Source organism: Amblyomma mixtum, chromosome 5 (genome assembly GCF_055824585.1).
Source record: "Amblyomma mixtum isolate Tamu chromosome 5, ASM5582458v1, whole genome shotgun sequence".
NCBI lineage: Eukaryota > Metazoa > Arthropoda > Arachnida > Ixodida > Ixodidae > Amblyomma > Amblyomma mixtum.
The window spans coordinates 66,680,633-66,751,497 of NC_143016.1; the positions used below are offsets into that span (position 1 = coordinate 66,680,633).

Sequence of the window (70,865 nt, forward strand, 5' to 3'; positions counted from 1 at the left end):
GAGTAGTGAGCGCGTCTTAGTGTAAGGACCGCACAGTCCAGGGAGATGCTGCTAAGTTCCCAACAAACGCTAGATAAGCTAGTTTTGTGACTGGTAGCGTGAAAGAACATGACACCACCATGCGGTAGACTCCAGCGCTAAAGTTTGTCTTCTTTGTTGGTGTGCGTGTCCTCCGTCCTCTAGTGGTATGTCCTGTGAGGTTAGTATTTACCACGATTATCTTACATTCTAAATTAGTGATTTTTTTCAAGCACTCATGTGTCTGCTTTGGGAAGTGAGGCAGCTCTGAACACACTACAGTGAGTGGAATAGTTTGCTGTCGTGAGATTTTTTTTTTTTTTAATATAGGTTAGGAAAGTTGGGAATGTTAAACAGCCACTCGAGTGGTGCTTGACTGTTTATAAAAGCCGGAATATTTGCACGGCAGCTGAGCCCACAACTCAATTCTAGGCGCCCAAAGATATACACCGCATTTTTGGATTCAGGGTACGAATGAAATTGTGAATGGCTTTCAGTAAGGAGTTGTGATGCCAAAAAATCGAAACATTTCACCATGCTCTATACTGCGCAAGAAATGCAGTACGTTTCTGTGACCCAATTCAGATCGTGGAATTCTAAAGTTCTAAGCTCTCAGCTCAGAATGCAAAGTTCTCAGCTCAGAATGCAGAGTGGACAAGTGACGAAGGCAAGAATTGGTAATGATGATGATAATGGCCATCCTCAACGCCAAAGGTCTCAGACAGCAGGGCGTGGTGGGCAGTTTAGGCAAATAATACGCTCGCACCAACAGTTGCCCTAACCAGCTTCGCAGAGTGCGCACACGCTTGGCCGTGGTGAATCCCCGGTGAGCGAGGGCGAACACCAGCATCCAAACGACGGCCAACGAGGGAAATGTCTGGGCATGGATGTCTCTAAGGGAATGAAAGTCCTCCTCTACCCAATCGGTGTGGCGTCGCCTGCGGGCAAAGTATACAGTGACGTTTTTCGAGCTAAGCATTGAAAGCTGTTGGCCACTGTCACTCTATTTTCTCGTGTCTAAACTGTGGGCATGGTAAAATGTTTAGGGAAATCTCCCAAGGAGAACTTTGCAATAAGGCAGTAATGACTCACATGCATCCATCCAACCGCAGCCACACGGCTGCAAAGGAAAGCTATACAGCTTTCTCAGGAACTTCATAGTTAAAGTAAAATTCATCCCGGTCCGGAGTTCGAACCCAGGACCACCGCTTCACCGTAGCAGTCGCTCTACCAACAGAGCTAACTGGTACAGCAACCTTATGGTAGGGCGAAAACGAATTGATCAATAACTGGAAGTGGGAAAAAAGTTGGCGAAATGCTTAGGGGAATCTCTTAAGGCCGAGTAGATATTTAATAAGGGAGTAATTACTCATTAGCATCCGCCTACTTCCCACTTGAAGTATTGATCAATTCGTCTTCGCCCTAACATAAGCTTGCCGTCCCGGTTAGCTCTATTGGTAAAGCGACTGCTCCGGTGAACAGGTGGTCCTGACTTTGAACGCCGGACCATGACGTATTTTTCATTAACTACGAAGTTTCTGAGAGAGCTGTAAAACTTCTCTTTGTAGCCATACGGCTACGCTTGGGTGGATATAAATGAGTAATTACTCCATTATTACAAGCTGTACCTTCGCGCGGGTCACACCTAAGGGGCAGGACACGAGCCATAAGGGGCATAGTAACATAGCACTTTTGCGAGGCACCGTAACGAAAAAGGGAAACCCTAGATATGTAAGCGAGGATCAATTAGCGAGAAAAGTCTGCAGCCAACGCCGTGGTAGTTATTATTGCAGTTGTAGTACAGGTGCACCTATTTCAGAGTTGCAGGCAGTCATCTTCCAGAAATGCTACATCTGCGGCCTTTTATAAAGGGCAGGCATGTTCTTTCAGTACATTTAATTAATCCAGCTTCTTTGAAAATGCTGTTACTTTTTTGTAGCGATGCCGCCTTTTGACCCAATATTTAAACCCGAATTGTTTGCGCTGAGAATCGTCTTCCGTTCTTCCATCTCACCCATATTCATCATCATCATCGTCATCATAATTTATTTTACTTTTAAAGGCCCCTTGGGGGTATTACATAAGGGAGTGGGGGGAGTAGTACATTCAACATGACTCACATTGGTGGGGAGAAAAAAAAAGGAACAAAAAATATACACAGGCAACAAAAGCATAAATAGAAATAATATCACGAAAGGGAAATGAAACAATTTATACAGCAAGATAAGACATCAGACGTTTTTTAAACCTTACTGGATCGCATTCAATGACAACAGATTCTGGAAGCCGATTCCAGTCTTGGATAGCAGCTGGCAAAAAAGATTTGTTAAAGGCATTAGTTGATCCATGTAAACGTTGGATGATCATGGAGTTGAATAAACGGGATGTCGTGCGAACATGAGGGACTAGAAGGGACTCGCGTAGGTTAGAAAAGTTGATATAATTTGTGCAATAAACATAAGCGAAAAACTTTGCGTCTAAGGGCTAGTGGGCTGATAGCGATGGATGACTTGATTACATAACGGGGGAAAGTAGTACATTCAACATGACTCACATTAGTGGGGAGAAAAAAAAGGAATGAATAAAAAAAAACACAGACAACAAAAGCATAAATATAAATAACGTCACGAAAGGGAAATGAAACAATTTATACAGCAAGATAAGACATCAGACGTTTTTTAAACCTTACTGGATCGCATTCAATGACAACAGATTCTAGAAGCCGATTCCTGTCTTGAATAGCAGCTGGCAAAAAAGATTTGTTAAAGGCATTAGTTGATCCGTGTAAACGTTGGATGCTCCACGAGCCGAGCGCGAATGGTCCTACACAGCGATTCAGGAAGGACTTCCGGTATCCTCTTGTGTGTTTCTCAGCAATCAGCAACTGTAGGAAGCACTGCGTTGCTGATGAGAGAAGCTCGCTAAGCAGGCGAACGCACAAGTGCTGCTGGTAGGGCTGCAGGTAATTCTACACTCCGGGCATACGGGCGGCCATATCATGGCGATACACCTCAGGTGGCACCAGCGCGACAGACAAGCCCTCCCCACCCGCTGAGTCCACGGCCGGCATGCCCTGGCTAAGCGCCTGTCGCCGGAACGCCTCCATGAGCCGAGCGCGAATGGTCCGGCACAGCTACTGTGCAGATGGTCGATGCAAGCACAATGCTTCATTCCGCTGACCAGCTTCAATATGTACTGAATACTACTAATCCACCAGACTTAAATAGGCTCGGAGAATTTGTATGGTTTTCTGTGACCCAAGCAAAGCAGAAAAAGTATGCTCTTTGGTCGGTCTCATTCTCTAGCTATTTACTTTCCTTTGAGGCTTAACTATCTGATAGTACAAACATGCAGAGTTGAGCTCAACATCGCCGAGTACAAATGCGAATTAAGGGGGGGGGGGGGGGGGGGGTGACAGCCTCGAGCATTTTAGTAGTGGAGAAAAGCGATGCTTGTTGCTGAAAAAAGCAGAGTGCTTGCATGTACGTGAAAGACATGCCACTATAGCGGATGGGGTACCGTCTGCGCCATCGCCTGCTATGGTGCGCCGTTCACTTAAAAACTGTTCTTATGTAGCGCTGTACGGATGCTGGTCTGTACAGTGCAAAAGGGAATGCAGTAATGCTGTGTGAAGTAGGTTCTACTAAGCCTAAGAGGACACATTGCCGACACAAACTTCCCTTCGCTCAGAAAAATAATTGGCACAGACATCGATAGGACTGTTCACCTTTAATGTTTATTGATATCTACGCAACGAACCATTTCGGCAAGAAAACAGGCGGGTCAGCGAGCCAGTGACGAGCACGTGCCTTGGCACGTAGCAGTTGCGGTTGGGCGTGAGCACCACGCCGTGCGAGAAATCGTTCTAGGCAGCCTCCCTGACCGAACCGAGCAGGTAGAGTAGTTGGTCGGACACATGCACTAAGCCGCCCACCACGTGCACGATCGAGTACAAGCTCTTGGTGTAGCCGAGCCCTGCGAGAAGCCAGCGGTCACTAATGAGACGTGCATGGCATTTTTTGCTAGGCTGCTTGAGCACAAGCGACCGCCAAACCATGCAGAAGTGCCGCTTAGTATATATCAGTGCTTCAAGACAAAGCTCATCTACTTATATGTCCAGGAGCCTCTACAGATTCAGAGCACACTTCGACCTCCGACATTCTCGAGGATTAGAACAATCGTAGGCCTCAGAGCAAGCAGGGCTCTAATCTATACGGGGTCTAGGAGCTCTTAGCTGCCGCATACAGCAAGCAGCGTTTGAAAGAGCCTGAAATCTACTGCAACAGTTCAAACGCTGACAGTCTGGCCAACAAAAACACGGTGATGAGTATATCTTAGAATGCATAATTGGCACGAATCTGAAGGGTGCCGAAACAGGGTGGCAGTGAAATACCTCAAAAACCTGCAAATACAACTTCTTTTTAAAGGAAATTTCAAGTGCTGACATTTCATTCCAGCGTAATGATGCTTCCTAGAGCTGCATGCTTCCAAGGCCTTTCAGAATATGAGGAAAACAGTCTCCGCGATCACAGCTTTATGCACTGATCCCACTTCACGCACAGTGCACAGTGCTGGAAGATCATCGCAGGTCTTTAAAAGGTGCTGTGTCTTCCAAGCTTGCCTAACATTGCAGGAATTGTAAACGGTGTTTTTCTCATTTAGAATGGACGAGCGTCTTGTCTGCCCACAAAGCCTATATATGTAAGAAACTGGTAGAACCATATTCGATCCCAAAAAAAAAAAAGTCCAAACAAGACATCGCGTGGCTGACGAATATGTTAGTGCGAAAACGTATCACTTTTTCGTGAGTCCTCAGAGTTTCGCTTTTATCCTGGAACATCGTTTCATTTTCCTCATTAGAGATGGATTCTAAACAGTACTCCTGCTAGCCCAATATTTAGGGCTATCCTTCATGTAAAGCAGACTTGTAATAAGGGAGTACTTATTATTTTTGGCTCAGGTGGTTGAAAATGAGTAATTCCTCCCTCTTTAGAGCTACTCCTGTTTACCTGTTTTCGGCGAAGCTCAACCCTATTAAAGCCACATTCAAAGATGCGCTTTGGCAGTTGGCTGTTTAAAATAGCTACAGCTTCAGGATGAAAGATAGTGTGTTTGAGTGACCAAAGTGATTAATAGAAGGTGAGTGCCCTGACCAATGAAGAGCGGAACTGTGCTGAAGATGCCCCTGTTGCTGTCTCCGAAAAACTGAGCCAGGTTGGTCTCCAGGCGCATGACGGGGACCACCCGGACGCTCAGGAACGCAAAGTACACCAGCAGGAACGGCACTGCATCGGAAAAGAATCGCGCTAGCCACAACATCGTCCAAGACAGCAACCAACCCAAAAATTGTGTCTTACCGCGACATTGAGGACACCTCCGTACACAGCGAATTTGGATTGCTATTGAAGGTTCCCGAAATCTCCACAAACTCCACGGCTTCAAGATTTCCCCACCCTGCAAAGAAAATAACAGACTCCTAGACACCCGCCGAAGATGGGCGCGAGGGTAGGTGAGGTTAGGCTGCGTTCTTGACAGGAATTGGCGCTCTAGGTGAAGGCGCATTTTTAAGCGCCCGTCTAATCGCTGCGCGGTCGCGTAATCTGCGAGAAGAGTCATCAGTCATGCGCACTGAAGAAAGAAAACAAATTCGAAATTGTTCATGTTTTTAAATATCTCTCAAACAAATGGATAAGTGCCTAGCAGCGGCAAACCAAGTAGTGGCAACGCTTTCCGATTTCTCAAGGACCGCATCTGCGAGAAGATTCATCAGTCATGCGCACTGAAGAAAGAAAACAAATTCGAAATTGTTCATGTTTTTAAATATCTCTCAAACAAATGGATAAGTGCCTAGCAGCGGCAAACCAAGTAGTGGCAACGCTTTCCGATTTCTCAAGGACCGCATCTGCGAGCTTCACGTGACAGCCACACGCAAAGGGGCGTTAGCAGGCTAATTAGTTAGCTTCGCAGGCCCGCTGAACGATACGACGCCGCAGGCATGGGATGGAAAACACCGCGCACGCGGCGGCAGACTTCAACAGGCTAAGCCTCGAGGAGCGCCTGTGGCACCGAACTGATAGCGAGGGCATAGCCGTAAGCTTACCTCCTGCTCCCGTTCGCTGGACGACGTCACGGCGGTAAACGGTGTGTGCGGGCACGAGGCCGCTGCAGCGCGTCGTCGTGTCGAAGACGCTTGCGAAGAACGAAGATGTGCTCTAGCCACCGCGGTGAAGGGGAACAGATGGGCACAGGGGCGTCCGCTCTTCGAAACGGTCGTTCTTCTTCTGGCAGCACGCGGACGTCGGCACGCGCATGTAGGGGCGTGCGCTAGGTTTCTCCTTTTCCTTCGCTTGCCTTCGAAGCCGGTCGCTGCGGCTGTGCATTTCGATAGAGGCTAACCGCAGAAGGAACCCGTGTGCTGTGCGATGTCAGCGCACGTTAGAGACCCCGGTTGGCGAAAATTATTCCGGAGCCCTTCACTACGACACCTCTTTCTTTCACCACTACTTTCTCTACTTCTTTCTTTCTTTCTTTCCTTCTTTCCTTCTTTCCTTCTTTCTTTCCTTCTTTCCTTCTTTCTTTCTTTCTTTCTTTCTTTCTTCCTTCCTTTCTTTCTTTCTTTCTTTCCTTCTTTCTTTCTTCCTTTCTTTCTTTCTTTCTTTCTTCCTTTCTTTCCCTCTTTCTTCCTTTCTCTCTCTCTTTCTTTCTTTCTTTTCTTCTATCTTTCTTCATTTCTTCCTTGACGGAGCGGTTGTGGTGTCCATCGAGAAGTTACTGCGTCAATTCATTTCCTCAAAAACCACTAATTGCCTCCTGGAAAGAAGTGTGACCATGACTGAGCGGTGGATCGCCCGATCGTTTAATTGATGGATGCAATGACTGATCGATTTATTTATTTATTCATTAATTGGCTGATTGATCTATCGATAAATTGATTGGTTTGATGAATTGACTCAGTGGTTGAATCATCCATAGATCGGTTAGTTCATTGATTGTGTGATTTATTTATTTATTTATTTACTTATTTATTCTGGCAATAAAGAATTCACATGCAACATTTCATTTCCACTCTTCATCAAGAACTGGATAAAACGTGGCACAAGGATTCTGAATCGACTTCGCTGCTGGAGCCCATCTACACATTCGTTTTTTCTTTAATTTGTTACATTTTCCTTAGGACTTGCTGCGCACGCTTAGTTTATTAAAACTATGCGGGCTGAAAAGCGGCCCTAAAGCACTCAGACTGATGACATACGCCAATGAGCTGAACACGCAGCGGTTTTGCGCCTCCACATGCCTATGGATGCGTAGAGCCGAAACCATCCGCCATCCATGTGCATAAGACAGACACAATGCATTGGATTAGCATTAGGGTACAATAAAAATATCAAATAGAGCATAAAATAAGTATAACTCACCGTTGTATGAGCTTGGAAATCAGGCTTGGAGTATTGTCAAATAAAAATATTTAAGAAAAGTGTCATGCCGTTTTGTTTGTGTTAGTTTTCAACATTTTACTGCCCTTCTAAGGGATATAAATTCTTGAAACTGCGTGCAAGACACGGGTTCGAGCCTGGCTGCGACGGTTGCATTTCGATGGAACCGAAATGCTAGAGGCCTGTGTGCTGAGCAATGTCAGTGCACGTTAAAGAATCCCAGGTGGTCGAAATTTCCGGACCTCTTCACTACAGCGTGCCTCATAGCCTGGGTCGCTTTGGGACGTTAAAGCCCCATAAATAATAAACCAGGAACTGCATGCTCGGAAAGAGGGAGGGCAAGAAGAAAAAATAGAGAGGCAAGAGATAAAACAAGGCTGCGCACTCGCCACATTACCTCTCGCATCGTACGAAACATAACTGAACAGGAAGAAAGGCGGGATGTCCTACCAGCGAATCACGACAAGCATACAGAGAAATCGGTTCACTCAGGAAGAAAGGTGGAGAGGTCGGCCTGAACAGTAATTCTCTTGCCTGCTACCCTGCATACACGCGGCTCATGCAGACGGCCCCTGGGCGCCGCCTGCTAAACCGCTTACACATCCAACACGACTGCACTCCAAAGGAGGCGGAGCGTATCCCAGTACTGTGGCGCCATATGCTCTGGGTCTCCCCGCTCCCCCGTAACATGGACACCGACATGCACGAAAACAGGCGACAAGCGCGTGCTCGGGCTCTTGAGAGACAACACGGCTCCCGACCCGGTGTATATTATGTAGACGTAGCAGGGCCATCGCCCACGGGATTTTACACGGCCGCTGTCGTTCACCAGGAAATGCACGTTGATGGACTCTCTTTTCGAGCCCCGAATTCAATGCGAGCCGAGGAAGTAGCGGCAGCGCTTGCTGCTGCCCACGCCAATTCGAGAATCATCATTACGGACTCCCGAAAAGCATGTGATTATTACTTGGCAGGGGAGATCTCCCCCTTAGCTGCTTGTATTCTAAGACGGACTGCCACTGATCCAACACCCAAAAGAATCATTTGGGCTCCTGGCCACCAGGGCTTACGAGGTAATGAGGGCGCTGACGCGGCTGCCCGAGCGCTTATTCACCGGGCTCCTCATCCCAGCTCTTCTGGCTCGGAGACTAACCAGCCGCTGCTGCGATTCAGGCAAATTATAACGCATTATAGCGACATCCACCGTCTTTTCCCGGCCCCTGCAAAGGGGCTGAGTAAGACGGAGGAGCGAACTTTAAGGCGCCTGCCGACAGGTACTATACTCTGTCCTGCAATCTTAAAGCATTACGATCCAAACACGGATGGGCGATGCCCGCACTGTGGGGAGACCTCTGATATCTTTCACATGGTGTGGGCATGTACTCAAAATCCCCACCTCCCACCTCCCCCCTTCCCCTACCCCTTCCAGAGTGGCATGGGAGACTGCCCTCCTCAAATGCTCCTCGCTTGAGTCCCAGAGGGCTCTGGTGAAACGGGCGAGAGACGGGGCATTGTCATGCGGTGTCCCGGACTAGGGACGCCGACCATGTAGCGGGGCCACTCTGTGGCTCCAAAACTCTATATCAACAATTGAAAGTTTTCACCACCACCACCACCCTGCATTGGGGAATTGTATGACCGGTGACGAACACAGCCTATCACTATATAAAAGCGAAACAATAACCAAGGAAAAAAACAGCAGTATTGTCTACCACCTACATAGCGCCTCGATCGTAGCGCCAAGAACGCGACGGAACCCCGTCTCTCCCCCAGATCCGTTCCTGTCCCATGTCTCCGATTCACTAGCTCTGCGCCAGCGAACACGCGCTCTAATTCCTCCGTGTTCGCACCCTCTCCCCCGTAGTCTTACTCGGCAGGAGGAGGTATCAGTGCGCCGGATTCGGGCAGGGGCGGCCCTGACCCCATCTGTCCGTTATCGGTGGGGTGATAAATATCTGCCAGCAACTGACAGGTGCCCTCACTGCGGCGCTGCACCGGACATTTGTGATGTGCGGCACCTGTTGTGGACTTGCCCAGCGACGGCCCCTATTCGAAAACGGCTCCTCAGGGAGGTCGGCCTGTGGTGGAACCGCGACGGGGACTATGTGAAGTGGACTATGGACAATTGCTTCACAAGCAGCCTATGCGAGTACCTCGCCGAAACTGGTCTACACTCCTTCTTTTAACTTTCTGTAACCTACATTCCACTCCCCCTTTTCTCAACTTATGCCTCATGGCAGACTTCTCGAATAAAAAAAAAAAAAGAACCACCCACGCGCTTAATGAATGCCGCGCGAAAAGAAAAGGACAAACGAAGAAGTGGACAGGACTGGCGCTGCTAGGAGGTCACCCTCACTGAGCTCTCGAACACTGTATCCCGCCTTCCACCCGCGGCCCCTGGCCCTGATGGTGTGACTTCTTCTATGATTAAAATATTGTTCGAGGAATCTCCCACCGACTTACTGGCGCTTATAAATTACTCTCTTAAGGGGCCATGGATTCCAAATGAGTGGCGTTTAGCAAAGATTATCCCGTTGCTTAAAAAGCAGGGAGATGGTTATGTGTTAGACAATATAAGGCCAATTTCTTTAACTTCGAATCTCGTTAAGCTAATTGAGAGGGTGTTGCATGGTAGAATAATGTCTGTTATTTCAGAGGCTGGGTTGTTTAACCCTTGCCAGATTGGTTTCAGACCAGGATGCTCTATATGGTGTGCCCATACCGATCTGGAGAGCCGCATACAGTTAGCTCGGCGCCGAAATCAATACGCAGCGCTTGTTACTTTAGATGTATCTAAAGCCTATGACAGCGTTGAGCACAGGACGCTCTTGCAAAGACTGCAGGCAGTAGGACTTCCGAGATACTTTGTGGCTTGGGTTGCTGAATTCCTTGCTGACAGGGAATTTTACTGCTTTCAGAACGGTGTTTCTTCAAGCAAATTCCGACAATCGAGAGGAGTGCCCCAAGGGGCGGTCCTCTCCCCTGTACTTTTTAACATCTTACTCAGCAGTATTCCCTGCAGTCCTCAGGTGGCCACCTATGTGTATGCTGATGACATCGCCTTTTTTGCTTCAGAGAACGACATTTCCTCTTTGTACCAGTCCTTACAGTCCTACCTCAATGTCCTAGACCAATGGTTAGGAGACATTAATCTGTCCCTTAATGTCAATAAATGTGCTTTATTGGTTTTTCCGCTCTCTCGTCCAGTTAATATCTCTATTGTTTACCGGAACCATGTAATTCCTCAAGTGCAAAGTGTCAAATACCTTGGAGTAATTTATGATCCTTCTCTTTCCTGGGCGGCCCATGTCGAGCAGATCACTGTGAAAGGAGTCAGAGCAGTCGGTATGCTGCGCAGGCTGAGCAGTGTTCGTTCTGGCATGAGAAGGCACTCACTTCTTATGATTTATAGAATGTACGTCCGTCCAGTCTTAGAGTTCGGCTGTGTTTTATTCTCTGGTGCACCAGCGTATAAACTTCGCCCCTTGATTCTCTTGGAGCGGGAGGCGTTGCGCCTTTGTTTGGGCCTTCCAAAATTTGTGGCGAATTCCGTTTCGTACCTGGAAGCGCGTACTCCATCATTGACTTCTAGATTTAGGCTCTTAACGGTGAAAACGTTCATAAGAATGTGCGATTCTTCGCTCCATGCCTCCAATTTGATCTTCCTTCGTCAGCCTAGGCTATTTTTCAACGAAACCTGGTCTCGTTTCCGTACCCCTCAGATATGTTTGGTGCAATCCCTCCTGGACCCCTTAAACGTCCGCATTTCGGACATCCGTCCGGTATGCGCCAACTCATCTATTCAGATTTTCTTCGATGACATCTTTCCAAAACATGCAAAGTTAATGCCTTTTCATTTGCTCAGCGGTTTATTGCAGGATTACCTGCTGTGCTTTAAATCTCATGTGCTCATAGCGACAGACGCCTCACAGTGTGAAGAAAAGGCCGGAGTTGGCATTTTCTCCATCTCCCTTGACTGGTCATTCTCACTCCGCCTTCCCGATTACACACCTATTTATTTGGCCGAATTTCTAGCAGTAGTCTTAGCGTTGCGCAAATTAAACAGCTCCTTGTCTTCTGTCATAATTATGACAGATTCATTATCGTTGTGTTCCTCTCTCACCGCGCCTACAACATCTCAGGCACTTCGGTTATTCAAATGCTTGGTTCCACCCCACGTGTGTTCATTACGATTGGTCTGGGTGCCTGGGCACAGAGGAATCCATTTGAATGAGGTTGCTGATACCCTGGCGAAGGCATCTCTTCAAGGCCCAGTCGTATCTGTGCTTCCACCCAGCGCATATATTACCGCGGCCAGGTTTCGCAGGTATCTGCTCTTGAAAGAATTCGCAGCATCAGCTCTGACCTCCTCTCCCGAATTCCGGCATCTCCTTTACCCGTGGTGCAGTAAAGGATGGCGATCACGCAAGCTTGAGGTTTCCTTCACTCGTCTACGTTGTCGCGTGCCTCTTTTAAACTTCTACCTTTATAGATCTGGTCTGGCGGTCTCCCCATTGTGCCCGTTCTGCGGAGAACCCGAAACGATAGATCATTTCTTGTTGACCTGCCGCCGTTTCTCCTCTTTACGGAGCCGCCTGCTGGAGCTTCCGTTACGACAGCTTGGTCTAAGTCTGTCAGCTGGGGTTGCTCTGTCTCTTGGGGCTTCCTCCCTTGGGCACAGCAACTGGAATGTGCTCTCCGCCATGCAAAACTTCCTTACAGACACTAAACGGCTGCCGTCTTAAGCTCTGGTCTTTCTCATGATCAATATTTCTCTGGAATGAAAGCTTTCTGAAACGTGGAATATTTAGCCCCGTTCTCTATTTCAGTCACCGATCTCACAGCATTTGTTTAACCTATTTCAATTACACATTTGAGATCCTTTCATTTATTTCCTAATTGCTATTATTATCATGATTATTTTATTTTTCCCCACAATTATTTTCTTGTTTAACTTTTTGTACACCTATCAGTTGCCGCCTGTGTCTTGGCCAATCCCCCGCAGTGGGTATGCGCCATTTTCTAGAGGACAACAACAACAACAACAACCCGCGCCAGCTCACACCAGCTCACGCCAGCACGCGCACCTCGTGCCCAGCCCCGAAGAAGAAGCTGATCGCCGGCCAGGTTGGGTCGTTTCTGGCTCGCTCTCGAAACTCGCTCTTCCCCTCGCCATGGCCAACAAGGGCAGCGCACAAAAGGTGAGTGTTCAGTGTATAGCGTCCTTAAAGGGCTGTCGTCCTCTGGTTGGCCTTGCTCATCTTGTAGAAGCCGGACGGCGTGACGTATTTAAACGCACCGTAAGGAGCGCTGATCGAGGATGTGGGTTGGACCAATGCGGAGAGGGGGGCGCGTATGTCTTCCTCTTGCAGTCGTCGGCCACACCATCCACGACTACTCGCTGCCATTCGTCTTACCAAAGCCGTGGCCACAAGTTGGCCACCCTGTTCGTCATGACGGCCGGCAGCGCGAACGCGACCCAGTTTCCCATGATGTTCATAGCATACGGAGGAGGTGAGGAGGTTTTGATTAGCCATTCTTAGAGCCATTAGAGATTTATTTCGGCCGCCTTATGCTGCAGCTAACGGCGTTATCGCGTCTTTCGTTGCCCGCAATGAGCACCAGGCTTCGCGGAGAGCTATTCCTTGCATAAGCCCTAACCTCGCTTTCTTGGAGGGTGGTTACCGCAGTCTTATTAGCTCCCAGCGCTCGCGAAAAAAGAATAAATGCTTATCTTTCAAGTGGTGCAGAAGGTGCGAAAGTTATGGATACACGGTACTAGGCTTGTGGTTTGCTTTCAATGTGCAGATTACTGCTTCAGTTTCTGAGAGCAATATTTTTCGGTGCGTTGTTTTTAGGATATGCACTTAGGCAGTGCGTGAGAAGACAAAGATTACAAGGTGTTAACACAAGAAGTACAAACGAAGTGGGATATGACCCGTCTTTTAGTTTCAGACGCAGAGACAGAGAATCTGTCAGCACGGCTGTGTTGTAGCTTGATACTCGCGACGCTTCAGTATCTAAAGTTCCTGCAGACAGTTAGCCGACAATTAGCTGGCTAGCTGCACAATGAAGCACAAAAGAAATGGGCACCAAAAGAGAACATGGGGGCACTGCCATTGTGTCTTCACTTCTCGCGTCATGAGGCAATTGTAACTATGGTTTACATTAGGTTGCAGTGAAAACGCCCTTTTATAGGTTTCGTTTAGATTGAAAACCTCTACAAGAACGTGATGCGTACAGCTGATCCATCTGTTCGCGAACATTTCTGCGGATGTTTCGCTGGTGAGTGACGCGGACTTTGCGGCGAACATGTTTTTCTTTAAATCCAGCGCCGTTCCTGCTGGCTTACCTCGCGTTCCTGGGCGTCGTGACGTTCCCCATCTTGCGCCTGGAGAGCAACCTGGCTCAGTTTGCCGGAGACGGCAACAGGGGCATCTTCAGCACAGTTCCGCTATTCCTTGGTGAGCGAAGTTGTTCCTTTCAGGCTCCAGCGATTACCTACGGAACGAGTAGAACTCCCATTTGTACAGCCGCAGTGGCTTAAAAAAAAAAAAAAAAGACGCCTATTACCGTCACTTCGAGTGGCACCATCTTTTGGATAATACTTTTGCAATCTGTTTAGTAGGTGTTTGTAGCTTCTCATTTATGGTGTTCTACAGATATTCAACATCACCTCCCCAAGGAAATGACGAGTGGGCACGCATTAGTGCGTGCACTACCTAATATGAATGTGGGGGCCTTTCGAAGATGTTTTCAGTAATTATATACTGGTTTTTAGTTGCTGGAATTCATTGTTTTTGTTTTCTATTTGGTGGAGACTGGAGAAAATTACAGGGAAACAGCGCGTTGTCCAACGCACAGGAAAAGGTAAATAACACCCCAGTTTTTTGCGCATACGTCTTCAAGAGCCGTGTCAAATTAGTTTGTTTTCTTCATAATTGTCTGCGATTGACTTCTGTGGAAAAGCGCGATAGAAGCTCCGGATTAGGTGTACTTAGGCAAGGGATGTTTCTCTTGCGTAAGTTTAATGTTGAGCGACCCGTAAGCCATGAGTTCTGCCGCAGGCGTGGGCTACTCGATGACCGCGTACGCCGTGATACACGCCGTGGCCGACGTCGCGCCGCTGTCCGATGCACTGGCGCTGCTCCTGTCCTGGACCAGGTCGTTCGAGTGGCACCACGACTGCCCCGGAGGGTGGATGACGCGCAACTTCACCTGCTACACCATTCGGCGAGGCTCGGTGAATAGCGCTTACAAACTCAGAAAGAGTGCAATGACCATGTACATACTCATGTTGTGTCAGTCCTGGCTGTGTTTTGAAACAATAGTGTTAAGGATCTGGTGTCACAGAAAATCCGGCGTCGGCGTCTTTGACTGTGAACGAAATATCGGCGAAAAATCCTTAGAGAGGCAACCCAGGAGGCAGGTGCACGGCATCCTAGGTGAAGTCACCTTGTGGCGTCCTCACAATCTGCTCTCCGGATTGTGAGAAAATTGCGCAGGATGACGGGTGGCAGGCAAACTAATGATTTGACGCAAGAGGTTCCTCGGCGCACAAGCCCCACCGGTGGCAGCACCTGCCATCGCAGGGCAGTGGTGCACAGCTTAACCACCTCAACACTGCGCCAGGAGTGGTATGAGGACTGCCATGGATCGGTGAACGTCAAGAGACAATGACAAATTCTGCATATATGGGTATTAACCCATTTAAGCTATCTCGTCATACCCTTAAGGCGGAGCTTAAGTGCCCCCTCGAATTTTGATTATGTAATGTAACCGCTATATTCAGCAGAGTGCTGCTGGTATCACAGAATTTACTGTTTTCGAAATGTATCTATTTTGGGGCTTATATAGAGGACTTCATTGCTGACACCAAATGTTCTTCTTGTTGCATATAGTCATCACGAAATTGAAGCGCAAGGGTTCCTTTCATGCACTTTTAGCACATTGAATATGATTTTTGACTTCTGCGACTCTTATCTATGGACTACCGTACAGTCTGCAAAAAATATTCAGGAGATGCGGATTCTTTTATAGGTCCTTCTTCAGAAGCCTATTATGAAGAAGTGGTGAATTGAATTCGACATCCTCAAAGCGTCGTTTGGCTTTAATTAGAATATTCTATTCATTCTTATTTTATTTGTTCTTATCGGAGAAGCTTATAACCAGCGCGAACCACTGAGATGGTCTATCCACTATCACCTGGATGAAGAAAAGTACTTGTGCATGCCAGCTTATTTTCCAGAGTATTTTTTGCTGCTACGGTTTCATTATGAGCAGGCGAGATGTATCAGACGGGTTTCTGCAAACTACAACGACAGCGTCAGAAGTCATTGGTACTTGTACTGGACGCCGACGCACATCCTTTAAGTGAAACTTCTGAAGAGCGGAACATGGAGTGTGCCTTAGTCTGTGAAACAGGTGTTCTTTTTAAAAACCTCTCAATGTCCATTTATAAATTTTGAACAGCATTTATTCACATTTTTGAGCTCATGAAAGACATAAGTATCATGCTCCAAGCTGTGCTCTGAGTTTAAGTTGAAAAATCACCAAGTGTTTACACTTTGCTTTGTAACGAGCTAAACTCGGCGAAAACTCTCGCTGTGCTTCTGTCTGTAATTTGAACATGGCTGTTCACAGTAAAGTCTAACAACTCCAATCAAAGATCGAAGAGGCAAACTGGCCTACCACAAGGATCGCAGTGGGGCGCACTATTACGTGCCTAGCACTCTTGACGTGATTGGTTATTTAACGTTCATGTTACTGAGGGCCGGTATAATAACATTCTCTGTAAAAATGGGAGTGCAGGCCTCTTTCTTAGCAGGCGTTTCCAGTGTTGCATTCTCTCTCAGATTCCCTGTAAGGTGGTGAGGCAGCACCTGGCCAATAGCCTCCGCCACAGCACGCTGACAGAGGGCATGCCGGTTGCCATCGGTAGCGAGGTGTTGCTGGTGGATGCCCGAAACTACAAGGAGGCGGCCGAGAACTGCATCCTAGACTTGCCAGACACCGCGTCGCCGTACGACTTGTGAGCAATTGAGGCATGCCGCCATAGATCCTGGATATGGCTTCCTGTCGCTTAACGACACGCACATAAGCGCCGCGAAACGAGCAACTGATGATTTGCTCGCTGTGTTGTGCGCAGCCGTCGCCAGTCCATCTGGGAGCAGTCCTCGTACGACGTGTCCAGAGCGGAGCCCATATTCGCCGTGGCTGCCATCTGGGTGCTGGTGTTCGCCATAGCGCACAGGGGGATCATCAAGTTGAAGGCGGTAAAACGTGTTTTACTGGCGACATTGTCACACCCCTATCTTCAGCTAAATATGAATGTCTGCGACCACGGAAACATGACAAGGCCATGGGTAGGAACGAACAGAATTAAGCACTGATGTCTACTTCGTCTCCCTGTTTTCTCCAGGCCCAAACTCCGTGCAGCTTCTCTTATGCAACGGTGTCGTGTAAGGGTGCTGCTTAGGTAGTAGGCGTGTTTATGTGTAAGCGCGGTAAACCACACAGAGGTCATTTGGCTATGGCTCCGCCTGAGTAATATAACTGAGAGGAAGTGTTCTGCCACTCTTCCTTGAGGCTAGTGTCGTATATAAACTTCCAAGTATTTTTCGACTGGCCGCCGCTCACTTCGTCAACCTCCAGAGAACACGATGCGGGAGATATCCAACACAACATTAATTCTCCTTAGGTTGCACATCAGTGTCTCACGCTCGTCAGAAAACACAGGCACGCTAAAATGAAATGATAAAAATCATCGACCACAAGGCAGTTGAAGCGCGAGGAATCTTTGTCAGCCATACAGGCGTCTAGGCGGAGTTGGTGTGCAGTCGGTACTGAGAGTAGCTTCCTCGCTTGAAAAACCTTGCGGAAAACATTGGCGCAGAGGCGGCCGAAAGGAAGACATATAGCTTTATTAAAGTGGTGCACCTCCAGTTGCCTTGTGAAGCTCTCCTCTTCTGGGATAGTCGCTGATGTTTGATGCTGACCGAGCTTCTTGAGCAAGATCTGCAGCCGCGTTACAATCTATTCCGACGTGACATGGAAACCACTTGAAGCAAATTGTACATCCTCTGAGCTGTATTTTCGTTTTCCGGATCAGAGACCAGAATCAAAATTTATCAACGCAAGCCACGCGTTGCAGGAGCTCTAGCGTGGGCTTACAGGCAGACAGAATCATGGCACTCTTTGTGGTTCGCAGAAAGAAAGATGCTCGAGGAACTTTTTAATGACACCGCAACGATCCATGTTTTCTTCTTACATTGCTTCCGTAGGGTATTGCTATCGTCTTTCAGTCCTCAAACCTACGCACGAGCTGTGTGCCATTTCCCACCTGCTGCTTAGGCGCTCCGCAATGCTCAGGAGGATTGCACTAAAGTTGCGCTCTCATTTAGCGGATGCAATGTTCCTAAGAAGAAAAACAGTTTAGGTGCAGCATAAAGCAATCCTTTCAGTATTCTTACATGAAATAGCCTGTTCACTAACCGGTAGACGAGTAGCTGCATTTTTGGTGCATTGGATAGTCTACAAGAGCACGACAGTTTTGGCAGTGATTTACATTGCAACTGATTAGGTTAAAAAGTGGCTGCTCGGTATTGTAGGCACAGCATGTGCAACGTTATTTCTCTGTCGAAGACTGGATGCTTTTCACAGCGCAGAAAGCTGGAGTACGGCTAAGAGTTGTGGCGATGAAAATCGCTCGTAACGGAACGGATACCAAATACATTTGTTCAAGGGCCACTTTGCTATTTAGCTGTGGCATAAATTTGCTCTGAGTATGCCTGCTGCATTTATGGCAGCTGAAACTCGTACCTTAATTTTGTAAGTTGCAAATGCAATTTCTGCAAGTACACTAGAAATTTACGTAAATTTGTAGGAAGAAATGAATATTACTTCAATTTTTACACTCTCTATGACAGACCTGCTAATGGAAGGCTAAGCATGCGTACTTTGTTGTTCGTAGTGCCCAGGCCCATGAGCCATGCGGATTTATGCACACGTTTATCGCAGCTCTTCTACGGCATAATTATCCTGCACGCCTTGTGCACGCTGATGCTCCTGGCCCGGGCCTCCTTCCTCTCAGGCTCCACTCTGGGACTGCGCATGTTTCTACAGTCAAACTGGGCATCGACGGCAAACCTGGAGGTTTGAACCATTTGTGCTAACCGACCCTTCTGTTAACCGGCACAGATTTCCGAGTACGCACTACCAAAACAACGTTGCTTATTTCGACTGAAACGTTCTTCAGCGGCTGCATGTCAGCATGTGACGCGTAAAACATGAACGAAGCAAAAGTTGAACGTCACGAAAACTGGCAGTCATCGGCCCCCTGAGGTCGCGTTAATCTTCATTAATTAATCGTTCACGTGCGCGATTTCCAATAACTAGTATATTAGTATTTATTATAGTTATGTCCGGTATCAATACTGTGCTGTTGCTTCACGCGGGTTTTCCGCTGCTCGATGGCAGTAGTATTTTATTGAAGTCTCAGCGGCTTGCTTAAACTGCACACAAAATGTGGAATGCCGTCGACTTCCGAAGAAGTAGTGCCATGGCGTACTGGAATAACTTATGCCGGCTTCCTTCCTAGTCGAAATCGAAAGGAAGAAATCAGCCTGGGTAGGGCACGTAATGCGAAGGCAAGATAACTGGCGGTCCTTAAGAATGACGGAGTGAATTCCAAGAGAAGGCAAGCGCAACAGGGAGTGGCAGAAAGTTAGGTGGGCGGACGGTATTAAGAAGTTTCCGGTGATAGAGTTACCGCAGCTGGCACAGAAGAAAGTGAATTGGAGAGTTGGGAAAGGCGTTTGTACTGAAGCGGCCGTACCCACGCGGATGATGAAAATGGCAGCTTCTAATAAATTAATTTTCTGTGCAGAGGTAAGCTAATAAATCAGTGCGCCAGTGATTTAAAGAAGGAACCCAGCATGCGGCCATCACAAAGTGACAACTATTTATTCGTTTCTTTTTTTACTCCATCAATATTTTATTGCAGATGTGGTCTCACGCCCTCTATGTATCTCTGGAGAGCGTCGGCGTCACCGGGACCATCTACCTCGGCATTGAGCGGCTAAACTGCTTCAAGAACAGATTTCAGGAGTGAGCACCTTCAAACTTATCTTGTATGCAAGAATTGGCGAATAAAGTGTTTATTAACACACGCTCGGCTAACAACATCTGATGTGCTCCTGCATGGGCTTAGACGAACCCAAACGCAAAGAAAACATGAGAGCTGTCAAACTGCCCTCTCCAAGCACGGTCCCACATTTTCTTTACAACAGGGACGTGATGTTCGTGCTGGTCGCGGACACGGCTAGCAAGGGCATCGGCACGATCGTCTCCTTCCTCTTCCTGGGACACCTGTCGGACAGCACGGGCATAAACGTCCACAGGCTGGTGCACGCGGGTGCGTATTTAACACAATAGGGACGGACGACAAATTACGAAGTTTCAGTGCCCTGCTAAGTACACAAACAACATTCTTCTTTTGTTTACAGCTTTTTCCCCTTTTTATACGAAGTTGCTATTTCATAAGGGTCTTCTTCACTTTACCCTATTTTTAACCCATTCCTTCTTGAGCTCCCCTTCACACTAGTGAGGGCGGCCCGCGGGTCGCTTACCCAAATTGGTCTTGTTCGGAACAAGAGTTCTCAATCTTGATTCGTACCGGCAATGAGGGGCCGGATGCGGAACAAGCTTCCGTTCAGTTCCTCAACCCTGCTGATTGATTAGCGGTTTGGGACTCGCAGCAGAATACCACTCGCCTGTGACTGTAGCTTTTTGACCAATGCGACCATTTACTATCGTCGCATTTGGACCGAGACGGGCACACAGCCTCTGCGATCCGCCAGTGTTGATGGGCCTTTACAGCACCCTGCAAACTGTGTTGCCACAGCTGTCTGGGTCTTCCTTCGGCCTCTTCCCACCAACTTCCAAGTTTCGTCACCTTGTTTAAAATATATTCGTCGTTCATCCTGACTACATGACCAGACCATTGCGACCATCCTTCTTAAATTTTTCGCTCAATGCCGGTTGCTTCTGTCTTACCTGTTTGCAGTCGTTCCGGATCATATCCTATCTGGTCATTTCTAACATTCACTTCATAATCCTCATTTCTCCAGCTTTCTTATTTGGCATGTAAGCTGGCGTTCTTTACAGGTATTGGTTCAGTTCCGTACTGCATTGCTCGCTGCACCACTCTTCTAGAAATTTGGCCCTTCAGTTTAACAGGAACTTTTCGCTAAAAACACTTAGAACTGCATTCTAGTTGTTCTATCCTGCTTGGTTTTTGTGGTTGACCTCCTTTACCACACCTTCATCTTTATTAAATTCGATCCAAAGTATTTGAAACATGTTGGCTTCATCATTATGTAGGGCATCTTAGATTAAAACCCACGTAATCTGTTTTCCTTCCGTTAATTGCCATAGCTTACTACAGTAGTCCTTCCTTCTCCAGACCTCCAGATTTTCTCCTCTACTCTCCTGGATCTTTGAAAACAGTGCAATATAGTCAGCGCACATTGTACAGCAAGATACTTCTCTAACGTGCTCAGTGAGGTCATGCATTGCTTTGCTGAAGAGAAAAGGGGTCATGACACAATCCTGATGCAGTCCTACTGTCACCTCAAAGCTTTCAGTTTCGATGTAGCGGGAATTTTTCTCCTTGCTTGTCGACACATTTCCCGAAGAAGCTTCACATAATTTTTTGAACACACTTTTTTCGAAAACCCTGCATAATAGGCCATCCCCATCCCTATAAAACCATATAAAAGGCTTGATACTTCTTGCGGAACTTCTCTGCCTCAGACCACGGGCTTTTTTCAGTCTTGAAATTAAGTTCTCTAATTCCTCGTTCCGGTTGCGAAAGAAAAAAGATTTAGCTTATGGTTCGCATTAAATATTTTCGAAATGGATATACGGGATGTAGAATCTAGTACCTCACATGCAAATACTGTGTTTGGTGCTATAGGATGCACTGTGTGCAATAAATGCTTAGTGAACACTGTCGTATTAACAAATCGACAGTACAGGGAACCCGCCGGCACTGCCTAGTGAGCTAAGGTACTACAATCAATCTTCCTGGATGGGAATGCTCCCCAATTACACCTTGCATGCTCCAGCCGCTCCTTGCTTACCCCGGTGCTCACGAACGAATCCCTCTACTTAATCTCGCTCTTTCAGCAACGTTTCTTGTTGCTGCTCTTGTGTCTTTAACGATCCCTAGATGTTATTGAAATCCAGTGGTTTTGGACGTCTGCATGGCGACATCACCTGGTTCACGTGCTGCCACTGCAGACTTGTGGTGATTCGAACTTGCTCTTCGCACTGTTAAGCCCTTTGATCCAAAATAGTTAACTTGTCGTTGAAGCATCTGAAAACTTAGGCAATAATTAAAACGCACTAAGAAACATAAATACGGCGTCAGAAAATATCTCACGTTGACAAGCAGCCTCTTGAATTAAAATACTTGTGGCTGCAAAATATTCTGCGGTTGTGTTAATGGAGTCAATGTGTCATCTCACCTTTGTCGTCAGTGAGCAGCTGCTGGTGAACCGGCGTCATTCACTACGTATTTTTAACAAAAATGAGAGCAACCGTCTGTTTTCTTTTGTTACGAAATCCAACAGAACATAAAAGAAAGATTCAAAGCAGGCGCAGCATGCGAGAAAAAAATTATTTCAGCTGTGGCTCTAAGCAACAATGGATATTAAAGGGGCGAAGATTAAATACATTGTGTTGGGTTGAGCTTCTAAAATGCGGCTATTAGATTTCATTACTTTTAACCTAGTTATTTATTGTTACTAGTGTCTTTGCGCAGAAATTGTTTTTTGTTGGTCTTGTTCTTGAAGTCGTGCTTTGATAAAAATCTCAACAAATGAGTTCGCAAAAGATGATGCACTTGATGCATGCAGACCATACCCCGCCAACATATACTTTCCCCACCAATTTCTTTTTCTGATCAGCTCGCTTTTGATGCCTTATCTCTTACTTCATTTATCCTTATCGTTGCGCTTAACGCTCTGATCGCAGATTTCAACTTCATCGTGAGCATCACTCCTCAGGCTGTCAGCTTGGGGTCCTACCCAGAGTTCTGGAGCCGTGTTCATTCTCTGTGGGTTGTTTCCATGATGTTGCCCAAATTTGTGAGTGACCTTGATTCTTTTATCCTGTTATTATGTGTTCAGTAACAATACGGAACAGAACAGCTCGGTCTTCCGCTTTTCGAACAAGCCACGACGAGGTGCCCTAGGTTTGACAAAAATAAAATTGCCGTGCCATTACAGAAAAAAGTGTATATATCGAGCGGTGCGCAAAACATAAATTCTTGCTAATAATATTTCTAAACCTACGAGATTCTACGCGCCAACAATGTCAACTGGAGAAATTGGTGTGTCTGTAAAATGAGTCCATGCAATGCTCAATGTGCTAAAAGCTACGGGAAAAAAAAAACTTAACACGAGGGTGTTGGGACTTCATTATAAACCGTACAGGTGCTGTACGATGAGCGTAGAAATTTATTCCAGTAAGGATGTGTTGAAATGCACTGAGTGGTCAGGCTAGCTAAGAGCTGCAGTCACCGTAGTTACTTCATAATATCGAGTCACGTACTCAACGCCATAATATGCGCGCTTAAGTAGGGACACCCTTTCCCAAAAAGTTATAGAGTCCCAAGCGCTTTCCCGGCTTCGACTACAAACTCATGTGATCCAATTCTTACACCGGTACTGTAGAAAATTTGAAAGCGAGTGTTCCTCACTGTTCAAGTCTGCGGATGTGCCAAAGCACGGTCATAAATTTGCTCGGGAAGTTTGCAAAATGACTTGGGCATTGTTTACGAAGAGTGCAGGTATTTTCCCGGGTATATTTGTTCTTAGATGGGCCGGCGCATAGTTTTTCTAATAAAAAATCTTGCAACTGATCATGCCTGACATCATCTTAGAAGTGCTGCGATATTTGTTCTTAGATGGGCCGGCGCATAGTTTTTCTCATAAAAAATCTTGCAGCTGATCATGCCTGACATCATCTTGGAAGTGCTGTCCGCGTGTCATCCGCCAGTGCTGGTCAACAGGAGGATGGCGCACTTTTTCATCTGCGGCTTTCTGTTCTTCTTGAGCATGGCTCTCAGCGCTCCCGTAAGTGAACCCGCCCATCTATCCATTCAGTTAACAGGAGGGAGTTCTCCACCTCGCTAATGACTTGCAGCGGCATAGTTCAGCGAAAGTTAAATCAGGGATTTAATCTTTCGTCTTCGTGCGAATAGGATCACGCATAGAATTCTGAGTAAGGTATAAAAAATCAGTAAAGGTCAAAGTTGAAGTTATAGTAAGAATAGAACCAAGAGCACGAGAGTAAGAGTATGGCCAGAAATAAGAGTAATTTCTTTTTGAAACTCTCTTAAGCAAGTGGTATACAGAGGGAGTGGTTAATTACAGCAGATGTAGTACAATACAGTGCAGTGAGTAGGAATAAAGTAAAGAATAGAAAATATGGTTACTGTCTAGTGTTTACACGATGATAGCGTAGCAGAGGGGGAGGGGGGGGAAGAAAGGGGGGTGGATGAGATTAAGATGTTTTTCGGGGATGCGATGGCCGCAGCTGGCAAAAGACAGGGTTAATTGGAGAGACATAGGAGATGCCTTTGCCCTGCAGTGGTCAGGCTGATAATGATGATGATGATCTAGTAAGAATAATAAGTGAGTAATAAATTGACAATTGACAATGTAGAAGGGAGCAATACAATGAAGCATAGAATTTACAATTCCTAGATATGCAATGTTAGGTACAGCTAATACACTTGCTCTAGGATTCAAACAGAAGTAAGAGTACTGGTAGAAGAAAGCAGCAGAAGTAAAGCCAAGAGTAGAAGTGCTGCAAATGGTAGAAATATTGATTTCTTCTGTAGCATATTAGTTTCTCATAGAGTTTCATTTTCTCGTAGGGTGGAGCCAAGGTGTTTTCCATCCTGTCCTATAATCAAAACGCACTGCGCTTTTTCCTTCTGGCGCTTGAGGTCATCGTTATCGTCCAGTTCTACGGTGAGTTTCCTGAACACTGAGTCGAAGGTAGTAGTTTTCTGAAGTGATGCCAAAATGACGGGCGTTGAGTTGAAAGCTGATAAAACTTAATAAAAACAAGCTTTGAAATCCTAAGCGACGTTTTCATGGTAACGTAAGCCGTGTTAAATTTCATTAATAGCTCATAGTGTGCTCATTTATTCGAAAGTATGCCATTCTTCTGAAAAGGCATGAAGACGAGACTAACTGGGTTCGGCCGGACATACGTAAATCAGATACTGTAATACCAATGACGTCGCACTGCTGAGTTGTCCCTGCGGAGCTTTTCTCGACACATGTAAATGCGCATGAAGTGCGAAAATTTTTCGCGGTGATAGCAAACCGATCTACTTCGGCGTTTATTTCATGAGTCCTTCCTCGCTTCTGACGTCGTGAAGCAATAAAACAAATCCTAGTAATCGCCTATATACTTTCTAGACGCAGATCCGGTTGCTAGGGACGCCGTTGCTAACCAATCCTCTCGAGGCTCCGGCAACGCGCAGCGAAACTTTGGTTCGGACTAGCGTAGTACAGCTTTCGCTCTAAAATATTTACCTTAGTAAGTAGTCAAGGGTTTTGTAGAAGGCCCTCCAATGAAATTAATTTAACGTTCCGGCAAAACTGCGGTGTATATTGTCTACGAAGCTTTCTTTATTCTGTCCAATGCGCGCCATGCATATATTTCGCGTATCGTTCGTCCTGTAACGTGAAGTGAAATATGACTAAGCTATGAATTTTTTTTTATGTTGCACAGGTGTCAAGAGGCTCGGGATCGACTCCAGGCTCATGACAAATGAGGAGCCAGGATTGTTTGTGAAGCTATGTTGGGCGTCAGTTATTCCGGTTATCCTCGTCGTGAGTATCGGTTTACGTGGCAGCTTGTTTTCAGAATTCAAGGCAAATTATTAAAATCATGTGCAGCCTAGAAAACAGCGAGGGCAGCAGTCAGTATGTCCATCAAGCTAAAAAAAGGGGCCTGCCGAAATGCTTGCACATTTAATTCCATCCAGTCACCTCCTAGACATGATACCTGCTAGCCATATGAGAGTCGATGTAACCCGGAGAAGGTATCAGCAGTTTACTAGACCTAGCCGCCGCGGCGGCTCAGTGGCTATGGTGTTTGGCTGCTCAACCGAAAGACGCGGGTGCGATTTCGGCCACGGCGGTTGCAAATCAATGGAGGCAAAATCATAGAGGCCTGTGTACTGTGCGATGCCAGCGCATGCTAAAAAATCCGAGGTGGTCGAAACTATATGGAGCCCTCCACTACGGCGTCCCTCATAGTTCCTTTCTTTGGGACGTTAAACCTAATAAACAAGATCAAAACCAGGTTACTCAAACTTTAGCTCTTTAGAGCGACAGCATCGGTTTCAAAAATTACTCACACGATAGATACCATTGTATAACACGCGATTCAACGAAAGCTGTACTTTGCTCTTTGTATAATTTTGCGCCTATGTTGCTTTCACAGTGCGCCTGACGTACCTCGCGACGTGTTTGGGCCACTTTACGTGGTCTGTTGCCATAACGCATTGCAGTAACGTCATGTGTTCCGTCACGGGTGACATCCTGTATGCTGATTAATCAGTCCGACCTGGAGTTACTCAGACAACGCCAACGACGCCACACAGCCGGAAAGCGTACCGTTGAGAATTGCCGCTCCACAAACCTCTTATGAACATGAAGTCGACAAGACTACACACATATTTCAGATCTATTATCACAACTAACGGCTAGAGTCACTAAAAATACGTTCCAGAAAAATCTGTTGACGTTTAACTCTTCTAAACTAAGTTATACAGAGCTCAAACTCTGTTTGGCTGCTTCGCACGTCTAGCTTCTCGTTGCTCCTCGATGTCAGCGGCTCATTTAGCTCCAGTCCTCTGCAGTACACCTTCTCGACGAGCTATATCGACTGGCTGAACGGACGCTGCTTCACGGCGACGCCGAAGAGTTGACACAGTCGGTCGACCGCGTGCCTCATTCATGTCGAAACTGTAGGAGAAACCGCCGACGTAGCAACTGTTACACCCTCTTCTAGTCACGTAATATCACAATGACGAAGCCGGCTCGCCTACGCAGCGGCGCCTCTCACAGACTGCCCTCTCCTAATCACGTGGTATCAAAGCGGTGGAGCCCGCGAGCGCACAGGTGCGCATCTGCTTGGCGAGTCACGTGCTTTGCCTGCGCTCCAGGGCCCCAAGGTCAAACGCGCATCAAGATTGACCTTGGGAGACAAGTAGTCATACAGCTTTCGCTCTAAAACCGTATCATCAGAGCTGCGTGTTTTCTCTTACTGAATTCCTTGCATGATGGCAACTTCGCCAACAAAAGTGCCAATATATTCGCAGGCGTTGGTGTCGGCCAAGCTACTAACGCTGCCGTTGCAAGACAGGCGTTACCCACCTCTGCTGAACATGCTGATCGTCTGGGTATCCGCACTGGAGCTCAGCTTTATCCCAGTGTTCGCCGTGGTGTTCGTCTTGTGCACGAAACTGGTGAGCAGGTGCTACGATTTTATCTTCCCAAGCAGGCATCACATTTAGATAAAGCAGGCCAGCAGTCAAGTCAGCAGTGTAACTTGATATGGAACATTATTTTTGGCCTCTCCTTTATTGCGAAAGTGAATACTCGCATCGATGTTTACATGAGCTGACGACATAAAACCGGGAAGTCAGTGGCATACGCTTTTTGTAGCCTGCCCATGTGAGGTGTTGCGCCTTGGCTCTTAATACTCGCTATGCCAGTCAATGATGTTGAAGTGTGAAGCGTGGGGATTCGGCACTTCCCCCGCCCACACTAGGCGGCCAATCTCCTCTCCGGCCCACTCCCGTGGGCTACAGCACGCACCCCTCTTCCTTCCCAAACCTCCCTCGGAGAGAAAGGAGGATAGAAATAAGTTAAGATGGGACGCAATGACTTTGTGATATCTATTAAATGGTATAGGATTTGGAGTTTAATTGTATACACAATACATTGAACAATATGGCCATGAAGTGAGGGAAAATGAAGCTTTAATGCTTCTTGACAATGCCTACACGTCGAATACATTTCAGGGGTAGTCAACAGTACAACAGAAACAGTAGAAGAAATATTTGCAACTGATTGAACTTAAAGAAATGGTGTGCATATGAAGTAGTGAAGGTAGGGACAACTTGTTACCCCCAGAAGAAAGAAAAAAGGTAAAGGAAAAAATAGTGTAAATAAATATTATTGGAGCTCATTATAACATGAATGAATGAAGTAATACAATATTCTACTAGCACATAACACGCAAATGACAGTGCATAGATTTCTTCACGAACAGTAGAGCGATGTATATAGGGTTAAGGGTTTGAAATTATGCACCAGATTTTTTTTCTTAAATTGAGGCACAGTGCGACTTTCTTCAGTATACGACGTCAAGCCCGGGCATTCGTTGCATAAAACGATCATTTGATAATGGGTAGATTGTGATCCGTAGTATGGGCGCGTTCGAGAGGCAACCAATGACACCAGACGCAAATTGTAGGATAAAGGCCTGTGAATGCACATTTCTGAAAATGAGACAAAATCTTGTTTCACTTGGTGAAAGAGTGAAACTGCTCATTTCTCTTTGTAAGATTCCTGAATGGTGGAACTCTGAATGTTTCTGCACGTTGTGCGCCAAACGCTCGTAATGCACGCTTTTGAGGAGAGTGTATGATCTCTTGATCGGTGTTGGTGCATGTGCCCCAAACCAAATTACAGTACGGGAAATGTGTGTGAATTAAAGTGAAGTATAGCTTTTCTCGAATTTGAAATGGCAAGATATATCGAAGGCGTTAAAGCATACCTATAGACTTTCGATATTTTAATACGAATATAGTTGACATGTTCTCACCAGCTTGGGTTATTACGAAAGCATACTCCCAGAAAAATTATGGCGTTCTACCGGTGAGATATCTAAATTATCAATTCAGGCTTGTTTTTATAAAAGAATAGCACAAATCTTGTCTTATTCACCTTTGGTTGAAGTTCATTAGCATACAGCCAAGTTTGAAGCTGATTTAACCAGGTATTTGCTTGTTTCTGTCCATTCCTCTGTCTCAGTATGTACATGTATGTCGTTGTCTTTATCTGTTAATTTCTCTATGCCTGTCTCTCAGTTTGTCTCTGTATCTGCTGTAATGGCTAGAGGTCATCACTTTAGAGGCAGCCCAGCTCATGTGGGAATTATTATTGTTTTATACATTTCTGCGTCTGTACATCATGTAACATCCATTGTATATATTAACAACCTTGTCGGATCGGTCACCTTTTCGTTCATTTCATGGGTCATGGCCTATATGCCATTCGCTTTACAACGGAGCAGACACTTTTTAACTCCATGCGTATGAAACCCGTCCAGAGCTTTCTAGAGTGCCTGGTTCCTCTGCCAACCTGGGTACCGGTCAGTTGGGAGCAGGTAATGCAGTACCGGTTTCAACTGGTTGCCGAGGACACAAATCTGCAAAAATTGGTCTCCCCAGCGTCGGAGCGACTGGAGCCTGACCCGCTTCCCGGACCCACGTCTACGTCGCCGCAGCAACGCGTAAGATGACCGCGACTATACTTTAGCGCGACTCTGAGCACCATAAATCTAGAGTGCACTGCAGTGACGCTATGCAGTTTGGCAGTGACAGACGCAGGCTGTTTGGAAAGCAAGTGCGTTAACGCGCAATTTTATTCAGTATAAAATGCACGTACTCTATGAGCCCACGGAAGCGTCGAGCACTTGTGGAAGGGATGTAATCTGCCGGTGCATTGTTGGTACCACAGATCGGTGTGGAGAGCTGCGACTTTGAATGTTTCCATTCTCCCGAAACACTGAGATGACAGGATGGAGAGAGCCGACCCCACCTTTCCAGTCGCCTCTCTCCTCTTTTGTATCCTTTTAAACTCATTCGCATTGCTACCACGAGGATGTTTGCTTCTGGCCTGAACATTCAATGACGTTCTCATTGTAGTATCCGTTCTGTGACTAACAATCAACTTGTTTTGCTGGATGTCTTGTACAAGCGGGTTCCGGCGTTTTCTTGGAAAAACAGCCCGCCCACATTGCGATGAAAACCGAAACCAGCCATGCTCTGCTTGCTATGGTGGCTGAATGGTCTTAGAATATATGGTAAAGACGTTAATTTTCTCAGTGATGCGGGTACATTTTCGCTTTCACCCTGTGGCATTATTCGCTAAGGAAAAGACTAATGAAGAATGGCTGCTATCTCTGCCTTCAGGCCAGTTATTTGTTTTTGTACCACCACGTGCGGCGTTACAGCCCGAAACTCTAGTGACAAAACGTCAGTTGCAGAGGGGAAGTTATGTTCATTCGCACAAAATTCGCACGAAATTCTCCACAGATATGGAGAGTCAGCTAGAATTGAACTTAGAATACTAATGCAACGCGCTTCCTCAAGGTTTCTTTTTTCTCAAGTCCATTCGAACCAATTAATGTCCTTTCGACGTCGCGCAGAACAAGCTGTAGTGACTCTTAAATAATGAGTGCTGAAGGCACAAACACGAACAGTACAAGTACAAACAACCTATAGTGTAATTCGCGCATCACTTAAGAAGACACTGCCGCTAGGCAATGCCATTTGCGGTACTGTCTTGCATCAAATATTTCCTGGGAATGAACAGCACAACAGCGTTCTCTACAGTCATTTAACTGCTATGGGCTCACCTACACGCCTGCTACAATATAGTCCCTATATACTATGCATATGGTGCTATTTCCACTTAATGCCGCCACTGTGGCTTATTGCTTATAGTGCTCGGCTACTGACCCGAAAGACATGGGTTGAATGCCGGCCGCGGCAGTCGCATTTCGATGGAGGCGAAATACAAGAGGCTTGTGTATTGTACGATGTGAGTGCACGTTGAAGAACCTCAGGTGGTCGTAATTTGCGGAGCCCTTGAATACGGCGCTCCTCATAGACTTAGTCGATTTTGCGGTGTTAAACCCCATAAAACTAAACCTAAACTATTTCCACGTACTGTCACTGTACTTTTCGTGTGCTCTTCATTATGCTGCAGGTGGAGTCACCGACGCAATCGTCAAGCGACATGCTAGGCACGCACCTGATCCTGACCTCCGAGGCGAAGAACAGCCCGTCTACGAGCGACTGGCGCTACGACAGCTCGGAAGAGAGGGATGGAAAGCCACCCGTCAAGTGGCGCTCGCCAGAAAAGGTCTGGGATACTAATTTCATGTTCTTTATAGATACACTGCGAGCGCTCACTAAGTTGTATAAAACTGCTGCAAATATACCTGACATTGTCCCACGCGGCGAAGCCACTGTGCCTTCTGCGTTCTCTTCTGCGATATGTGGCCAATCTTAATACGATCCGTCACAACGGTCGCACTATGCATTCGTAGTATTTTACCCTGGCAGCGCGGCGGTTACCATGTGTTGTCTCGCCTGCAACAAACCGTCTGCAACCGCCTTTGACTGATTGCTTTGATGTGATTGACAAGTCGCTCTTGCAGCCCCTTATGTTATTCCATAAATACTAACCTTACAGCAGTAAATTTCCTTACTTGCATATTTTACAATGCTGCAAAATGTTTAAGTTAGGACAAGGCATACAGTAACTTTGGACACACATTGCCATGACGCGAGTACACATTTTCTGGTGATGGGTACCTTACTGGTAAAAAGTAACCAGGCTGCATGGATTGCTTCTAAGCTGTATAGCGGAGCATCTATAGATGCTCCGCTATAGAGATTGAGAGGTTGAGGGGTTGCATATATGCAACCCCTCAACCTCTCAATCTCTATAAAGCGCGAATACTTCTTCTCCTTGCTTCTCAATACCTTCGGATATTGAGGGGAACAGTAAGCCCTACTCTACAGACTAAGAACAGACTGCGTGCTTTAGTTAACTAAACCACGCAGCCTGGTTATTTATGCAAAGACAGTAGCTTTGACCGCCGCTGGCCGCTGCCATTGCCTATTTTTGAATAGCTCACGTGTCGTTTGACCTTACTGGTATGACTCCTTAACCATTCGTTTTCTGTCTTCACACACTTTCAAATGTAAGGGATACTTGCTTAAATGTCGCCTTAAAGGCACTCTCTGTCGCTACTTTGTAGAGTGGGACTATGTCTAGGAGCTCTGCTCAACATTACATGTCTGATCAATGCAAGTAACGTCATCTAGTTTGACCAGCATGCAATGAAACATGGCGCAGGTCGTTCCCGACTCCGGCACGTTCCACATGTCCCGTCCGCTGAGCGCCGTGTGGCGCTCCGTCAAAGCCAAGATGCACTTCACGCCTGCATCGCCGCCAACGGCCCGCGCAGGTGCGCAGAAGGCACCCGGAACGACTCGGGACCACGCCGCTTCTTCAAGCGCTGCTGCTTCGCCGCCACCACCACCACTTCCACCCCGCGCAAGCGATGCAGGACAACGCCCGAAAAGGCTGCCGTCGCCCCCTGCAGAGAGCGCTGGATCTGCGGCTTCGCCCGCTGGATCGGACGTTGTACGGGGCGAAGAGGCACCACGTGACACGAGCCAGAAGCCCCCGGGAACCAGAAGCCCTGTCGACTCGACTGTCCACGAGCATCTTAACGTTGAAGCAAGGTCATCGCCACAAGAGCAGCAACAACCAGCACCCCTAGAATCCCCTTCACTTACACTCCCTCCTCAGGCGACAATGGTTGTAGAAGAGAAAGAAGTTGCTCAGGGACAGGAGGTTAGGACTCCGGAGATACTGTCTCCTTCTGAGCTTCCCGCTTATCTTCCGGCTCAGCAGGATCAAAGCAACAGACCGAATGAGGGGAAAAGTGTCGCAGAAGCTGCTCCTGGTAGCAATGCAGGCCCCATTCGTGCATCATTTTCCGGGCGATCACCATCAGCTTTACAAGAATCAGCTGCTTTGCCATCACCCCCAGAAAACGCTGTTGGTTTGGACCAGCATGAAGTCGCATCTCCTGTCCCACAGCGCGGCGAGATAGACGCTTTACCGGAATTAGAAGCGTGTCCTGAAGGCCAAAAAGCATCGCCGGAGTCGCTCAAAATTGCGGAGAAAGGGACAGCGTCCCCCAAAAGGAAGAGCACTGGTGGTTCGCCGAGATCACGTCGCTCTGCTGACGACGCCCAGGCTGCAAGAGAGCATGTCCTCTCGGACGTAGAGTCACCGCCACCGCATCCGTTGGCGAAGCCACCGCATCGAAGGAGGTCTCATGGCCACAGGTCACCTGCTAAGCGGTCCAAGAAAGGGCGCTCTAGAAGTTCTTCTCCGGATGGGCTTGCCTTGTCACCGGCGAGCCCCGCGGACATGAAGTCTCCTCCGCAATCTTTCGCGCCATCATCAGCAAGCGACCAGAAATGTGCGGCGTCTCAAAGGGCTTTGCCAAGCGACGTTCTGTCTCCGGAAGTTGTCCTCAGTCCCCGGCGCCGCAAAGCAGCAGAGAAGAAAGCATCGGCAGCCACAGTGGCAGGTAGGATGAAACTGCAAATAGCAACAGTCCGTACGCACTTGTCCTGGGCGCACTTTTCCGGTAATATCAAATATACACTTTCCAGCATCGGGCCTGACTAGGTGGTTGATTGCACAGTGCCATAACAAGCAGCAGTTACAGCCTTTGCCAAAAATGCACAACCCAAAGGGCTTCCTTCTCAGCTGCGTCTCTTGAACTTCTGAAGACCTAAGCTTCGGAGGGATAAGAGTTACTCTTGCCTTCGAGATGTCTGGAATTTTAACGTGACAGCTTTGTGGGGCCCGTTCAGCGGCAGCCCTGGTGTCGGCGACGTTGGGGTGTAGAGGATAGCAGGTGGTCCACCTGCCACCTCAGTTACGCGATCTGTGGCATCACAACCTGACTACGGTGGTAGATGGCTACCTTTCCGTCGGACTGTCAGCAAACTGGCCTCCCTGCAGGATGTAAACGTTTGTTTGCGAGGGATTTGCCGGGAAGAGCGACCTGGGTTACTCAACCCTCGCCGGTGGCTGTGTTTGAAACAGCTATCTGCCGTGCAGTGGCGCAATGCTTAACCACAGCACCACTGCGCCAGGTTTGGTGTGAAAACTCCCCGGAACTTAGGAATCCACAGTAGAGGTGACAGCGAATGAATACTTGCGCGGGAGGGATCTTTAATGTGGTCCCATGGTAATTTTTAGGGTAAGTTAATTGTTATGTGACGGTGAAAAAAGACCATGTCTATGTCTGCGAAGTGATAAGTAAACATGACCCCACCCCTCTGAAGGTAGCTATTAGAGCTATCGCCTAATACCCTTAAGCCTGAGCATAAGTGTCCTCTCAAGTTCTTTGCCTGCGCACAAGAAGCCAAACTCTGTGGTTCAGGCGCCAGCCTTGACAGGCTGTGTATTTTTGACAGAGAATTCTTTATTATCTAAATGTGTGCCAATAACATGACTAAAACCTAGCTGCAAGTGGTTGTTTTGTTATGATTTTAATTACTTTTTCAAGTGGAGGACTTACAGCAGGCCTCAGTGGCATTCTTTCTAGACATCTTCGCCTACCCACGGGTAGGTGTTCACATTGTAAAGTGCAAACCTGAAGTGGAAATCGTGAACACTCTCAGGACTACACTGCTTCTCTACATGGCATGTACCCAGGAACGAAACAGTGTTTAGATGCGCCTTTGTTGGACAGGTTTGATAGAGCGCCATGTCGCGTGTTCGTTTCTACCACTAACGTGCGGTGCATTTTCTTTCTGGTTGTTAACATGCGTTTGTATTTATCCTAATTTCCCCCTTCAGCGGTGCGATATCTATTATAGTAGGATACAACGTAGATAAACAGCAGTTGCTAACACTGGGCCGTGGTCCGCGGCGTCCTGTATTACTCCGCTCGCCAATCGCAATTTTAAACGAAATCAGTTTTTTAATGCTTGACTATATCAAACAATCCACGTGTCAAAATCCTAGAGCTCATAATTTGTTTTCTTGTGATGATCTTATTGTTTACATAACAAGAAACATTTAAGCAGCAGACTACTTTTTTGTCGTGGAGGAATTCTGTGCGCGGAGGCTGAATGTGGGCGGAGCTTCACTACAGACTTAAGTTGTATCCGACTATAGCACCTCATAGCAAGGATGACCTTCAGCCTTAGGGCCCCTCATTTGATGGCGTCACACACTGCATGACATTAAAGTATCTGTAAGACTGAAAGCAACTCATACTGTAACTGTACACAGGTATTCCCTGCTTTGACAATGCAGATTTCCACTCTCCCCATACACGCAAAGGCAAGATACTTTGCCAGTCGGCACAGTAGCATCAGCATACTCGCATGATATAGGCCTAAAAGAATAATGAAATCACACGGTCAGCTATTTTATTCTTCTGTTTTTCTCGGCTTCAGATAAAAAACATGAGGCTGCAGCGGCAGCTTCCGGGAAGGCGCTATCCCCGGCACGCAAAGCGCACCGCCGGAAACTCGATGTGGCCTCGCCCGATTCGAAGGCACCGGAAAAGAAGCCGCCTTCTAGAAAAGCAGCACAGGCCCAGCCGTCCGCGGAAGGGCAAACAGCCGCGACTCCGCCGACCGTTTTGTCACCCGATTTGAAGTCCCCAGAGCGCAAAGCGGGGAGTCCCAAAGCGACCTCCCTGAGGGACAAGGTGCCACAAGGACCCGCGGCCGGAAACTGGGACGCCAACGCGCTCTCCTTACCATCTGCATCCGTTTCGGTAAGTCTTAACCTGGGTGTGAACCAGCAGGCTCTCAGTGGCCCGCAGAAAAGTGTTAGGGCCCCTAGGTAGAAGAACTTGGCGCGGCGTGCAGATCAGCAGAGTTTCCATTTGCCTATTATAAGTCTCCTGAAAACATTAATAAAGCTGGTCACTATATTTCGCGTTTTTGTAGTTTTTAGCTTTAAAAGGTGCGGTGGGGCTGTTATGGCTGAGCCTGGGACAGTGGCCAGTGGGACACCGTCGTGCCCTGTACAGGAAGTGCTGAGGGGAAAGGCCCTAAAACTGGCAGTACGCATCGCTGGCTTGAGAAAGGCCGCTTCATCACTCCGTTAAACGGCGGACGGGAGGGTTCTAATTGCCTTTGCGTTTCCCAATTCTCCGCGCTACATGCCATCAGCAGAAGCAGCTGGCGCAGTCAGTAGCGTCTGTATACTGACAGTGCGAATTAATTCATTATCTATTAATCGTTGCTAGTGTAGAAAAGAATTCCAATCTTCTTTTTCTGCCGACATTTTTAAAAATCTCCCTGTGCAGTGAGCACTGGTAACTCGGAAATTATTAAGGTCTATAAAAGTTATAAAATTGCATAGTGCCGGAGTGCTTGACATTTAGCAGCCTTCATTCACAGGCTTTCTTTGGTGTATCTTCTAGCAGAGTGGAAATTTCAAGAAGCACATTCTCAATGCGACATCACAGGCCATTCGCTTTATAAAACGTACCCATTACTACATCCCCGAAATAAGAACAACAAAAGAATGCTGACCTGCTGCTTGCCTAATATTTTGGTTGCAGGAGAAACCTGTGACGTCTCCTTTGACCACCAGAACACATCCCATCGCGAAAGAGGCTGAGAAACCGAATCATGCGCCTGATGACCTCCTCCGCTCTCCTTCGCCGGTCGGCTCAAAGGATTCAGCGGCGCTGCTGTCACCCCCCGACCTATCGCCAGCTAAAGAGAAGTCTCCTCTTGTTCCCGTCGCCAGCGCGCACACCGTTCACGGACCCAGTGAACTCCCACATTTTGCGTCAGCCGCAGCGACAGCGATGGACGAAACTGGCAGCGAAGGCGTTAGTCAAGCCCAAGATCAAGCCGAAGCCGCCAAGAAGGCCACGGAGCACAGAGGAGAGAGGCTTCTGAAGTCTGAGAGCGATCACGGAGGTTCTGCGTTCACGCCAGGAACGGATTATGTTGGCAGTCACGCCGCTGGCCAAACCGAAGATCGAGCCGAAGCCGCTAAGGGCAGCGATGGAAAGGCACGTAGCGATAGGCGCTCACAGAAGGAGGATGATCGCGCAGGCAAGAGAGGCGCCCCTCGCGAACCAGGCGCTCGGAATGCCAAGCCCAAGAGCCACCACAAAGGAAACTACCACCGAGCGAAATAATCAGCGTCAGAGACATAAACCCTGCCGCGACAATTTCACAGTAGCCAGAGGTATCGTCGTTTTTTCAAAAGACGATCCAGCCACTGTGCTCTATATTTTCATAATTGCTCGAAGAGCATAGTAGAGCCTGCAGTAGAGTCAAAGTGCCGCTCCAGCGAAGAAGTGTCGCTAGATTGCGCCATAGCGTTAATTCCGTGGCTCCTTTTTGCACCCTCACATACGTTGCGACTCACTCCGCTGTGCATCGAAGCGGCTCTCACCTTTGAGAATGGTGCCTTTTTCTGAGCACTGCTTGAAGAAATGAACACATGAGACCGCATTGAAAATCTAGTCTGCAGCAGCGCGTTTAGTTTTCATCTTTTACGTTTGTGAATTTCTCTGAGCAAGCGTCCTCTCGCACGACATTACCAAAGTGCATTAAGCATGTCGTTGCGCGTCGGCATTGTTCACAGCCGGATGTATTTCCGTGGCTAGCATGTCATGGCAGTCTAATGATTATGATGCATCACTGCAGCCTGCTCGCGTAACGTGGAACATTTCTCCTGTAGTTAGTGACACAGCCGAGCACGGACATGTGGACGGAATCATGCCATGCGATCTTGGGCATGTGCCCCTCTATATTCGGTTCTTTTGTCAACCCGAGTGCCCGTTACCTTGAAGGTGTTACCTCAGCAACCAGCATCAAGAATAGTAGCATGGAACATCAGAAGTCCATGCATTGGCGTATAAACCGCCTGGCGGCTACATGTGCCGGAACAGAGGAACGCTTTGCATCATGCGCTCTTGCATGTGATATTATTCCTGGCCATTTTTTGCCTTCCGTTCGTAGGCGCTTGCCTTGCTCCTCTTGGGCAACGCTTATTGGCAATCGACTAGATCTGCCTCGAAACTGGTTCTTTGCTATAAAACGACTTTGTTCTCGAAAGAATAAAAAAGGGATTTAATGAGTATCTTGCCGACATAGTGGGGCAGTTTGGGATCATGAGGTAGAAGTGAGTATTCGAAAAACTTTGAAGAACCATTGATGGATCACTCCTAAAGAACAGCAGCTTGCCAATTCATGAAAAGGAAAAAAAGAACCAACCCCAGGTGGTCGAAATTTCCGGAGCCCTCCACTACGACGTCTCTCTCAGCCTTAGTTGCTTTTGGACGTTAAACCCCATAAACCAAACCAAACCAACTTTGCAGTGCTCATTTTTGGGCCCAAAACTTGGCTATAAATGTGACCATACACTACGCATCGAGTGTTTCAAAGCAAATTGCAGATGCAAAATCTGGAGACGGAACAACGTAAGCGAAACCGGTTAAAATATGAAAGAACCAGAACGAACATCACTCATTCGCGTGGTATTTCTAACCGTACCAATCTCGCCCTTCTCCCGATGTGTCAAATGTCGGCACTGTTGAAGGTTATACCGAAAGGCGGGCACATTTAACGTATGGTTACAGCGGCATAACAGTTTGGTTTGGTTTGTGATTCTCCCAATGTGTCAAATGTCGGCACTGTTGAAGGTTATACCGAAAGGCGGGCACATTTAACCTATGGTTACAGCGGCATAACAGTTTGGTTTGGTTTGTGATTCTCCCAATGTGTCAAATGTCGGCACTGTTGAAGGTTATACCGAAAGGCGGGCACATTTAACCTATGGTTACAGCGGCATAACAGTTTGGTTTGGTTTGTGATTTTTTAACGTTCGAAATCTGCATCGTAGTGGAGGTCTCCGGAATGCTTCAGCCATTTGCTGTTCTTGTAAAAACATCACACACCACAAGGGCGTTTCCTTTTTGTATTTCGCTTTCGTCGAATTGCGGCCACTAGTGCCGGGATTCGATCGCGCTGCCTTCGGCTCAGCAGCTGAATGCTAAATCCACTAAGCCACTGCAGGGCTAGGCCGTGGAAGTACTGTTGGCGCTGTGGGAATCAGCGGTGAAATGCAAGCATCAGCCTGCGAGGATAGAGGCTGCTAACCCGGCTCGCAGTCGCATATACCACTAGCCACAGCCAAAACCCGGCAAGTGGCAGGCAGCCCTGTACGTCTTAGCACGACGGACGTTCACCGGTCGCTGCTTCCTAATTTACAGTCAGCAAAAAATAAAAAATAAACATGCTTTCTATTGCTCACACATATAGGCTCTTAAATGAACTGTTCCAGTATCTGACAGGTCAAAGACAATGGGAGAGATATTTCAGCGTTGTGGGCAAGCAACATGAAGGGGTTCTCAGTTCTGAGTGCCAGAATCCTTGACTTGATCAGTGGCTGCAATCCTTCGTTTCCGTTACGGTACCTCACCGCACGAACTTTCATGTAAAGTTTTGAACCCGCATATGCTTCCCTCTGTCTTCAAAACTATTGCGGTTGGAGCTAATTTCCCTATCATGATTGTTTGATGCCTAACAACGCCACTAACTAGGGCAAAGGACCGACAACTATTCCTCATTATCGCTTCTTCAGCCTTCCCTCTAAAGTTGGTTAGACCTCATGCAGTTCATGGGTTTGTGAAGCTCACGCATCATCTGCATGGTCCTGCTATTTATTCTTGATTTTGCGATAAAAAAAAAAAATCCCAGACCATATCGCTCAACTCCTGGTAAAAAGCGATTGTGGGGCCTGTTCTCCTTCTTGCACGCCATTGTAATGCGGAGAATCGCACCGGTATGCGCTACTGGTTTATGTGGAAAACATCAGCGCATACCAGTGATGAACAGAATAAGAAAAGCCCTGGGAGCGGCGCAACTTGAAGATGACGAGAAGCGAAGACAGTAAAAGAAGAAGCAGACTGCGGCAGCGCCGACAGTGTTGTCCTCCCGAGAAGTGCCGCTTGCTGACCTGATGGACGTCAATAAAAATCAGTCAACCTGTAAATGAGACTCATGAGAAGTGCATGCGCTTACGGTGGAAGTGGAACCGAGTGTGATGTGGAGCGCTGATAGCAGATTATAGATAGCTGATAGCAGTGCTGAAAGGCGCATGGAACACAATTAAGCCTAAAGTTCCCACACGCCTTCTCTACGCTTTCGCAGTGCATTGGAGCGTATACGGACACTCAGGCTGTGTTTCCTCAGTGCGACGATTGTGCGCGTGTCGAAATGACGCCACCCAGCAGCCGGCAAAAAAAAAAAAAAACACAATAGCCGGGAATGCATTTGAAAAGAATCCACCTGAGGTAAGTTTGCGAAATTAGAGGTCACTGGCAAGAACTACCGTCACTGTCATGGCAGCTGCTCCGCGTATTTGGAAGGTGTGCAGATGCAAGGTTCAGTTGGTGGAAGCTGTCCTTATACGTAAAATTTACCTGGTTTCGATAAAACGGCCAGCTGCTGCGGCACTTCTTGGTCCAGAGCATATTAAGGACTCTCAAAACAGTTAAAAGATTTCTGACATATAAGGAGCTGCGTACGGAAAGAAATAGGATTCTTGTGATAGATAATCAATTACCTGTATACATTGCTCTCCTAGCAAAGGCAAAAATCGCCATCTCTCCGTGCCGTGAGCAGGCCTCGGAAGCTACACTACTATAAACTGATGCAAGCTTGCCAGTACATGCCCGTAAATATCCTACGTTTATTACGGCGACAGGAAGCGATTTTTTACATTGGTCTCTTGTCTCAGGACATGGCTGAAAAGTAGCGTCTCATTTCGTTCCTCATACTCTCATGCCATACACAGGGACAACAAAGACAAGTCGGCTAGACAGACAGCTCGGAAAGTTCGACCTCTTACGTACACTGCGGTAAGAATGATGGGCAGTTCGAACAGCAGGCACGGAACCGCCGTTAGAGAAAAAAGTTCCAGCCGATATGGCTCTGGAGAGCGCGCCCATGGATAGAGACACCTCGGAAGCCGATTTCATAAGGCTCCTGAACCCGACGAAGGCGCTGCCTCGACTCAATGTCCCCTTACGGCTAACACTACGCAGCGACCGCCTGCCAGGCACTCCCATCCATCGGGACAGGGGAGTGCGCCACATCAAATATACCTCTGGTGCCATATTTTGCTAAACGTTTCTAGATGTTCGTTATACACGGTTCACAAACTAATAATAAACATGTCTTCGAGAATTGCTCATGTCGTGGGGAGTATAAATTGTAGAAATGGAGTGTTCTGCTGTGAAAGATGCCGTGCGAGGTGGCGCCTGTAGTGCCCCAAAACGCAATTTCCAACATGCAGCACAATCGCAGACAGATATATAGCATTTTGTCCCTGCCGTTTGTGGCCTGCGCTTTATCAGGACTACCAGAGAAACGCGCGCACACACACACTCAAAAAAAACTTACCAGCAAAGATTGTATAATCGCGATCATGCAAGCCGTAGTTCCTAGGCATGACGAAACTAACACAAAGGTTACCGAAACTGATTTCTAACTAATTTCGAAACTAATTTCTAGCCGTTATTCTTCATCAGAACTCCATTTTATCGCTGCTTATGCCATTTGTGTTTACGCCATTTGTCAGCGCATTTCGGAGCCCCAACAATGTCGCCCTCCAGTTCAAAAAACATAAATAAGACACAAAAACGCAAAATACGTTCCTCTAAGCAGCATCGCATCGAAGAAGAAAGTCCTACCATTGCAACAAGAGCTTTAGTTATCAGGTGGCCATCGAGATTGCGAAAATAACTGCGCCTTTCATTTTATTATAAAACTGCGTTCCTTGCATACAAACGCTGTCTTTCTATCCTGCGAGATGGACGTCCTTCCTCTCGTCACGGCTGTGGAGGACAACCCTCCCGACCGTGGCAGCCACGTTTCGATGGAGGCGAAACTCCAAAAGGTGCTCGTGTGCTGTGCGATGTCAGCGCACGTTAATGATCCCCAGGTGGACGAAAATGCTTCGAAGCACCCCAGTCCTGCGCCTTTTGTTTTCTTTTTTTGATCCCCTTCTTCATCCCTTCCCCCATGGCGCGGTGCATGTGTCCACCTTGAAGTGAGACAGTTACTGCGCCTTTTCGGTTCCTTAAAAATAGTCTTATTACCTGAGTCCTAGGTATGATGAAGCCTCCTTTCTCGTCTACACAACAAACGTGAGCACTACTATGTTCCGTATAATTCGCGTTCCTTACTCCAAAGCAAGAAACCCCTGGCGCCAGGTGATGAAGCTCACCCCACACACACGTCCAACAGCGCTTTGAGTACCGGGCCCTGCTCTGCTGAGGCTTCGTCGGCACTGTTCTGGTTCTAGTCGCCCTGTCCCAGCTCGCCGTTCGTCACGGGTACGACCAGCCTCACGAGACCCTGCTCGCCTCGTAATGTACGGAGCATGCCAGGTCCATCCTTGCCACGCCGAACGAGTCTGTCAACCCTTGCGTACTTCCACGCTGACGTCTGCGTAGGCGGCCGAATCAATTCCGATTCTGCTTCACTTGACGCGTTGGCAGCACGGGCCTACAGCACTGAGGTCATGAATATGCTTGGCAACTCTAAAGTGATGCATCGTGCAGAATTTTGGATAGTAAAACGTTCAATTATTGTCGCCCATCTTTCCTGGCTTTGGCCCAGCCACAGCGGCTCAGGATCTGAGCCTGAGGTCGATTGTCAAATCCCGTCCGCAGTGGCAGCATTTCGATGGAGGCGTAAAACAGTTGAGGACACTGCAGCAAGTTATTAAAAGAAAAAAAAATCTGCAACGTAAAGAGGCAGGTACAGAGAAAGAGTGCGTCAAGGAACAAGCAAGTCCGAATGATATCTTAGCCGAAACTGAGAAGAAATGAGAATAGGCAATGCTGTAATGGGATGAATCAAAGCATGTTTAAATTTAAGCCATTATTTTCCTTTCTCTCCTTAAACTTCTCTTGCCGAAACGTGAGAGAAATGACTGGAGAAGGGTGCAAGAAATGCAGCAGGTGAAATTCTCTTTAATAAGATGAATGTATAAGGTTCACGATTTTCTCCGCTACGCGAAGACGTAGTCGGTGAAGAAACAGCGAAGGACAAGCAAAGAAAGATCAAAAGCGTGAAGCCGAATTTTGTACACTTGGTTGCATAGTCACTCCGCAGCTCACTTATCTCCTTTTTGTTTTTGGTGGCTAAGTCGTTTTTCTCTTCATTATTTGAAGCCTATTCTACACAGAATGAGCCACCCTTTGAAAAGAAAAAGCGACGAATCATGCCCTTACCTTGCCTTTGATGCCACCGTTCTTTCAATTAGGCGGACCGTGACGACACAGTGGATCTCTCCCTAGAGCACACCAGCAAAGTGCCGTCTCCAACAACTCTACGAGTTCTGTTCTGGAAGCAGTTATAAGAGAATACTGCGCAATTGGAGGAGTGTCTCAGTAACGTTTGTCAGGATATCGAGGGACCACTTATGTCTGGACAAGCACAAAGAGCGCCAAGATTAGATCTTTGATGGCGACGCTGTAGAAAATTCTCTAGCGGCATCTGCTCCTACGAATGCGGGCAGCGCAAAAGAAAAACAAAAAGAGGAACAAGAGCTGCACAGGCCTTCGCGTGAAGCAGTCGCCAGCAGCATGCCGCCTCTCAAATCCTGGCAGATCCTCTTTGCAAGTCAAAGAAAATTAGCAAACTAAGGGGCAGTGGCTGCCACCGAAACGGGAAAAGGATAAAGAAAGGGAATGGGCAGAGATTAATAAACTGGAAAGAGGTGAATGAGCCTCTCGGGATACGATGGCAGTTTCCATCCGGCGCCGAGCGGCATCGTACGAGGATATGTGTATATACATCTGCGCTATATACAGTGCGGGGCTATGTCCTATCAATCTCCTAAGCTCTCTCTTTCCAACGTTTTCTATTTGAAGCGCATAGAACGCAGTTATCCATCCTAATTTACCTGCAGACAGTGGAATATATATGGGCGGCAGTTGAATTCTGCGTTATTCATTTTTATTGTCTTCGCATTTCTTTTCATGACTCACGGCGAAGTACAGTGAGACTTGCTTTATCGGTGTTCCAGCATGGTTCCCCCATCTGGGTGCTGATCCCCGCACGGGGACAGGAACAAATGAATCAAAGCGTTCACTGAGCAATTCACTCTCGCATGAAAGAGGAAAAAGAATAGGATTGTCAACCCCCGCTTCTCTGGTGCTGGCGCTGTCGCCAGAAATCTGTAGGAAATATAGACACACGTTTGCCTACTCCCATCTCTGTTCTTTATTTATCTTCAGCACGTTATGATTATTTTCTGACTGCCGCCTGGTCCTCATTAAGAGAAGCGAAGAGCTCCTGCGGGGTAGGGTCCTCGACGGGAAGCCTAGTGCGCTGCCGTGAGCTATTTCGCGGAATAATGATCACACGCGCGAGGTCCATTGTTCCGACAGCCGATATATCCCTAAAGCAGGGCGCGTCAGTGCTTCTCCCGTTGACGACTGTCTCGGGGATGAGCCCGCTTGGGCCTGCAGCCTCGGTTCTTTCATTTCGCCGGGTCCACGCTTTTCTTCTTGTTCTCTCTTCCATTCTCCCTCCGCATGTTTGTTTCTTCAAGTATTTCTTTTTTGAATCTCTGGCTTGTGCTTTCGTTTTTAGGTATTCAGTATTTCATCTCCGTTTTATTTTCTTTCTGTAGGAGGCGGGGTCCTTGAACTTCTTGGGATTTGTCATCTTCTCACAGACGGCGCTATGTTGTCGCAATTTCTTGGCGGCCTCGTTACCAATTAGAGTTGTTGACTTTCCAGCTCGGGATATTGGCATCCCTGTGCGGCATCCACTCGAGGATGCTTCGAGCATGAGGCGCCGTAGCCATGAACTGTGAAGAGGAAGTGAGAAGGACAGATGGCGCGGTGTACATTGGCTTCCGCTTGCATATCAAAGTCATGTAACTCTCCAGAAGTGTTATGTCACATCGAGTTTCTGGAAACGGGTCGCATGTCAGTCTACGCTATTTAAAACCACAACACATTATAGCGGCGGGACATTTTTCCCGTGAAGTCGTCTGCTGAGTGATCGTACCCTTTTGTCACAGAAGTGGCGGCATCTTGTAATTGACTTCATCACCATCATCAGCCTGACTACACCCACTGCGGGGCAAAAACCTCTCCACGTCTCTCCAATTAACCCTGTCCTTTGCCAGCTGCGGCTACTGTATCCCTGCAAACGTTTTAATCTCATCCGCCCAACTAACTTTCTGCCGTCCCCTGTTACATTTGCCTTCTCTTGGAATCCACTCCGTTACCCTTAAGGACCAGCGGTTATCTTGCCTTCGCATCACATGCCCTGCCCAAGCCTATTTTGTCCTCTTGATTTCAACCAGGATATTATTAATCCGCGTTTGTTCCCTCACCCACTGCGCCCTCTTCCGATCTCTTACGTTACACCTATCATTTTTCTTTCCATAGCTCGCTGCGTTGTCCTTAACTTAAGCTGAACACTCTTTGTTAGCCTCCACGTCCATTGACTTATTATTGTATAAAACTGATGTGTGCGCGTTTCTTTAATCACAGTATGTCCATGTAACATCTACGTGTCTCTGGAAGTGCACGAGTACGTGCACGCTGTTTTAGTTGCAGTTTCTTCTATTTAGACAACCCCCCTCGCAGTGCACCAGCGAGGACGTACGTGCTTCTCGTTTTGACTATCTCTTAGTTTTTCCCAGCTCAAAACACCCCTACTACTGCCAAAGTCTTAAGCTCCTTTTGTGTATTCCTAAACTTTTCTCCTCTGCAGGGTGACCTCTACCAGGGCAGAAGTTGTCAGCGTACGTGTCTCCTTTTTATTGCGAAAGCAATACTGCTCACAGTTTGAGCCCTTCAGCGTAGCGCGGCGGTGGTCGCGTTTGACCTTTAGCGTGACCTTAGACGTGACGTCATACTTGCTGCGAAAAACCAGGGCCCCAGCTCGGCTCGTCAGTGTAGAGCGGTGGTAGACACGGAGGGCGGTGATCCTCTCGTTTCTCCCACTAGAGGCGCAGCGGTAGGAGTGACGTCACACCATCTGTGGAAGAGAAGGGCCCCGGCTCGGCTCGTCAGCGTAGAGCTGTGGTAGACACGGCAGGCGGTGAGCCTCTCGCTTCTCCCACTAAAGACGCTGCGGTAGGAGTGACGTCACACTATCTGTGGAAGAGAAGGGCCCCAACTCGTCCCGTCGGCGGAGAGCGGCGGTAGACAAGTATTCTAGGCACTGTAACACGGCAAGCGGTGAGCTTCTCGCTTCTCCCGCTAGGAGCGCTGCGGTCGGAGTGACGTCATACCAGTTGTATAAACAGAGCTCCAGCTCGTGCCGTCGGTGCAGAGCGGTGGTAGACACCAGCGCATGCGGGCTGAAGAAACGGATGAAGTTGCTTTCGCAATTTCCGGGCTTAACCAAGCTGAGCCTCTGCCAATTTTTTTCGGTTGTGTCTTACTACTTCTGTTCAAAAGTTACTTATTCAAGATTGAAAGCCTAGGGTTTCTTTTAGTTACTCGTTAATTTTTTCCTACTTAAAGATCACAGCCATGCATTGACAAAGTGTAGGTGTCTACGTGGTCCCTCCTTTGCGTGTGAACTACTTGGCGCGCTTTTTCGTGTGCGCTTTTTGGACGCCGACTCTGTGCGTAAACCAGCGTCCGCGAGTGCCTCGTCCGCTAGCGCCCGATGACTTAAAAAGGCGCCGAATGGGCACGAGCTTCAGTCCGCTCCTCGGAGGTAAAGCCGCCGCCGCGTACTCCCGAGACCCCAAGCCGCCGCACCGCATCGCCGAAACAGCAAGCTGCTCCGGAAGGACCGTCGCCTTCGGAGGCCGCCCTGCCTGCGCCTTTGTGGATGGACTGCTGCCGCGCTCCCCGGTCAACTGTGCGTTCGCTCCGCTTATGAACTTTCTTTTCGACTGTCGCTAATTGGACTCTCTCTTCCGTCCCGATCTGTGCAGATAAGTCGTTATTCCTGTGTAGAACTTAATTCACTCTATTTAATGCGATATGTTTTTCCACAATCAGTAGTAGTCGTCCTGTAGAATGCCCATTCTGCTCTTGTAAAAACTGTCATATTCTTCGTATCTAATCTATAAACGTTGTTTTGTTCTTGTCACCTCTTAGCATGCCCCTGTCCCATTCACTACGTTTGCTTACCTGCTACGCCGGGCATCGAACGGCCGCACCTGATTGTCATGACTCGGCGATGACCTCGCGTTATCACCATACCCGAGACACTTATCTCTCTTAGCTGCATGACCTCTCCTTTATTCATTAAAGTCTCTCTCTCTGTCTCTTAGCGGCATTTGAAAATTTGAAAACAAACTGACAAAGCGCTGCTCTTCTCGTTAGACCTAAAGACCGCTATTTATGGAGTGAAATACACCGGTAAAACAGAGAAAGATATGTGATTTTTCACTTGGAGCTGTTGTTTTATTTGGAAGAAGGAAGAGCGGGGTAGGAGTGAAGAGTGGAGGAAGAAGAAAGGTTTTGAACACATTCTTCTTCTACTGAGGGAGAAGAAGAAGAATATTGTTTGGTCGAAGGTGTATTAGTGACCGCTTGGTATGATGTGCAATGGTAAACAACGACCGCCTCGTGAGTTGGAATTCGTAGCATCACCAGAACACGTACGATTTGAACCGAACTACGACTAAAGCGACATAGTCATGAGGTCTTGCAGCAATAAAACTTTGGGAAAAGGTTTCACTAGTTTTCTCAATTCTCTCTTGCCACCGGCCCTTCTATAACGCTTCGATGGAATGCCATCAGAATTGTGCTTTGATGACTCCAACGTATAGCTCTTTGGACGTATTTCTAAATATTCCGATTGGCTACAGCCGCCGTACATAAGACGCTGGGACAGAGTGAAGGTGTCTCTACGCTCGATGTCACTAGATGTCTCAACGGATGAAAAGAAATGGATAAAAGTTAGAATAGCTACCCGAAGGAGGCGTTTAGGAAGACTGACCTCAGGTGGCCCAGTTTCACGTTTTGTTTATGAAACCTCTCCCCCCCCTCCCCCCCCCCCCCCCCCCCCCCCCGGTGTCTCATTCCATTGCACAATTCCCCAAGCGCCCTGTTGGCGAGCAGTTGGAGAGAACGCGGAGGAGAAGCTCAGCAGGGGTGCAATCGGGCAGTGCTTTAGTGGTGAATCCATGTTGCACGACGACGTCAACTCTTTATGGAATCTCGGGTGTCATTTTGGTTTGGGCAAAAAATATATTTGAGATAACTCTGTGTTTCCGACTGCGATAAAATATACAGGGAGCGAAGACGCTCAGCGGAAGAATGCTAGCAAAAGAGTTATCAATGCGGAGAGGAACGAAGCCGTTTCTGGCGTAATGCACCCGCGTCCGAGAGCTTCAGTTTCGTTTTCGAAATGCATGTGTTGACCGCTTCTATCCGTCTGAATGATGATCTCGAAGATGTCGTGTGTTGTATTATGTATCTAGTGTGTAGTGGAGAAGCATTACAACGTGGTTCTGTTATGAAGTCGAGTGGTAGTTTGTTGCTACACCGTGTTGTTTGCGTCACGGCAGAGCAACAGTACACTTGCACACGTGGGACCATCGTGGCGGTAAGGAAACAACCAAACTGTGAGAACATTGGTGGTAGTCAATCAAAGAGGACACACCTCAATGGCATCGCATTCCTTTCCCATTGTGTATTTTTGTCGCACTTTTTTGTCCAGACACAATCACATTCCAGAGAGGAGTGCGATGAAAGGCAACAAAAACTATTTAAATTAGGCACAATTAATAAAATGCCACTAGACTACTACGAAATGTGATTTCAAATGAACTGTGTAAACATGACTTGTGGACCACAGAGGGAAAAAAGCAAAAAATTGGAGCGGGCCCTTAAGCGCCGACTTAACGGTATGTCGCGACAGCTTTCAGGTGTTATAATGCCCACATATGCTGACTTGGTCATTACCTCCTTAACATTCATAGATCCTGAGAGTCCTCATACCACTCCCGGCCGCAGTGGAACAACGGTTAAGCGATGCGTCACTGTCCTGCGATGGCAGGTGCTGCCGGAGGTGGTGCTTGTGCGACCTAGGTTGCTTTTCTCGAGCAACCTCTCGTGGCCAGTCATTAATTTAACTGCCACCTGCCACGGTGCGCAGTTTGCTCACAATCCGGAAGGGCAGGCTTTGATGACGCCCCAAAGTTACGCGACCCGACCTACGTGAGCCACCTGCCTCCTACGATGCTCCTAACGAGATTTTTGGCAGATTAGTCAATCATGGTCAACGATGCCGACGACGCTGGATTTTGTGCGGCATGAGCTCTTTGAAGTATCGCGTTAAAATGAGTGCCTCTTGTTGATCACCGGAAAAATTGCAAGGAACAAAAGCGTTAATTTTTAAGTATTTATATATGCACCGTAAACAATAAAAAAAAATGCCGAGAGCGCTTACGACACCTGCATGCGAGGAATGCGAAAGTAAAGTATTACAATTCTACGCCCTCCGGATGCATTGTCCCTCGAGGTCCTCGCCATTGCGCATGCCCTCCAGTCATTTGCCCTCCTTCCCTCTCTTCAAGAGTACACAGTCTATTCAGACTCACAAGCCGCTATACACCACATACAGAAAAGCACCCTAACCCATTCTCTTCAACAGGAGGTCGAACGAGCGGTCTCCGCATTGCAGCCTTCCACCGTTTTCCTCCGCTGGGTCCCTGGGCATTCAGGGATTGACGGCAATGAGCTGGCTCATCAGCTCGCCCGTGACACACTTTTCCGGGCACCGTTGATCCCCTGGCCCAAGCCCTCGGAGGACGGTGGGAGACTCACCCTTCGCCGCACCATAAAAGAGGTCTACCTCGAGCTCCGCCTCGACAAACGCCTTTACCCTCCCCCTCATCCATCACTCACAGTGCCGGAGGCTCGCCTTCTTCGGCACATTCAAATGAATGCAATCATCACCCCGTCCCGCCTCTTCCTCTATCGCTATCGATCGGACCCTTCCTGTCCCAACTGCCCCTGTATCTATGCGGACCTGGCCCATTGCCTCTTCTATTGCCCGGCTGCTCAGCAGTCGGGTTCCTTCCCCCTACCCCCTCTATCCATCACCACCTGGCTCGACTGGCTTGGCGCTGAAGGGGAAGAAGAACAGCGGCTTCTGGTCGCCCAGGCGGTCGAAATGCTCGGCCTGTAAATTATGGTCGATTAAAAGTCTTTTACTACTACTCTATTCTAACTTAACAAATATTCTATTCCATTTCTAATCAAATTCTACTCTAATTCTATTACAGTTATATTCCAATTCTATTCTAATTGCATCCCAATTCTATTTCTAGTCTGTTCCTATCCGATTGTATTTCTATTCTACTCCTCTATAGTTGGTGCACCTGTAAGTACTAGCACCGACTAGTACTGGTGAACATTTTGTTTTTTTCTGCCTTTGATGACGTCCCGTCGTTTCGATCAACCACTTGTTTTGTAACGCCGCCACTCTGTTTGGGCGACGCCTGGTTTTCGAGTGAACGAGCCATCTAATTTTTCTCATTAAAACGAGGGATGGATCTCCAGGACATTGATCGTGCCGAACACAGAACGTCGAGTTTAGAAAATGAACGGGTGGTCGTATGCGGTGCAGGAAAAGAAGGTTTTTTTTTTTTGTTCGTTTTGTATTCGCTCGATAGTGACATCTGTGTATAGTGCCTGTCACTGTTTATGCAGTCTAACAGCGTGAACGGAATGAGAATGCACTGAACATGTGGACGGGGAGTCGGAATCAATTTAATTTAGGGTAAGCCCTAAGCTTCCCATGTATTTCGAGATATATTTCAAACCCGTTTTCTCCGCAACCTCACTATCTCGGACATTCAGGTTTAGTTTACTTGATTCCCCATTCAGCCTTCTTTTGACCGAAATATCAGAACTGTTGTGTGGTGAATATTTAGTTGCGTAATTTCCTTTTTTAGAACCTCAGATGCAAGCTCTGTGTCTCGTCCTGACTTTTCCTTTTATTGTGTTTTTCTAATGGTGGGTGAATGTAACAAAAAATAACATTTACAGATATTTTTAATGGGTACACACAGAAGTTTTCGGACGCAAACCATTTGATTTGTTTCGTGGGTTTAAGGAGAATCCTTCTAACAGCTACCAGTCACAAGCTTGAGTGGAACATAATAAGGTTTTTAATGTTGTTCGAGGGGCAGTTCCTCCTTTCTGACCGCATGGAGTAACTTCAAGGCGCACCTGCACAATTATTGCCATGCCTCAGAACACTGGGGTCAATCACAGGAACAATCAGTTGCTGCTGGCGACGCCGACGTCATCTAAAATGAGATAGTGCAGGTTGACTTTGCGCTGTCGCAGCTATTTGTATGTCGAGATTAACGTGCAAAAACTGAAAGAGCTGCGCTCCTTGTCACGGAGTCTTTCTGTATTTATCTGCACATTTCCTACCTCAATACCGTATTTAAAAAGTTTCCTTGATATTTAGCCCTCTCTGGGACATACCCTTGCAAAAACATTTTTAGACAGTCTCTCGACTTCTGTGTATAATGTCTATAGGCGCTCCATAGATACATCCTAGAAAACAGCCTAGAGGCAACAAAAATGCTCTAGACAGACTAAAGACAATCTACAGGTTTATGGCCTTACACTTTTAGTAGACTTTTGTCTACAGACATTCTATAGACTATGGATAGACAGAAATAAATATCTAGAGGAATAGAATAGAGTATATAAGAAGGCTACTGTCTGTCTATCGACCATTTTCATAAAGATAAGACTCAGAACAATCATTGCAGCATGTCGCCTCTCTTCCCTTCGCCCCTTCACCCACGGGAACGCTTACTGAAAGTTCTACCAGACCCATATCATCCTCCAAAGCATATTCTCGACACTGTCTCCTTCCGGTCACCTTGGAGCATTGGCATCGGGCACCACGCCGACATACGTGTTTTCTGGTGCGACGAACTACAGCGGCATCTTTCATAACTGTCAATAAGTAAGTAAACGAGTGCAATTTCTTGGATAAAATACTGCTCGTTCATGTCTGCTTTGCGCTGTGAAGTGCCATGCTATTCTCTCATTTATGGCACACCTATGTACATACACGCTCGGTCTTTCTTTCAATAAGCCTCCTTTTGCTCTCGCTAGCTCGCTTTCGGGTGAGGAATACGGTGATTACTGTGTCGTACAGCACCAAAAAAGAAAAACGAAAATGAAAAGAAGACCGGACTGCCCTTTCTGCTTTAACTACCTGAGAACGAGTGACAACTCTTCAAGGCAGCAGCAGCCTTCGGTTGGTGACCTGAGCAGAGGACGTCGCGACTAGGCACGGCCTGAACGCCACAACCGGCAGCCTGAAGGCCACCCGCAATGCTGCTGCATAATTTTGTGGTTTTTTAGGCCTTCTAATAAAAAGTTCTTCACCACCACCCACTCCAAAGCCTCTGTGTCATTTAAGAAACTTGGCACGACTCCACCAGAAGCCATCCCAACCTCGCTTCAACCATTCCTTGCTCTTTTAATTACGGGACCTCTCTCTCGTTCGAGAAATAAAAGCGGCAATTAAGTGCCGCCTCACAACCAACGCACACGTCCGGGGCATTCTAACTTTTTCTTCCTTCTTTCCTTCTATTTTCTACCTTTCTTCTGCAGCGGTATGCGCGTGGATACCCACTCTAGCGCGCCGATAACGGCATCAGTATAATAGCAAGGCACGACGGAGAGGTGCGAACAACAGCAAGCAAAGGAAGGATCACTTCTACAGGAGATCTGAAGAGCCACACGGCGGCGAGCGAACCCAGGCGCTTTTGGTTCCGCCGCACATTTGCTCCTGTAGGTGGCGGACTGCGTCGTCTAGAGCTCTGCTCTAGAGAATTGCCAACACAGTAAACCAAAAAAAAATAATAAATAAAGAAAAGCTGAGCATGATGGCAATTGCCACCACCCCGTTTCAAAGGGGGCGCTCCTATCCATCCATCCATCCATCCATCCATCCAGCTCTGCTCACAAACTTCGCCCCAATCCTTTCCCCAACTCTGCTCTCTTCTCTCTCCTATCAACCTCCTTCGTGGTGGGCTTGAAGGAAGAAGGGAACCAGTCCCTGAGAAAATTAAGAAAGAGTCCCGTCACGAGCACTTGCACCGCAGACGCTCCCGGAATGGGACCAGAAAAGGAGTGGGGCCCTTGTCGGACAAAGGAATACGCCAGACGATGGCGCTAAAGAAGTTTTATGCGCACGACGGAAACCGGAACGCAGCGTTAGGCTGGAAGAAAGAGGACCCGAAAGACAACAAAAAGAAGTAAACGGCTATAGCAGGAAGCTATCGCTTGATAAGAGGAACAAAAGGAGCAGCCACAGTCTGCGGTGGTGGGGCCCAGAGGGAAGCATATACCGCTGACGCCTGCGGGCTCGATCACCCAGTACCGTAGTAGCACTGCCACCTCGCGTGTTTACCGGAAGAGAGAAACAGGATGTCTGATAGCAGGAGTGGCGTGGGCTTAGAATCAATTTTACGCCACACACGGACAGGAGGGACGCATATTTGGTCGCATCGATGCCCGCTGCAGGTCTGGACTCGGAAGGGAGGAATGGAGGGGATAGAAATGAGAAGGGAACACTATTGAGCTACCCTGTAGTGCTCAGCGCTGCAGCAACAGCCCGGGGCCTGAGCACATTCGGGCTCGAGGCGGGGGCATGACGTCATCCCCCGGAAGGAAAACACGTTGGTCTTGGGACACGTGTTTGTTTTCTTAGTCGACCGACCGCGAGCGAGCGACGCGACAGGCGCCCAGCACACACTCACGCAAACGGGATGGCGCATGTGGGGAGAGGAAAGTGATGGCGTCGAAGAGCTCGGAACAAAACATGCTGGCGAAGAAACGCTGAAAGGAATGGGTAAACGCGAAAAAAATACAGAACAAACGGCAAAGGCAGGGAAGAATGTAAAGAAAGAAGAAACGTAAGCAGATGCCGCGCATGGCGGCGAAGAAATACCATTCAAAGTAAAATTGTGGACCCTCACTGTGCGGACACCCTGTAAGGAGGACTTGGGAAAAACGGGTGCGTCGTTCCGTTTGCGGCCCGTGCATACTTCTCCCTATTTCCACAACCCCCTTTCCCCCTTTATTTCCTATCGGGATTCGGAGAAGCGCACGTGCCTCACGGGCAGTGTCCACACACGGTCACCGTGTTTATGTTTGTGCAACGTTGCGGGATTCGTGCGCTTGACATATCGACGCTTGACGTGAATGGCACACGCCATGCTGCGGGCGGCGACGGCGGCGGCGGATGTTCAGCGCACGGGAAAAAAAATTATGCCTCGACCTCCGGGAGTAGCTGCGTAGTGCGGAAGTAAAAAAAAACAACAAGACGGACGGCCCGTGCGAGCACGAACGACGCCCCTCATTCGGGATGCTTTTTGAATTTTTAGCTCTTTCTTTACCTCGCAGGAAATGCAGTCACGTCAAGTCGGCCTCGTTTACGACTTGAGCTTTAGAGAGTGCACTTCGCATACGTATTCCCAACGTAGTTTCGGGATTCCCTACTTTCTTTTTAATAGCTTTATGCGTGTTCAAACTTTTATGACGCTTGAAACTGGTGGCCTCTCATATTTGCTTCTCACAGGCACATAAGTTTCATGGGCCTCTTAACGGCGTGAGCGTGAACCTAACGCGTGAAAAGCTTGTTTTGTAAACATTTAAGCGATGGGGTCACAAATCACATCTTCTGCTAACCAGCTGATCATGTCCAGCCCGCTTGGACAAAAAGTTTGAATATTGTGAAAATGTATGGCAATGGCATAGGAACAATGAAGGTACTGGTCCCGTCTTTCGATACATAGCAAAATCTTTCTTTTATAGTGTTTCTATCGCTCGCATCGAGCAGTTAAGACTGCCACAGAAAACCATTGGGAAACGCGTCTGACAATCGCAAAGTCATTAGCAGCAAAAATTTCAAGCCTGCCGTCGGGAGATCCGCGGATATATTGATTGTTGTAGTGAAATCTTACAAATCATAAAAACATTGCGCTCACAAACTTCTTCCTGTTCAAAAACGCTTTTGTCCAGCATTGTTGAGTATGATGTAGACCCAGTTCACAAAGGGCTGGCACGTGACCTAAGGACAGCTCATCGTTCCACCCCCACAGGTTTCAAACGTGTGCTACGATCAAGTTTAATTTCGACACCGGAAGAGGTGCGAATATCATGGGGCGCTCTTCCCACATTAGTTTAAATCCCTAGAATATTCTCCTGGAGATAGCAGCAAGATGGGAACATACAGGCGACACTTTCTGTAGGCCACATTCACCGCTGGTGTGCACAGTTTCCCCTTAAACTTAGCACTTTCTTCTTTTTTTCATTGTGTACGTTGATCTCTTCATTTCGTACGAACAGCAGAAGAAAGCACAACTCCTGGTATGTTCAAAAGCGAAACTTACAGCCCATAATATCCAAAAACAAACACAGTTCTTAGAGAAACATTAGAAAAAAACTATTGTCAGCGTTCTGCAAAGCCTACATAGCTCTGAGATAGGAGCTGTTAAATCACTAACGATTTTAAGTCAACAGCACTTGCAACGACACATGCTACCATAAAAATTATGATCTGTATATGCACACAAACATGCATTTATTTCCGAGGGAGAGCAAATGCGTTTAAAAAGTGTTCAGAAATGAGACAAAGTAAAACTTGAAGCAAACAATTTTTTCTTCAGCCCTTGCACCCACAATAGCCAAGATCAGCAAGTACTACGGCCATTAGCAAAAATTAGGCCTCATTTGTGAGCAACGAGGCCGTTATCGCACTGTTTTCACCCGAGCGGACAATACGAGAGCAGATCTCTGGAAGACAGAAGCTGGCCATCAAAAACATCCGAGCATGAAACAGAAAAGATAGTGATAAAGAGGTATTGGGGAAAGCGAGGGCGTCTTATAGAAACAGAAGTGGCGGCTGGAGGATGTCATTCTTCCGTCTCATCTCGCACACGTCTGCGCCGTACCGACAGACGAACGAATTGGTAGGCGGCGAGGATTGCTTTGGCTTTTTTGCTGTGAGCTTGCATCTGTCCTTTTCTTCCCTGCATATTCCCTCTATCCTTTTTCATTATTTTTCGGTGACTTGTGATTTCCGCTTCCGGAGCAGCAGCAGCAGCAGATTCGGAAGCGGTGGCGTATGAAGAGATTCATAGACAGAAAAGGAAATAGGGTGTATGGGCAATAGATGCGCTGACGACATCTGGAAGAGGAAGCAGATGGGGAAACTGTACATTCTCATGGCGGCATTCCTATTCGGGAAAAAATATCAACAGAGGAGACGATGCGAGTAAAACAAACAATAGGATTCTAGACCTGTGGCTAGAAACCTGTATCAATACGCAGAGCTAGGCACCCAGGTGCGAGAGGCGGAGCAGTCACAGAAGCAGTGAGAGAAACGAGCTATGTGACAAACGTACCGTAAGCAAGGAGGGACTGTACGCAAGGTGGAGAGGCGGGACCAGACAGACGGGGAAAGAGATGAGGAAAACAGGGAAACACTGTCTACAGCAAACGCGAAGACGATGGCATCGAAACAATGGACGAGCTTTGGTCTCCGAAGAAGAAAAGTTGGGGCTCCCGGCTCTAAGAGAGATGGGGCAGGATAGCGCAGGATAGAGCAAAGAAAACCGGTTGGGAGAACAGGGAAGTGCTTGAAGGGAGTCAGGGAGTCGCTTCGAGGTTGGAGAGCCGCCACCAGTTGCAGACTGCTAATTCTGCTCCGGCAACTAGAGACTTCCTGGCGAACCCCTGGCGGAATAAGGCTGTCGGCGGGTCAGGTATTGGCGAAATGGGCTTCTGCGCTACTCCGGATATTATGGCGACGGGCGTGCGAGCGTTCGCTGAGCTCTCTCGCCCTCACCGCTGCTTTCTCCACGTACGCACCTTCTTTGTCGGCGTTCCCCGGCCGAATCCACGGCTGTCGGGGGAGTATAGACGCCACCGGACGAAGGACCTGGGCGCCGCCACCGTCCGCGTGCTGGCGCACGCGCTTGATTGGGGATGGGGCGCCGCTGCCGAAGAGATCCCATGCTTGGCATCGAAATGAGCTGGCTGGAATCAAGCCGGCAAGGGGCTGCCCCGGAGCTAGGAAGGGAGGTGCCATCGGCGAGCGTCTCGGACGCTGTATGTATGTATATGAGTATATATAGAATGAGAGAATGAGAAAGAAAGGAGGGAGGGAGAGAGAAATAGGACAGAAGGCGGAGCTGCACCACTAGTAGAAGCTGGTTGGAACACTCCTTCGCTTTCATGCATCCTAAACTTGAACTATGCTGAGAGAATTTTGTCTAGTGTTTGCCATACACAGATTAGCGCTTTGTAAGCACCGAGCGAAACTGGAAATATATTGTCACACCCTTTTAAGGAAGGCGTTGGCGCACTTTGCTCTTCCTGCGAAAAGTGCAACTCGGCAAAAGTGCGAGAACTCAGCAAGATAGCTACTCCATGCTAACTGCATGCTTACGGCAAGGTCACGGGTGCTTCAGTGGCCAGATGTTGAGCCACCTTGAACTTCACTGCAATGTCGGGGGCATGGACGAGGTCAGATTGGTCGCAGCGCCTGCTAACACTCAGTGATGAGTGTTGTTCCAACACGGCTGCATTGGTGCTCGCCGATTCACTATTGCGTATGTGCCGGTAAATAAATATAATAATCACGTCTAGCTTAGCCGCCTTTTCTGCGTCTTTAGCTTGCGGTTCCATAAATAGCTATATCGATATGTAAATCTTCAGAACCACACTGAAATTTCTATTATACGCAGCAAGTGCAAAATTTGAGAAGAAATAAAATGTCGGAGAGAAAAATAAGCAAGAGAAAATCGCGAGAAGGCACAAATTATTACTGTACCAAATGATAGAGTGCAAAAAAAAAGTGACTACAAAAGATTCCGTGTTACGCGAGCACTAGGAGCAGAAAAGACTAAAAAAAAAACGAAAGCACCTTTTCTCGAATTGCCGTGGTAGGAGGAGAGGGGGTGGTAATTTCGAGAGCTTACGGTGACTCGAATGACCAACGAAATTTGGCGCTACCCGGCAGCCAGCTATACGCGCAGCAACAAACGCCTCTATGGCTTCTCTGCCCGCCATCCATACGATATGGCTAGGTCCCCTTTCGCCCCCGTAAGTGCGCTCCGTTCCGCCGACGTGGCAGTACCCAAAGTATCCTTTCGCCCTAGGAATAGTGGTTGACCCCACTAAGCATTGGGCCAACGTTCCGGGCTCCCACCGCTGGACCCTCCGTTGGCATGCTTCAAGGCTGAACATGCGAGAGAGAGAGAGAGAGGGGGGGGGGGGGGGGGGGGGTGGAGAGAGCGATGGCATCTCGCGTGTGCCGATCGAAGCCGTACAAGTCAGGAGCAGCCAAGGAGTGCGCCCTTCTCGTCCTGGGGCCCTGATAGCCGCGATTCGTTCGAATTTGCCTTCGCTGCCTCCGACGCTGCTTCTTCTCTTTCTTTTCACTCTCCGTTTATGCGCCGAGGTCTCCTGACAGCTGCAGTTTATAACGCCGATTCTATCGCCCGCGCCGCCCCGTATACGTGGTATGGCCGCCTCCGGAACTTTCGAGCACAGTTCTCCGCGCTTGGGCAGAATGGCGGTGCCCCCTAAACGTTCAGTGTGCCGTGGTGCTTTTATGTTTCATCCGTCTATTTCTCTCTGCCATTTTTGTTTTATACCGGGTGACGTATGTGTGCTGTTGGTTTATTGGTCACGAACTCCACAGAGACGTGACATGGGAGAGTGAGGTGCCAGTTTGATGCCCGTGTATTCATCCCGCGCATAACACCGTTGACGAACGCGGCATCCACGAAGTGCGCAGTTTTGTGCGGTTATACAGACTGCCTCCAAACATGACATACACACAGTTCATCAACCCTCGAGAGCATCCGAAGTATATCTACGTTTTTTTATCCTTAAATTTTCAAAGCAGATCTCATTTTCTCTACAGAGACGTGTTAGTTTATTGACTCTGAAGTAAAATTGAACCCTGGGTAACGAGCTAAAAAAGCAAAGAGGTACTATAAAGCAAGCATGTTGCACGAAAGTACTGCCCACTTCTTGCAGTGAGCTTCTCGACGATGTATTTCAAAGCCAGAGCAATTCAGCTATAAACATTCTCTTTGAAGGCGAGCCGCGTGCCTAACTTAATGTGCTTAAATGTACCGTATATAAATAGAATTCCTGAAGTCACCGCCATGATCAAACTGATTTCACAACAGGCGCACCCTCCATCCGCCATGCAATTAAGAAATATTTTTTTTTCCATTTGCCATTGAAGGGAAAATATGAAATTAAGCAAATATCTCGGAGATATCATATTACATAGCAAAACTGCTACTTTTAAAAAGACCTCTGTGGCGTACACCCCTACGCTTTTTCCCAAAGAGCTCGAACGCCAACTCCATGCTCGACAGTGGGCTATTTTAGCCACACGCTCGTTGAAAGGACGGAAGCTGAGCAACCAGGATCCGTCAAGCTATTTGCGCACTCCACGAGCCGCGTGCCTGGAGAGTCGTGGAGTTGCGTATAAAAGCAACACTGTAAGCATTAAAGTCCTAAATAAGCTGTTAACGGACTAAATAAGCCATTAACGGCAGTTAATCTTCAAGCAAGTCTTTCCTTTCCGTTTCGCGAAAAGAGCGGTCCACCTAACGATTCCGAAAGGTAGTGTCCCACGTGCGTTTGCGTGCAAATAATGTTAAATATCCGTTATTACTTTTACTTCTCTATGGTCCACGTCCAAGGCAAGCCAGTTCAACAGCTCTTTATCGCTTCTGTCTGTCTGGAAAGTAAAGGCATGCAAGATGCATTAACAGTTAGCTCTTTGAAGAAAAAGGACGCGATCTAGAGCTCGCGTGTCAGCTGCACGATCCCTAATGAAATTACAGAGCGTTCCAATCAAGAAAATGGCGGTGCCATCAAAGATGCGTTCGGCGCATCAGCTCGGACAGAAAAGAGAATCACGAATAACGAACGGCAGTTTCCTTTTATGAGTGTACGGATATGAACGTTAAAGACTCTTCCAAATACGATATGCCGGCTCCCACTTATCTATAAACGGAACAGAAATCTTGAATATTGCAGCTGGAAGCCGCTTTCATTCATTTTGATGATGCGCGGCGTGCCCTCATAGAAATCGTTGAATTGATTACGGCAAAAGTTCTTCGGCTAATTCTCGTCGCAATGGATGAATGCGGCCCGAAATAAATGTGACGGAGGTTCGATTCCTTTTCGTCTTCGTTCTTTCGTTCATTTATTTTTCCGCTGTCTCACTGCCTGTTGGTTTGGAACTCACCTACTGATTATGAACTCTATGTTTAAATTAAATATACCGTCTCATAGCCACTTCCTCTGGCCTCTATATTTTTGTTTCTTCTTTATTACACGCAAGCTTCGCGACCTTTCCTCGCAGTACAGTGTCGGAGTGCTTCCTTTCGGTGAGTCGCGAGAGCTGAGCCTTCTGCCTGCGAGTAAAAGGAGAGGAGGAAATGTTTATATGTGCACTATTCAAGAGAGTCATGTGGGACGTTGAGTTGGGAACACAAGTATAAACACACGATTTCATCGGCGGTTAAGGCAAGATTTCTTTTTTGTAACAGGTCTTACTTTTGGCAGTTCTTCAGCCAAGAATGGCCTAAAGCGTACGTAAGTTAAACATAAGTTAGTGTTCATCTACGCATTAGTTTTTACGTGAGTACACACAGAAGCGTTGCTCAGAGCGTCTCACTTGAACGCGTATCCAAAACCCGGAACTAAGGCGGCCTGTCCGTATAACCCTCCACTATTCCCGCGTAGTCATACAGTGGTGCATATTGTACGCAACACCAAGGACTAAGAGGCTTAGCGCAGCTCGGTTGTAACTTGTTTTTACTAATGTTGTTGCAAAACAAGTTGATCAAGACTTCGTTGATAATACCGAAAATTGGAGCTTTGGGACACTGTAAGCTCACTTGGTGTCCAGCTTGATGTATATTTGGCCGGAAAGCATAGAAAATAAAGGAAAGCTGACTCAAATGCAGCAAAAATTCCCGCGAGATTTGTCTGTGTCAGCAAATAAAAAAAAAGTTTGTTCCGGGCTACTCTGCCAGTGGGAAGGAAAAACCGCGTGACAAGACGTAAAAGAGGAAAAAATATTAAGCGAAATAAAGAAACATTGTAAAAATGGTTTATGGTTTATTAGGGTTTAACGTCCCAAAGCGACTCAGGCTAAGAGGGGCGCCGTACTGAAGGGGTCCGGAAATTTCGACCACCTGTGGTTCTTTAACGTGCACTGACATCGCATAGTACAAGGGCATCTAAATTTCGCCTTCATCGAAATTCAGCCGCGTCAGTTCAGGGAAATTAGAGTTTGTCCGCAAGCACCATACGAAAAGCTTTCTCTTAACGGTGGGTGACGATAAACTCTTGATGCAGAGTGGCGAGCTGCAGGGGTAAACGTCTGATAGCATCCAGCGTTTGCTTTTGTTTACGTCACAGTCTGCGCCCATTAGATTTCTAGCTATGCAATGAGTCCTATGTATTGCTGCAATTCAAAAAATAACTGTTTTGGAGCCTAAGTATTTCAACACTAATGCAGCGCTCACTACCGTAAAGGCCATTTGTATAGTCACAAGCAATATGAGCAAATGGACGCTGCACCGCGTCCAACAATTTCATTGATCAAAGATAAGAATGGCAATAAGTTCACAAAGCCGTGGCGTATGCAGAAATAGCGCACTCGAAGTGCAGTGTCAAGAAAACAACAAAAAACTGAAGAAGTCCATACTAATCTTCATGCACGCATGTTTGTCAAGCGCAAGCGTCAGTTTCAAAGGACGATATACAGTGCAAGTAAGTGCATGTTCCTGCATGAATGTAAGTTGCAGCACGCACGTACTGACTACGTACAAATGCGTGCGTATTTATACGCGCTTATTTTTTATAATCTCAGATACAGTGAAACGAACAGGTAGTTGCATTTAAATCATGTATGAATCACCGCCAGCTCTCTATGACCAGTGGGAGAAAAGCTGCACCAGTAAGAATGCGTTGCGGCCACTGTACAACTCAGTCCTTAAATTTGACAGCAGCAAATGCTGAACTCTTCCTGAAACGAATCAAAACAACATAAGGAGAAGCAATTCACAGCCCCAGAGTGATGGTTCGTTTTATTTAAACATTTATAAACTGCCTGAAGTCATTCTTTTTTTGCGGCTTTCAGAGGGGCTAGGTTTCCAACCTCATCCATATCTTAACGCCCTCAGGCGCCTCGACCGCAATAACATAGACGTGGTGGAAAAGCGGTTGAAACAACGCCTTTTTTGTTTGATATTGATGCGAATTTGAACAGGAGGGGCGGATATTGTTTTGAACTAATTACAAAATAAACAGGTGTCAGTTTTATTACGGTACTACCAGTACTGTCGCCATCCTTCTTGCCTTCCCGATGTCCACAGTTAAAGGGACACTGAGGAGAAATTGAAGTTGGCTTGTATCGACAGAATACCAGCTGCTGATTACAAAAACGCCACTCATACTGACAACAAAGCTCTTGTAACGTAGAAAAGAGCAAGAACCAAAATACAGGTATCGCCGCCACAGGCCAAACTCGCAAGTACAAGCGTCATGACGTCATAAGACAAAACAGTGTTGCTAGAACCAAACACTAGGACCCGAGAAGTCATAAATCACTGAGGCGCAGCCAATGCATGCGCAAATCTCCTTAACGTCGCCAGATGGCGCCACGTTCACGGCAGCTACCCGCGCGCCTGCAGTATCGGGACGAATCAGTGCCTGCTCACCGGTGGTAGGCGGGCTCCCGGTATTCCGCTAACGGTAAGAAGATATGCTAAAGGTGTCTATTTGCGAGAACCTCATTGACGACTTCCAGACCGGGATCCATCGTAACGCTGGCAAAACGCCGGTGTAAACGTAAGCGAAGCGACTGTAGCGACGGCCGCAGTAGCCGATAGATGCCTTCAACGTGCGGCCGGCGGTAGCTTTCTTTTCGGCTGCTGCTAGGCCGCTCTGCTGGCCGCCAGAAATCACGGAGTCTGCGTTACGTCATGTGCACGTCACGTTTCACGCCACTTAGTCTTGTGTCATCATAGGAGAATCCCAAGTTTGATTCAGAGCGGTGGGAAAAACTTTTTCAACTTCGAATCGAAATTTCTTAGAAATAAATGCATCTTTCGCTGCCGGCCAAGTGGCAATAAAGCCATGAAATGCCGAACTATCGGATTTTGCTATAAAAAATATTAATAGTGCTCTCCTCACTGTCCCTTTAAACTGTGCATACGCGATTGAGTCCCCTCAGATTTGCAAATAGAAAGAATAATGGGGAACCCATTTAGGAGCAATAATACTAAATATTGTCGATGCGCCGTTTGTCCTTTTCAACCATAAGCCTGTACGACGATGAATCTGGGTTGAGTAATGTTTTCAGGGACATGATAATAACATCGTATTTCTGCATACCACACTACTTTACTAGATTAAGCTGAACATTGTATGCACTGCATTTTATATTTAACTGATTACGTTCCAGCGCATTAATAGTTATTGCTCGTACAAGCTGGCTCGCACAACCTGAAAATTCAGTGTTATACTAGTGATATAGAGTAAAAGAAAACTTCTAATAAATACAATCGGGATTAGTTTCAATTCTTTTCCAAGTAGCTGCAAGGGCAAAAATCCCTCTTCTAATTATGTCTCAATTTTTTTTTAGCTTTATTGTTAATACTACTGAGAGGAAAAATTATTTCCGCCCGCTTAGCACCCGCACAACCAGTCGCAGAAGTCACTGGAAATCTCTATATTTCTTTTTCTTGTTGTGTGTGCGTGTGCGTGTGTGTGTGTGTGTGTGTGTGTGTGTGTGTGTGTGTGTGTGTGTGTGTGTGTGTGTGTGTGTGTGTGTGTGTGTGTGTGTGTGTGTGTGTGTGTGTGTGTGTGTGTGTGTGTGTGTGTGTGTGTGTGTGTGTGTGTGTGTGTGTGTGTGTGTGTGTGTGTGTGTGTGTGTGTGTGTGTGTGTGTGTGTGTGTGTGTGTGTGTGTGTGTGTGTGTGTGTGTGTGTGTGTGTGTGTGTGTGTGTGTGTGTGTGTGTGTGTGTGTGTGTGTGTGTGTGTGTGTGTGTGTGTGTGTGTGTGTGTGTGTGTGTGTGTGTGTGTGTGTGTGTGTGTGTGTGTGTGTGTGTGTGTGTGTGTGTGTGTGTGTGTGTGTGTGTGTGTGTGTGTGTGTGTGTGTGTGTGTGTGTGTGTGTGTGTGTGTGTGTGTGTGTGTGTGTGTGTGTGTGTGTGTGTGTGTGTGTGTGTGTGTGTGTGTGTGTGTGTGTGTGTGTGTGTGTGTGTGTGTGTGTGTGTGTGTGTGTGTGTGTGTGTGTGTGTGTGTGTGTGTGTGTGTGTGTGTGTGTGTGTGTGTGTGTGTGTGTGTGTGTGTGTGTGTGTGTGTGTGTGTGTGTGTGTGTGTGTGTGTGTGTGTGTGTGTGTGTGTGTGTGTGTGTGTGTGTGTGTGTGTGTGTGTGTGTGTGTGTGTGTGTGTGTGTGTGTGTGTGTGTGTGTGTGTGTGTGTGTGTGTGTGTGTGTGTGTGTGTGTGTGTGTGTGTGTGTGTGTGTGTGTGTGTGTGTGTGTGTGTGTGTGTGTGTGTGTGTGTGTGTGTGTGTGTGTGTGTGTGTGTGTGTGTGTGTGTGTGTGTGTGTGTGTGTGTGTGTGTGTGTGTGTGTGTGTGTGTGTGTGTGTGTGTGTGTGTGTGTGTGTGTGTGTGTGTGTGTGTGTGTGTGTGTGTGTGTGTGTGTGTGTGTGTGTGTGTGTGTGTGTGTGTGTGTGTGTGTGTGTGTGTGTGTGTGTGTGTGTGTGTGTGTGTGTGTGTGTGTGTGTGTGTGTGTGTGTGTGTGTGTGTGTGTGTGTGTGTGTGTGTGTGTGTGTGTGTGTGTGTGTGTGTGTGTGTGTGTGTGTGTGTGTGTGTGTGTGTGTGTGTGTGTGTGTGTGTGTGTGTGTGTGTGTGTGTGTGTGTGTGTGTGTGTGTGTGTGTGTGTGTGTGTGTGTGTGTGTGTGTGTGTGTGTGTGTGTGTGTGTGTGTGTGTGTGTGTGTGTGTGTGTGTGTGTGTGTGTGTGTGTGTGTGTGTGTGTGTGTGTGTGTGTGTGTGTGTGTGTGTGTGTGTGTGTGTGTGTGTGTGTGTGTGTGTGTGTGTGTGTGTGTGTGTGTGTGTGTGTGTGTGTGTGTGTGTGTGTGTGTGAGGGGGGAGGGGGGGAGTGGGCGACTATTATTAATCACGCTGTTTTTCCAGCGAGCTGCCTGTTTACTACAAACTGGAAAGGAAACGCTCAATATCTATAAATGCGTGCCGTAAAAGAGCATTAACGTTTACTCGTATGGCCGCGCGGGTAAAGAAAAAAAGGGTTATTTGATATAAGCCATGACTCACATAACTCGCTTCGTTAGCCTTTTTCCCAGTGCGGCACCGCGGCGGCTCCTTTTTGGAAGGCCGACGCCGTATGTCTTCATGTTTTCGCTTCGTTGTTTCCTTTATTCCCCATGGCCTCATTGCATTCTGGGGATAGATTCGGCGCTTCCGAGTTCATTTATTTACGAAGCAGGATCTAACGCCGGCGTAGCCTTTGATGCACCCTCCTTACGCAATCGCAAGATTCTGGTTCTTTGCCTTTTGTTTCGTTTTCTCCTTTTCGCCTGGACTGCATCAAAATAATGGAAAGCTTCAGGCGGTGCCATTCAGTGTGCTTCCCAAAGGCTTGCGCATTTGCGCACTCCTTGCCCTGCAAGTGTGTTTGTCTGCATGGGGAGGGGGGGGGGGGGCGGTGCGTGCGTGCGGGCTTCCTGCGTACGCTAAAGGCCCTTTGACTGCGGCGATACACTGTACGTACAGTGTGTGCTAGAAGCTCGCTCGTAGTGGAACTCTCTTCGTGCTTCTCAGAACGTTATGACGCAATTGCGGCCGCGAAGGGGCGCCTTCTGCTTTTGCTATCTTTCCTGCACACGTGTCTTAACTGGCTTCACAATGCTCTGATCATTCTGTGTCAACCAATGAGCTTTGTTTAAACGACGCCCCTGAAATTAAGGTTTTACGCCCAGAAGAAGGGAAGCGGGAAGTTGTGCCACAGAGTTCGACTGGCAGTCACAGCTGCGCGCGCGCGAGACAGTTGAAACAAAACGAACAAAACGATGCAGTAGCAAGCGTGGGTGATGCAAGCATAGAGTAATAGGGGCGGTAAAGTCACTCCAGTTCGTAGACAAGATGTTCGGTTACACGTCTGGGTTGTTTTCGCCCCGCAACTGTTTATCACATCCTTCCTCCGAATCTGCAGTGAATATACATGGTCTGTTCTGAAAGTAGTAGGACTCATTTTTTTAAACAAAATTTATTAAAGAGAATAGTACAAACGATTACAATTTTTCAAGGTAGCACCCTTCCGCACCTGCACGCTGCTGCCAATGAGTTTTACAGTTTTCGTACGCCTCCAGGAACGCCTGGACCAGAATGCTGTTTAGCTCCCTCGTCACGGCCTGTTGAACCACCTCTGCCGATCCGTGATGTTCCCCGTTGAGCGTCGATTTTATTCTCGGGAATAGAAAAAAGTCTGGCGGGGCCAAGTCGAGGCTGTAGGGGGTCTGAGGCAGCGTTGCCGCCTTGTGCTGGGCAAAAAATCGGAGTCCTCATTCACATGATGAAGAAGGTCCTACCGGTTGGCCTTTTCCTCCTCTGACAACACTCCCGGCACCAACATCGCGCACGCTTTCCTCGTGGATAAGTTTTCTGTCACGATCTCAAAAACTTGCGTTTGAGGAATGCTCAAGTCATCAGCAATCATTCTGATACTCATTCTACGATCACTGTTAAGTAAATGTTTCACTCGCTACACATTTTTGTTCGTCTTGCTGGCAGTGATGCCACGGCTGCTGATTTATCAGTAGATCTACTGATTTTTAAAATTTTCTGCTGATTCAGTGATAAAGCACTTGAATCTACTGATTTTCTTGCTGTTGTACTGAAACAAAAGCAAAAGCTGCTACTTTTTTTAGTCTCCGGCAAAGCCTTGCAATCTTTGGATACCGAATGGCGATATTTAAGAAACGCTGATATCCCTACAAGCGAAGATACCTCGTTGCACGAGTTCTGGGCAGTCGTGTTTTCTCAAAAACATCGTGATGGAAGCGCCGCTTTTCCTGCATTGACCGAGGTTGTGACGGCTATACTGTGCTTACCGCATTCCAGTGCAGCAGTTGAGCGGGCATTTTCTGCTGTAAACAACCTGAAGACAAAGCTGCGAAACAAGCTTAGCACGGAGACTATCTGTGGCTTTCTGCACACGAAACGCCTGATGACGTCTTCAGCATGTCACAGCTTCAACATTGACAGGCCACTGATAAGGAGAATGGACGACTGGCACAAAGATAAGCATGAGTGTATTTAATGCGGCTTTGCTGGCACAGCCACTTGTGGAATTTCACAGCATATCTAGTCATATACATGGCCATTTTGAAGTTGCCTGTTCACGCGCAATAAAGTTTATTTGCGTAAGCTATAAGGGACTCATGTTTTCTTATTTCTGGATCGTAATCATCGTGATCAACCTATATTTATGCCCACTGCAGCACGAAGGCCTCTCCCAGAGATCTCCCAATCACCCCTGTCTGGAAGATACTATAATCTAAAGATTTCAGGTACTAACTACCATCTGACGCCTTTGAATATGCCATCAGAGGGCTTCACTGTTTTTCACTTCGTGCTTGACAATGGCTCTCTGGATCCCCGGGTTTTTCAAAAGTATCGCCAAAAATCTCGTGGCGAATTTTTGTACTATTTCTTAGAAGCTACAATACAACAGCAGAGTAAATATAAGCGCTGAATTCGTGGGCTCATAAACTGAGTACAAAAATTGAAATTAAAAATCTACTGATTTCTGCTGATTTCTCGCGAAAAAATTTACTACTATTTTTTTATGTGTCGTGGCAACACTGCTTGCTGGTCGAAGGGCGTCTGGAGCGGTCGTCTTCCTCCACTCTTTCCTTGCCTTCTCGGAACAGCTTGTGCCACTCAAAAAACACCTGATCTACACATGGAAGCGTCGCCGTAGGCCTCCTTAATCATGTTGTGAGTCTTTTTGCCCGTTTTACCAAGATTTACTCAAAATTTGATCGCGTATCGCTGATCTAGTAAACGCTCTATGATTCTGCGTGACGAGACGTTTCGAGAGGGGCTCACAGTACAAGCGACCTCCTCTCTTCAACGGCCGAGAGCCGACTGCCGATTTTCCCCAGCATTCCCAATATCCCCCTTCTACGATCCTGCACGCGCAGACGGCTTCTCGTCCGCCCGTTCGCCCAGGAAAAAACCAGTCCTGCTACTTTCAGAACAGACCCTGTATATATACCTGTTTATCATGCCTCAATAACGAGACATATTATTTGCTCTTACCAGCATCGTAGCTACGTATTTAAGGTCCCCTTCTTGCAGATTGATCAGTCTGCACCGGTTTACAGTTTTTTTTTCTGTTCGGCACTTTTACAACATAATTACGTCTTTGCAAAGGGAGATCTATCAGGGTTACGGCAACAAATAAACTTCGAGGAAATGACCTTAGTGCCTCAGTGTGACCATAAAAGAAGCGTTATAAAATCTGTCTTAAAAAATGGTCCCTCGTAAAATTAGTTTCATCATTTCCTTTTAGAACTGAGTGTACTAGACGATCTTTTTAATCATTAGAGATTTTTATTTTAAAAATAGCGAAACATACGTCGATGCGCTCTGTGGAGCGGGATTGTACAGGAAGGCGGACATTACCTACTCACATGAGGGACTAAAAAGACGAATAACTAACTAAAATTAACGAATAGGCTTTTTTATATTAGCTTTAGGGCAGGGTTACAATACGTAATTGATGGCTGTCAAAATCGAAGGACGACTGTGTTTTTTAATTTTATTAGTCGGCAATGTGTTTCGAAATTCGCTATGACGATTTCCAAACGAATCCTTGCAGTATTAATGACTTGTGGCTCATCTTCAAGAACATGGTTCATAAATGTATCCAGAGTTTTGTGCCGAAGATATCTAAGCAGTCTTGTAGCCGCAACCCTTAGATCAGCAGAGAGACGCTGCACTTACAGCATAGACTAAAACGTCTTAAAAAGCGAGCTAAATCAGCCACCCCTTCCATAGCCCGTGTTATTAAGTAGGTGTCACAACAATTAAAAGATCAGATTTACTTGACAAAGAAAGATATTTTCCTTTCCAACTCCCATCATTTATTAAAAAATCTCCTGAAAAATTCTGAAGGACGATTACTCCGAGTTCCCGCAGTGCCGACATGTTTGTGATAGATGGAAAATGTATCCACGATGATAATGCAGCCTGTGTAGCCTTTATTAACCACTTTAAAACTGTTTTTACTGCAGAAAATAGTCATCTCCCATCATTCAGTCTGGCTTTACCCCGTATACCTGATGTTATCATATCTGAAAATGGAGATTTCAATTTACTTCTAAATCTTGATATTTAGAAATCGTTGGGCCCAGACGACATCCCAAATGCCTTTCTGAAGCAGTACGCGCAATGGTGCTCCAAGTATTTATGTGTCATTTTTAGAAGGTCCATAGAGGAAGGCGCCCTAGCCGATGACTGGCGAGTTGCCAGAGTTAAACCTTTTCATAAAACCGGTGACAAAACACACGTGCAAAACTATCGCCCTATTTCACTTACTTCCACAGCGTGTAAGACACTTGAGCACATTATTCATAAACATTTATCTGCCTTTCTTGAAGAACATAACGTAATATCGAAAGCTCAACATGGTTTCAGGAAAGGATATTCGATATGTATACAGCTAATACAGACAATCCATGATTTTTCAGAAGCCATAAACGAAGGAAAACAAACTGACGCAATATATTTAGATTTCCGCAAGGCCTTTGATACGGTTTCTCATAACAAGCAAATATATAAGTTGAGTTCTGTAATCAAAAACGATAAACTAAATCCTGGATTAAGGCTTACCTGACAAACAGGCGCCAGTTTGTTACACTAAATGATGCCCTCTAACATAGCATTCCAGTTGAATCAGGAGTTCCCCAAGGATCTGTGCTTGGACCGCTTTTGTTCATTATATATATTAACGATATCGTCCAAGATCTCTCTGTTCATGTTAAGTTATATGCTGATGATTGTGTCCTCTGTGAACGAATTAATTCAAGTGAAGATCAAATCAGGCTAAATAATGACTTTCAGAAGGTAATGCGCTGATGTGATAGGTGGAAAATGGTGATAAATTTTGATAAAACAGTATATATGAGAATAACGCTTAAAAAGAATCCTCTTCTCTACCAGTATGGTACTTCCGATAGTGCACTCTCTGAGGTAACATGCTACAAATACCTAGGCCTATGGATTTCCAAGAATCTTTCCTGGAACAAACATATTGATACCGTCTCGGCAAATGCTCTGAGCAAAATATTCTTGAGGCGTGCACTACGGTTCGCTACTCCTGAAACACGTTTCCTTGCGTATAACACTATTGTGCGGCCAATCTTAGAATATGCCGTAATGATCTGGGACCCATATAAAAAGATTAATATTAACAAATTAGAAATGATTCAAAAGAAAGCAGTAAGATTTATTTATAATTCCTATGGCCGCACCTACCCATCACTAATCTTCTTAAAAAGAGTGGCTTACCATCCGTTACTGATAGAAATTGTATTTGTCGTTTGAAATTCTTTTTCCAGTTAATTCATGGGCATTACAACATTAACATCTCGAAAATTTTTAGTTACTCTAGTGGTTATGCAACGCGCCTGCGACATTCTCTTTCCGTAAAACCTTTATCCACAAGAACGAACTGCTACAAATATTCCTATTTTCCTAGAACTATTACCGAATAGAACAACCTTGCTGGTCATATAGTCGAACAGAATTATTTGTCCCATTTTGAGGTGCCGCTGCAACAAGTGACGAACTTTTGAGTGTTCGGTTGCTGAGTAATTTGTTCTGATTTACTCAGTTATAACCTGTTATATGCTTGGCTCTATAACTGCAGTGTATGAATTCTAATGTGTTGAAACGATACAGTACAGTGTGATGTAGTAATTTCGCTGCTGGTGACGCATTTTCTGCTGCATTTTCTTTCTTTTTTGTCCTTTGGTGTTGCACAAATTATGTACCCACCTGCGATGGTCTTGTTGTTCAAGACCGCAGTATTTATAAATAAATAAAAAAAAATTCAAGTCAGAAATACGCATTTGAATGTTTGTTCAGTCGGCTTTTCTGCAATGCATATTAATAAAATGCTGTCTAAAGCACTTTTTATGCATCAGATAGTGGCGTAGTTGGTGCGTTTGACGATGTAGAAGAAGTCCATTCCAATTGGGCGTCGATACTACGCGAAGCGGCACCTCTTTATGATTAGGTAATGCGGGAAGACAATTACATCAACCTTTAAAATGCGCATGCTTGATGTTAGAGATTTCGAACTACATTC

The 70,865-nt window shown here is 47.0% G+C and overlaps 3 protein-coding genes and 1 pseudogene across 3 annotated transcripts; 3 read left to right on the plus strand and 1 right to left on the minus strand.

Annotated features, from left to right (window-relative positions):
- The window catches only part of LOC149342490 (uncharacterized), a 7,495-nt pseudogene extending 2,158 nt beyond the window's left edge, over positions 1-5,337 (minus strand).
- A 7,288-nt stretch (positions 5,338-12,625) lies between these two features.
- On the plus strand, positions 12,626-16,486 carry LOC149342491 (sodium-dependent acetylcholine transporter-like). Its single transcript, XM_089546803.1, has 5 exons — positions 12,626-12,652; positions 12,824-12,965; positions 13,784-13,915; positions 14,519-14,694; positions 16,307-16,486. The coding sequence occupies exons 1-5, from the start codon at positions 12,626-12,628 to the stop codon at positions 16,484-16,486; spliced, it is 657 nt and encodes a 218-aa protein (XP_089402929.1).
- A 156-nt stretch (positions 16,487-16,642) lies between these two features.
- On the plus strand, positions 16,643-27,576 carry LOC149342492 (sodium-dependent noradrenaline transporter-like). The gene is made up of 10 exons (XM_089546804.1): positions 16,643-16,726; positions 18,471-18,605; positions 19,456-19,559; positions 19,742-19,866; positions 22,491-22,603; positions 23,465-23,593; positions 24,400-24,496; positions 25,269-25,369; positions 26,866-27,012; positions 27,571-27,576. Exons 2-10 carry the CDS (start codon positions 18,513-18,515, stop codon positions 27,574-27,576), a joined length of 915 nt encoding a protein of 304 aa, XP_089402930.1. The 5' UTR covers positions 16,643-16,726; positions 18,471-18,512.
- Positions 27,577-28,943: 1,367 nt separating this feature from the next.
- Positions 28,944-37,595, plus strand: LOC149342493 (uncharacterized). The gene is made up of 5 exons (XM_089542171.1): positions 28,944-29,066; positions 30,548-30,703; positions 31,706-32,957; positions 34,846-35,102; positions 35,967-37,595. Exons 1-5 carry the CDS (start codon positions 28,944-28,946, stop codon positions 36,555-36,557), a joined length of 2,379 nt encoding a protein of 792 aa, XP_089398297.1. The 3' UTR covers positions 36,558-37,595.
- Positions 37,596-70,865: the final 33,270 nt, after the last annotated feature.

Excerpts from the sequence above, each read along its gene's own strand:
- LOC149342492 (XM_089546804.1), top strand. The coding sequence starts at position 18,513 with ATGCTCCTGGCCCGGGCCTCCTTCCTCTCAGGCTCCACTCTGGGACTG. Across the intron at positions 19,560-19,741 it reads TTCAAGAACAGATTTCAGGA|GGACGTGATGTTCGTGCTGG; the intron begins GTGAGCACCTTC and ends TCTTTACAACAG. Across the intron at positions 24,497-25,268 it reads CGTTATCGTCCAGTTCTACG|GTGTCAAGAGGCTCGGGATC; the intron begins GTGAGTTTCCTG and ends TATGTTGCACAG.
- LOC149342491 (XM_089546803.1), top strand. The coding sequence starts at position 12,626 with ATGGCCAACAAGGGCAGCGCACAAAAG. Across the intron at positions 13,916-14,518 it reads CACAGTTCCGCTATTCCTTG|GCGTGGGCTACTCGATGACC; the intron begins GTGAGCGAAGTT and ends GTTCTGCCGCAG. Across the intron at positions 14,695-16,306 it reads ACACCATTCGGCGAGGCTCG|ATTCCCTGTAAGGTGGTGAG; the intron begins GTGAATAGCGCT and ends ATTCTCTCTCAG.
- LOC149342493 (XM_089542171.1), top strand. The coding sequence starts at position 28,944 with ATGCAGTACCGGTTTCAACTGGTTGCCGAGGACACAAATCTGCAAAAA. Across the intron at positions 29,067-30,547 it reads CTACGTCGCCGCAGCAACGC|GTGGAGTCACCGACGCAATC; the intron begins GTAAGATGACCG and ends ATTATGCTGCAG. Across the intron at positions 35,103-35,966 it reads CGACCTCCCTGAGGGACAAG|GAGAAACCTGTGACGTCTCC; the intron begins GTGCCACAAGGA and ends TTTTGGTTGCAG.